General features: G+C 31.9%; 2 protein-coding genes across 2 annotated transcripts; one reads left to right on the top strand and one right to left on the bottom strand.

The window, feature by feature from the left end:
- Nucleotides 1-13,581: 13,581 nt before the first annotated feature.
- Nucleotides 13,582-35,867, bottom strand: LOC139517988 (uncharacterized). Its single transcript, XM_071309576.1, has 5 exons — nt 35,779-35,867; nt 31,469-31,620; nt 29,927-30,103; nt 28,740-28,931; nt 13,582-19,208 (listed from the first exon to the last, which is right to left on the bottom strand). The coding sequence occupies exons 2-5, from the start codon at nt 31,536-31,538 to the stop codon at nt 18,985-18,987; spliced, it is 663 nt and encodes a 220-aa protein (XP_071165677.1). The 5' UTR covers nt 31,539-31,620; nt 35,779-35,867; the 3' UTR covers nt 13,582-18,984.
- A 181-nt stretch (nt 35,868-36,048) lies between these two features.
- Nucleotides 36,049-58,625, top strand: LOC139517987 (ras-related GTP-binding protein A-like). The gene is made up of 9 exons (XM_071309575.1): nt 36,049-36,197; nt 43,954-44,053; nt 44,954-45,020; nt 47,999-48,221; nt 48,553-48,648; nt 49,807-49,929; nt 50,776-50,983; nt 52,382-52,475; nt 58,362-58,625. The coding sequence occupies exons 1-9, from the start codon at nt 36,186-36,188 to the stop codon at nt 58,387-58,389; spliced, it is 951 nt and encodes a 316-aa protein (XP_071165676.1). The 5' UTR covers nt 36,049-36,185; the 3' UTR covers nt 58,390-58,625.
- Nucleotides 58,626-72,089: the final 13,464 nt, after the last annotated feature.

The raw sequence follows: 72,089 nt of genomic DNA, 5'->3' as shown, positions 1-72,089 counted from the left end.
TAAAGCACATACAATTTAAACTATGTATTGAAAGTAAAGTCCACACAATTTAAACTATGTATTGAAAGTAAAGTCCACACAATTTAAACTATGTATTGAAAGTAAAGTCCACACAATTTAAACTATGTATTGAAAGTAAAGCACATACAATTTAAACTATGTATTGAAAGTAAAGTCCACACAATTTAAACTATGTATTGAAAGTAAAGTCCACACAATTTAAACTATGTATTGAAAGTAAAGTCCATACAATTTAAACTATGTATTGAAAGTAAAGTCCACACAATTTAAACTATGTATTGAAAGTAAAGTCCACACAATTTAAACTATGTATTGAAAGTAAAGTCCATACAATTTAAACTATGTATTGAAAGTGAAGCACATACAATTTAAACTATGTATTGAAAGTAAAGCACACACAATTTAAACTATGTTTTGAAAGTAAAGTCCACACAATTTAAACTATGTATTGAAAGTAAAGTTCATACAATTTAAACTATGTTTTGAAAGTAAAGCACATACAATTTAAACTATGTATTGAAAGTAAAGTCCACACAATTTAAACTATGTATTGAAAGTAAAGTCCACACAATTTAAACTATGTATTGAAAGTAAAGTCCACACAATTTAAACTATGTATTGAAAGTAAAGCACATACAATTTAAACTATGTATTGAAAGTAAAGTCCACACAATTTAAACTATGTATTGAAAGTAAAGTCCACACAATTTAAACTATGTATTGAAAGTAAAGTCCATACAATTTAAACTATGTATTGAAAGTAAAGTCCACACAATTTAAACTATGTATTGAAAGTAAAATCCATACAATTTAAACTATGTATTGAAAGTAAAGTCCACACAATTTAAACTATGTATTGAAAGTAAAGTCCACACAATTTAAACTATGTATTGAAAGTAAAGCACATACAATTTAAACTATGTATTGAAAGTAAAGTCCACACAATTTAAACTATGTATTGAAAGTAAAGTCCACATAATTTAAACTATGTATTGAAAGTAAAGTCCACACAATTTAAACTATGTATTGAAAGTAAAGTCCATACAATTTAAACTATGTATTGAAAGTAAAGTCCACACAATTTAAACTATGTATTGAAAGTAAAGTCCATACAATTTAAACTATGTATTGAATTAAAGTCCACACAATTTAAACTATGTATTGAAAGTAAAATCCATACAATTTAAACTATGTATTGAAAGTAAAGTCCACACAATTTAAACTATGTATTGAAAGTAAAATCCATACAATTTAAACTATGTATTGAAAGTAAAGTCCATACAATTTAAACTATGTATTGAAAGTAAAGCACATACAATTTAAACTATGTATTGAAGGTAAAGTCCACACAATTTAAACTATGTATTGAAAGTAAAGTCCACACAATTCAAACAATGTATTGAAAGTAAAGCACATACAATTTAAACTATGTATTGAAAGTAAAGCACACACAATTTAAACTATGTTTTGAAAGTAAAGTCCACACAATTTAAACTATGTATTGAAAGTAAAGCACAAACAATTTAAACTATGTATTGAAAGTGAAGCACATACAATTTAAACTATGTATTGAAAGTAAAGTCCACACAATTTAAAATATGTATTGAAAGTAAAGTCCACACAATTTAAACTATGTATTGAAAGTAAAGTCCACACAATTTAAACTATGTATTGAAAGTAAAGTCCACACAATTTAAACTATGTATTGAAAGTAAAGTCCACACAATTTAAACTATGTATTGAAAGTAAAGTCCATACAATTTAAACTATGTATTGAAAGTAAAGTCCACACAATTTAAACTATGTATTGAAAGTAAAATCCATACAATTTAAACTATGTATTGAAAGTAAAGTCCACACAATTTAAACTATGTATTGAAAGTAAAATCCATACAATTTAAACTATGTATTGAAAGTAAAGTCCATACAATTTAAACTATGTAATGAAAGTAAAGCACATACAATTTAAACTATGTATTGAAGGTAAAGTCCACACAATTTAAACTATGTATTGAAAGTAAAGTCCACACAATTTAAACTATGTATTGAAAGTAAAGCACATACAATTTAAACTATGTATTGAAAGTAAAGCACACACAATTTAAACTATGTTTTGAAAGTAAGGTCCACACAATTTAAACTATGTATTGAAAGTAAAGTCCACACAATTTAAACTATGTATTGAAAGTAAAGCACATACAATTTAAACTATGTATTGAAAGTAAAGTCCATACAACATGTACAATTTAAACTATGTATTGAAAGTAAAATCCACACAATTTAAACTATGTATTGAAAGTAAAGTCCACACAATTCATACAATTTAAACTATGTATTGAAAGTAAAGTCCATACAATTTAAACTATGTATTGAAAGTAAAGTCCACACAATTTAAACTATGTATTGAAAGTAAAGTCCACACAATTTAAACTATGTATTGAAAGTAAAGTCCACACAATTTAAACTATGTATTGAAAGTAAAGTCCACACAATTTAAACTATGTATTGAAAGTAAAGCACATACAATTTAAACTATGTATTGAAAGTAAAGTCCATACAACATGTACAATTTAAACTATGCATTGAAAGTAAAGTCCATACAATTTAAACTATGTTTTAAAAGTAAAGTCCACACAATTTAAACTATGTATTGAAAGTAAAGCACATACAATTTAAACTATGTATTGAAGGTAAAATCCACTTAATTTAAACTATGTATTGAAAGTAAAGTCCATACAATTTAAACTATGTATTGAAAGTAAAATCCACACAATTTAAACTATGTATTGAAAGTAAAGCACATACAATTTAAACTATGTATTGAAGGTAAAATCCACTTAATTTAAACTATGTATTGAAAGTAAAGTCCATACAATTTAAACTATGTATTGAAAGTAAAATCCACACAATTTAAACTATGTATTGAAAGTAAAGTCCTTACAATTTAAACTATGTATTGAAAGTAAAGTCCATACAATTTAAACTATGTATTGAAAGTAAAGTCCACACAATTTAAACTATGTATTGAAAGTAAAGTCCACACAATTTAAACTATGTATTGAATTAAAGTCCATACAATTTAAACTATGTATTGAAAGTAAAGTCCACACAATTTAAACTATGTATTGAAAGTAAAGTCCACACAATTTAAACTATGTATTGAAAGTAAAGTCCATACAATTTAAACTATATAATGAAAGTAAAGTCCACACAATTTAAACTATGTATTGAAAGTAAAGTCCATACAACATGTACAATTTAAACTATGTATTGAAAGTAAAGTCCACACAATTTAAACTATGTATTGAAAGTAAAGTCCACACAATTTAAACTATGTATTGAAAGTAAAGTCCATACAATTTAAACTATGTATTGAAAGTAAAGTCCATACAACATGTACAATTTAAACTATGTATTGAAAGTAAAGTCCACACAATTTAAACTATGTATTGAAAGTAAAATCCACACAATTTAAACTATGTATTGAAAGTAAAGCACATACAATTTAAACTATGTATTGAAGGTAAAATCCACACAATTTAAACTATGTATTGAAAGTAAAGTCCATACAATTTAAACTATGTATTGAAAGTAAGTCCACACAATTTAAACTATGTATTGAAAGTAAAGTCCACACAATTTAAACTATGTATTGAAAGTAAAGTCCACACAATTTAAACTATGTATTGAAAGTAAAGCACGTACAATTTAAACTATGTATTGAAAGTAAAGTCCATACAATTTAAACTATGTATTGAAAGTAAAGTCCACACAATTTAAACTATGTATTGAAAGTAAAGTCCACACAATTTAAACTATGTATTGAAAGTAAAGCACGTACAATTTAAACTATGTATTGAAAGTAAAGTCCATACAATTTAAACTATGTATTGAAAGTAAAGTCCACACAATTTAAACTATGTATTGAAAGTAAAGTCCACGCAATTTAAACTATGTATTGAAAGTAAAGCACATACAATTTAAACTATGTATTGAAAGTAAAGCACATACAATTTAAACTATGTATTGAAAGTAAAGCACATACAATTTAAACTATGTATTGAAGGTAAAATCCACACAATTTAAACTATGTATTGAAAGTAAAGTCCATACAATTTAAACTATGTATTGAAAGTAAGTCCACACAATTTAAACTATGTATTGAAAGTAAAGTCCACACAATTTAAACTATGTATTGAAAGTAAAGTGCACACAATTTAAACTATGTATTGAAAGTAAAGCACGTACAATTTAAACTATGTATTGAAAGTAAAGTCCATACAATTTAAACTATGTATTGAAAGTAAAGTCCACACAATTTAAACTATGTATTGAAAGTAAAGTCCACGCAATTTAAACTATGTATTGAAAGTAAAGCACATACAATTTAAACTATGTATTGAAAGTAAAGTCCATACAACATGTACAATTTAATCTATGTATTGAAAGTAAAGTCCACACAATTTAAACTATGTATTGAAAGTAAAGCACATACAACATGTACAATTTAAACTATGTATTGAAAGTAAAGTCCATACAACATGTACAATTTAAACTATGTATTGAAAGTAAAGCACATACAATTTAACCTATGTTTTGAAAGTGAAGTCCATACAATTTAAACTATGTATTGAAAGTAAAGTCCATGCAATTTAAACTATGCATTGAAAGTAAAGTCCATACAACATGTACAATTTAAACTATGTATTGAAAGTAAAGCACATACAATTTAAACTATGTATTGAAAGTAAAGTCCATACAATTTAAACTATGTATTGAAAGTAAAGTCCACACAATTTAAACTATGTATTGAAAGTAAAGTCCACACAATTTAAACTATGTATTGAAAGTAAAGTCCACACAATTTAAACTATGTATTAGAAAATAAAGTCCATACAATTTAAACTATGTATTGAAAGTAAAGTCCACACAATTTAAACTATGTATTGAAAGTAAAGCACAAACAATTTAAACTATGTATTGAAAGTAAAGTCCACACAATTTAAACTATGTATTGAAAGTAAAGTCCACACAATTTAAACTATGTATTGAAAGTAAAGTCCATACAATTTAAACTATGTATTGAAAGTAAAGTCCATACAACATGTACAATTTAAACTATGTATTGAAAGTAAAGTCCACACAATTTAAACTATGTATTGAAAGTAAAATCCACACAATTTAAACTATGTATTGAAAGTAAAGCACATACAATTTAAACTATGTATTGAAGGTAAAATCCACACAATTTAAAACTATGTATTGAAAGTAAAGTCCATATAATTTAAACTATGTATTGAAAGTAAGTCCACACAATTTAAACTATGTATTGAAAGTAAAGTCCACACAATTTAAACTATGTATTGAAAGTAAAGTCCACACAATTTAAACTATGTATTGAAAGTAAAGCACATACAATTTAAACTATGTATTGAAAGTAAAGTCCACACAATTTAAACTATGTATTGAAAGTAAAGTCCACACAATTTAAACTATGTATTGAAAGTAAAGTCCATACAATTTAAACTATGTATTGAAAGTAAGTCCACACAATTTAAACTATGTATTGAAAGTAAAGTCCACACAATTTAAACTATGTATTGAAAGTAAAGTCCACACAATTTAAACTATGTATTGAAAGTAAAGCACGTACAATTTAAACTATGTATTGAAAGTAAAGTCCATACAATTTAAACTATGTATTGAAAGTAAAATCCATACAATTTAAACTATGTATTGAAAGTAAAGTCCACACAATTTAAACTATGTATTGAAAGTAAAGTCCATACAATTTAAACTATGTATTGAAAGTAAAGTCCATACAATTTAAACTATGTATTGAAAGTAAAGTCCACACAATTTAAACTATGTATTGAAAGTAAAGTCCACGCAATTTAAACTATGTATTGAAAGTAAAGCACATACAATTTAAACTATGTATTGAAAGTAAAGTCCATACAACATGTACAATTTAAACTATGTTTTGAAAGTAAAGTCCACACAATTTAAACTATGTATTGAAAGTAAAGCACATACAACATGTACAATTTAAACTATGTATTGAAAGTAAAGTCCATACAACATGTACAATTTAAACTATGTATTGAAAGTAAAGCACATACAATTTTTAAAACCTATGTTTTGAAAGTGAAGTCCATACAATTTAAACTATGTATTGAAAGTAAAGTCCATGCAATTTAAACTATGCATTGAAAGTAAAGTCCATACAACATGTACAATTTAAACTATGTATTGAAAGTAAAGCACATACAATTTAAACTATGTATTGAAAGTAAAGTCCATACAATTTAAACTATGTATTGAAAGTAAAGTCCACACAATTTAAACTATGTATTGAAAGTAAAGTCCACACAATTTAAACTATGTATTGAAAGTAAAGTCCACACAATTTAAACTATGTATTAGAAAATAAAGTCCATACAATTTAAACTATGTATTGAAAGTAAAGTCCACACAATTTAAACTATGTATTGAAAGTAAAGCACATACAATTTAAACTATGTATTGAAAGTAAAGTCCACACAATTTAAACTATGTATTGAAAGTAAAGTCCACACAATTTAAACTATGTATTGAAAGTAAAGTCCACACAATTTAAACTATGTATTGAAAGTAAATCCACACATTTTAAACTATGTATTGAAAGTAAAGTCCACACAATTTAAACTATGTTTTGAAAGTAAAGCACATACAATTTAAACTATGTATTGAAAGTGAAGTCCACACAATTTTTGCATTTCGTAGCATTTTCATCTCATCGGCAATATTTTTTTCTATGGAACAGTTTTAAAAATTCAATAAATACAAAGGTGTCAATTTCAAAGCTTGCGTGCCAAATATATGCTGAATGGACTATGGGAATGTGCATCAATGAAGTTGTTGTTCATATCTTATAGTTGTACGCTTTATATATATATATATATATATATATTACGAGACGCATTTATCTCTGTTCTTATTTCGAAAACCAGTCGTACGTTAGTACATTTGGAAAACGCCTTTCCCCGTTTAAAGTCGGAAGGCTTATTGAACGAAGATATCACAGACGTCACTTTTGATAAAACGATCTATTTATGTCTTTATCAAGTAGAATAAGAGACAATAGTCTACAGATATAACATCTAAATATTACCAGGTATTTCTCTTGCTACACATTCTCAGAAAGGATGGACGATAGATAGTAAAAAGTCGAAATGAGGAAACTACAAACTTCAATTGACAATTCGGAGGACTTATTATGTATAGTTACAACCCTTTTCGCATGTCTGGTCGGTCGTAGGATCTCCGAAGACACTTGAAAAGAAAGTATGCCTCAAATGAGCATCAGTACCATCAACACATAAAACATCAGCAACACCAATAATAAACATCAGCAACAACAGCAGCAAGATTTCGTATTCAAACATCCTTTAACCATGAGCGTGTCCGGTCGTTCCTCTAGATTTTGTGGAAAAAACTAAAATGGTACTTTGGGGCCTCGGTTGATGGAAGTTGTCTCCAACTTTGACCTAGGATCAATCTGCTTACAACTCTTCTCTTAGTCTTTCCCGTCGGTAAGCCTGGTGGCTCTCAACCATAATAAAAAGTAAAATCACAAAAATACTGAACTCCGAGGAAAATTCTAAACGGAAAGTCTCTAATCAAATGGCAAAATCAAAAGCTCAAACTCATCAAACGAATGGATAACAAATATAATTAATATTCATGACTTGGTAAGGGCATTTTCTTAAGCAGAATATGGTGGATTAAACCTGGTTCTATAGATAAACCTCTCTCTTATATGACAGTCGCATACAATTCCATTATTTTTACAACGATGTGTGAACAAAACAAACAGACATAAAAGGTAACAAGAGGCTCTCAAGAGCCTGAATCGCTCACCTGGTAAACAAATGCCTTCGGCCATGTTTTTTGACGAAATAGAAAATAAAACACAAACTTTATTTTATACACCCTACTGATCATTCAAATGAAGTTTGGTTGAATTTGGTTGAGTAGTTTTAGAGAAGAAGATTTTTTAAAGTTAGCAAATATGATGAACAAATTGTGAAAAATTGTCATTAAAGGACAATAACCCCTTAAGGGGTCAATTGACAATTTTGGTCATTTAACTTATTTGTAGATCTTACTTTGCTGATCATTTTTGATGTTTACAGTTTATCTTTATCTATAATAATATTCAAGATAATGACCAAAAACTGCAAAATTTCCTTAAAATTACCAATTAAGTGGCAGCAACCCAACAATGGGTTGTTTAATTCATCTGAAAATTTCAGGGCTGATAGATCTTGACCTAATGAACATTTTTACCTATGTCAGATTTGCTTTAAATGCTTTAGTTTTTGAGATATAAGCCAAAAACTGCATTTGACCCCTATGTTCTATTTTAAGTAATGGCGGCCATGTTTTTTAACGGATCAAAAATCGAAGCACAAACTTCGTGCAGGATAATCTAAGGAACAATCATGCTACGTTTCATCCAAATCCATTCAGTAGTTTCAGAGGAGAAGATTCTTGAAAAATTGTTAACGACGACAGACGACGACGACGGACGCCAAGTGATGAGAAAAGCTCACATTTCCTTTTAGGAAAGGTGAGCTAAAAACTGCAAAATTTCCTTAAAATTACCAATTCAGGGGCAGCAACCTAGCAACATGTCGTCCGATCCATCTGAATATTTCAGGGCAGATAGATTTTGACCTGATAAACAATTCAACCACAGTCAGATTTGATCTTAATGCTTTGGTTTTTGACATTTTACCCCTATGTTCTACTTTTAGCCGTGGCAGCCATCTTGTTTGGATGGCCGGGTCACCGGACACATTTGTTAAACTAGATACCCAAAAGATGATTGTGGCCAAGTTTGGATTAATTTGGTCCAGTAGTTTCAGAGGAGAAGATTTTTGTAAAAAATTTAAGATTTACGAAAAATGGTTAAAAATTGACTATAAAGGGCAATAACTCCTAAAGGGGTCAACTGACCATTTCGGTCATGTTGTCTTATTTGTAAATCTAACTTTGCTGAACATTATTGCTGTTTACAGTTTATCTCGATCTATAATAATATTCAAGATAATAACCAAAACAGCAAAATTTCTTTAAAATTACCAATTCAGGGGCAGCAACCAAAAATGGGTTGTCCAATTCATCTGAAAATTTCAGGGCAGATAGATCTTGACCTGATAATCAATTTTACCCCCATGTCAGATTTGCTCTAAATGCTTCGGTTTTTGATTTATAAGCCAAAAACTGCATTTGACCCCTATGTTCTATTTTTAGCAATGGCGACCATGTTTGTTGATAGATTAAAACTTCGGATACAATTTATAAACTAGATACCCTAAGAAACATTCTGTTAAAGTTTGGAAGTATTTGGCCTAGTAGTTTCAGGGGAGAAGATTCTTGAAACAGTTTACGACGACAGACAACGACAGACGACGACAGACGACGGACGACGACGGACGCCAAGTGATGGCATAAGCTCACTTGGCCCTTGAATATGATTGACATTGAAAGTCACTTTGAATCACTAAAAGCATCATGGATAGGTAGAATCTTAAATACAGATATGGCCAGATGGCAACTTATACCTTTAAATTATTTACAATGCTCAGGGAAAAAAAGCAGTTTATATGAATATGGATTATAATAAAGTTGATCAATATCTACCTAATATTCCAAGATTTTATAAAAATGTATTAAAAAGCTGGGTGAAATCAGGAGGAGGACAGACAGATATACCAAAAACCTTAAAAAGTTTATCGAAATTAGAAAACAAATTATTTGGGGAAATAAATACATGAGTCATACATTAAATTTAATTACAAAAGTCTCTTTTTTCAAAAAATTGGATAAAAGGTAATTTGATTTATATACATGATATTTTAAATGAAAATGGGGAAATTTCACAAGATATAATTTTTCAAAATATTGAAAATAAATCTAACTGGATAGCTGAGTTGACATCCCTAATAACTGCAATTCCAAAAGATTGGTTACAATGTATTAGATCAGAGAATTCAACGAGAAGTATAGTCAATTTAAAAAGACAATGTTTGTCAATAAGTGGTAATTATATTGACATTTCTTGTTTGTCAAATAAGTTATTATATAAAAGATTAGTAAAGAAAAAAATTGTGAAACCTATTGGTATAAATGTATGGTTAAATATATTACCATTACAGACATAATTTCATTTGAAACCATTGTACAACTTTATTTTTTACTATTTAAAAGAAAATAAATTGAAGATGTATCGATGAAAACTTTTACAAAGCATTTTACCTAATAAAAAGTTATCATTTAGATGGAAGGTAACAGACAATGATTTATGTAACAAATGCTTTACTGACGAAGATTATTAGTAAATATAGCAAAAGATTTCACATTGAAAGATATTGTTATTCTGATAAATATTACTGGTAGCTTTAGCTATCTTATTACTATTATTAGGTTTCCAATTTATAAATCTTACTATGTATCTGATCAGAAAATGAAAAGACTTGATGTTTTTTGTCTATTCATTAGAGAAATTAGAAAACGAATGTATTATTCAAAGAAGTTAAAAGAAGATAAATATTTAGTTATTAGATTGATGTTTTATGTATAATATACATGTAATGTAATTGAAATTTATATGTATTCTTCACAAGGAGCTTGGACTTGTTGAAGACAATCTAACAAGCAACTGATGGAAATAAAGGAATTTTTAAAATTAAAAAAAAAACAATAAAGTAAACAAGTTTGTCGAAAATGGATGTAAAAATTGGAACTTAAATAAGGGAACACCATGCAGACGAGTCCAAACCTTGCATGGAGTCCTATCTATAACATACTCGAAATGTACAGTTTTGTTCTGATATAAACATTTAAAGATAAGGTTTTGTTCTAGGTGCGGTTTTGACTTTGATATGATAACTGCAATGTTTGGTTTTTCTTCTGATAAAATTTCTCCCATGCATGATTTTTGATACGTCATATTTATTCTTAGGCATTGCATTAATTTTGATATGAATACTTTTCAGGCGGTTTTCTAAGCACGGTTTTGTTCTGATATATTATCTTCTAGGTACAGCTTTTGTGTTGATATAACAAGACGTTAACAACATTCGCAATGCAAGTATCGGCAAACAGGATGCATCGATCTGATTCAGAAGACATTCTGTAGAGAACCTTGTGAAAAAAGTGTGATGACAAAATTAAAGTTCAATATATATATTGAATCATCCAAAGTACATGTATCAGCAAGCATAAAGTCTTACAGGCCAAAACTGTATTCATACGTTACAAGTCACCTGTCAAGCTGCTGACCAAACATAAACTCCTTCTTTTCAGTAGTACATGAAAAATGTATGACGTAGTAATTACTAGTATTGGACAAACGGACCGACAAACGAATAGATATATGTTGAAATCACTATATCCTCCACATTTAGTATAGGGTTGTAATACCTCCACAGCTTTTAAAATGTGAATACTCTTATCCTATTTTCAGAAATGTATGGGACTGAATATTTTTATATCTTATTTATATGTAATGCTTCTTCTCCAGGGATATGTGCAACTGGAATCGTCATGTGATTTTTACAGCTGGCTTTCGGAGAACACATGTCTATGGAATCAGTGTCTTTTATGTACTTTTGAGATATGTCCGACACTACAATATCTTCTCTGTAAACATTATATTAGAATGTCTATGCCCGTTAACATTGTTGTATATTACTCTCTCTTTTCCCTCCAACTTATTTTCTATATACTATTAAGTATTGTGAAACTTCAATATATTAACTATACACCTAGGGTGAGCTTTTGTACATTCAACAATAAAGCTGGTTTCTGTTATGAAATCATGAATGAACAAGTCATAACTAGTCCAATTTAACCAGTTGATTTCAGGGCTTGTATTTCCAATCATGATTTCCTTGATGGAGGTTGCTGCTCACAAGGAAGTTATTACACCAAGAGTTCCAAGGGGTTTAGTTGAAGGCATCCCTTCGTAAGTTTTACTAGATGATAACGGATATGTTCCTAATGTCGTAACTTAAATCACGTACCGATTTACCGAGTGTGACCTACCGAATAAGACTTTTAGCGGGTTTGTAATAACATGAGCAACACGACGGGTGCCACATACAGAGCAGGATCTGCTTACCCTTCCGGAGCACCTAAGTTCACATCCGGTTTGTGGTAAGGTGAGTGCTCAGTTTTAAGTTATCTATGTTCTACGTTGTGTATTTTGTACTGTTGTGTCTAGGTGTCTTTTTCAGTTATGGCGGTGTCTGTTTATTTCGAAATACGAGTTTGAATGTGCCTCAGGTAACTTTGGTCCCATTGTTTGGTTCTGCAAACCCTAAATGATTTAATTCTGATTTTGTGAACACGTTGTGGACTCCCAATTGTATTCCTTGCTATCCATTAGTACTAGTACTGTATGCTTAAAATCAGGTTTTTATATTTTGAAGTGACATGCCATTTCCAATGTAAAATTCAATCATCTTTCCTAAGACTAGCACACAGGGCTGTTTATAGGACATTTCTGTGTAATATTTAGTATTCTAATAAATCAGTTTTTAATATTTAAGTCCTGAAGTTCAAACGTATTATCTTACAGTTATCACTTTAGATTCACCCTTTGGTATATGTTGAAACACTTTTACTTTTCTAAAACGTTTAAAACTGGAAATATGAAATCAAAACTGAACAGTTTTGAAATTGTACAGCAAATACACCTGAGGATATTTTTGTATAGTTAATTTTTAACCTCGTATAACACTACCCTTCACCGTCACAAACAGTATAGCATATCATCCTTATGCAAATAATCGTTTATAAATGTGCCTGGAAACTTTTACATTACTGTTAGTTAGCTATGGCAATTTTGGAGGAAAACAAATACTTTAAATTCAAAGGCATTTATATAATAAGAGTAAGGATATTCCAATAAAATCTTAACTAACGCCTCTCAGGAAGGTGATAACAAATAAAAAGTTGTTGAACTATGTTATCATTAATAACAGGGTTGTGATGATAAAATTAAAATTCATTGTTTCATAGAATGTTTGTTGTAAGTGATAAATTAAAACATGGGTGGACAAACCGACAGGAGAAAAAATAATATTATTTGTAAAAATTATTTGTATCATTGCAGGCAAAGTATACTAAGTTGTGGAACAATTTTTTGCATACACAATTCTGTCAGAAAATTTAAAATTTGAAAAATGGATAGAAAGGGAAATATCAAGTGTGGTCTGTATGAAATCTAACTAACAAAATATATAAAAAAAGATGATTTTATTTAAAATATCTTCATTATAAAAGCATAAAACACAAGATATGTTTTTATTCTTCGATTAGAGATTCACAATAAAAAAAATAATAATCAAATAATTCTCGAAGGAATGTTAAAATAATCACAGTCAGTAGTAACATTTTCTCAGTAAAACATGTCTTTATGTATCCTATGTATACAAAGCTATGTGTACCATATGTGAACAAAGCTATATGTACCATATGTGTACAGAGCTATATGTACCATATATGTACCACATGTGTAAAAAGCAAAATAAATCAACATGTACCTTATGGGTACAAAGTAAAGGGTACACATAAAGATACACAACAATTACAACAACATGGGTCAATACATCTTATTAACAGCTGCAAAACTAGAAGGCTTTGTGAATTGATCAATGGTCTTTCGATTCTAATATCCATTAGCAGAAGCAAACCATAAAATTATCAATTACCTGAATATTGACCTTTCACTGCAAAAAAAGCATTAATGAAAAATCACAGAACATTGACAGAAATGTCTTCCCTGTATTATCATATATCACTGAATAATATGCTATTTATCAGCCCAAAAACATATTTTAAACTTAAACATGTATATAAAAAAAATTATTACAATAAGTCAAAAAGACACAAAAAAAACTTCAATCGTGAAGCATAAACTCATAAAATGCTCTTCTAACATGTCTAACCTGTTATATACCTGTATATATTATGCACTCGTTAACATTGAAGTCCTTAGTATCAGACCTACAATCAGACCTTATAGACAAAATATGATAACCTTTAAACTTAAATTATCTACAAAAATAATATAAAAATATTGCATAAATTAAAAATAATTAAATCTGTAAGCTTACTATTCTAAAAGCACAAAACAATATTTAATCAGCACTTTGTACTATTTTCCTTTGATCCTTTGTAGTCCAGTCAATTTAGCATAAATTTGACCCTAACCTTAAAGCAATTGCAACAGAAGACTTTTAAGTTTGAATCTTTAGCATTATACCTCAAATATACACAGAAAAAAGTCCCATAAAATCTTACTTGAGGAAGACTAAAAAATCATGATTTAAAATTCCTATGGAGATTTGTATTGAAAAGGGAGATAACTTTGCAAAAAAGGCAGAAATATCAATAAAAATTGATACAAAATTATAACTTTACCGCTTCTATTCAACAGAATGTATTGATTCTTAATATTTAAGCCGTCTTTAGAATATAACAAACAACTCTAAAGGTGTTTTTGTATCTTTTATCGAGCTACAATCAAGATTTCCTAATTCATTAGATGACCATTTATTGAATTTTTAAATATGTCAAGGTAAAGAATCTCAAATTTGATAAAAACAATTAAGCATCATTCTTCTTTTTGTGGTTTAAAGTTTCTTTAAAGAAGGTAGATGCTCAACAAATATAAAATACAGATATAAACAATACCAAATTTTTATTTTTTCAGAATGGTCACTGAGCCACAAATTTGCAATTTCTTTGATGAAAAAGGCACAAAAAAAATAAAAATACCCATAACACTTCGGTTTTGTACATTTCATGAGCAGAAGATTATATAATATAGTCCAATACTAACTTATAACGCCATCAAAGTATCATACTTTACATAAATTTTAGGAAAATCAACAACAAAAACTGACAAAAAAAGATTTATTTTTGCAAAGTTATCTCCCCTTCCAATGTTAATTTCCATAGTAAATCAAAAATCATGATTTAAAGTTTTCCTCAAGTTATATTTTATGGGACTTTTTTTGTGTGTATATTTAGGGCTTAATACTATAGATTATAACTAAAACAAAATTCTGTTGCAATTTGATTGAGGTTAAAACTGAGTTTGACTAGACTATTGATATTTTTGCTGATCTCTTACCCAAGTCTGCAATATTATTGATACTATTATATATATATAGTACAATCATTTATTGTACCATTGTTTTGGAATAACAAAACATATATTGGGCAAGTACTGCACAGTTTTGATCCACATGAAAATACAACTGAATGTGTTTATATGGATGCAACATGATTTCTTTTTCCTGAATACCTTACTCCATATATACATTACAATTAGAAGTGTATATCCCATTATGTTCTAATATATAAAACTATTATGTATGTAACTGATCTTTAGAATGTTAATGAATTTCTCTTAATTCACCACTTTTTGCTCAAGTCTTTGACTTAAGAGCCTGTGTCGCTCACCTTGGTCTATGTGCATATTAAACAAAGACACAGATGGATTCATGACAAAATTGTGTTTTGGTGATGGTAATGTGTTTGTAGATCTTACTTAACTGAACATTCTTGCTTCTTACAATTATCTCAATTTATAATGAACTTGGCCCATTAGTAAAAGAGAAAAATATTTTGTTAAAATTTACAAAAATTTACAAAATTATTAAAAATTGACTATAAAGGGCAATAACTCCTAAAGGGGTCAACTGACCTTTTTGGTCATATTGACTTATTTGTGGATCCTACTTTGCTGAACATTATTGCTGTTTACAGTTTATCTCCATCTATAATAATATTCAGGATAATAACCAAAAACAGCAAAATTTCCAATTCAGGGTCAGCAACCCAACAAATCGTTGTTGGATTCATCTGAAAATTTCAGGGCAGATAGATCTTGACTTGCAAAACAATTTATCCCCATATTTGAATTGCTCTTAAGGCTTTGGTTTCAGAGTTATAAGCCAAAATCTACATTTTACCCCTATGTTCTATTTTTCGCCATGGCGTCCATCTCGGATGGTTGGCTGGGTCACTGCACACATTTTTCAAACTAAATACCTCAATGATGATTAAGGCCAAGTATGGTTAAATTTGGAACAGTAGTTTTAGAGGAGAAGATTTTTGTAAAAGATTAGAAAAAATTACGAAAAAATGGTAAAAAATGACTATAAAGGGCAATAACTCCTTAAGGGGTCATTTGACCATTTTAGTCATATCAACTTATTTGTAGATCTTACTTTGCTGAACAATATTGCTGTTACAGTTTATTTCTATCTATAATAATATTCAAGATAATAGACAAACAACCGGTTGTATGTTTCCTCTGTAAATTTCAGGGCAGATAGATCTGTACCTGATAAATAATTTTACCCCATGTCAGATTTGCTCTAAATGCTTTTGTTTCAGAGTTATAGGCCAAATTCTACATTTTACCCCTATGTTCTATTTTTAGCCATGGCGGCCATCTTGGTTGGTTGGCCGGGTCACGCCACACATTTTTTAAACTAGATACCCCAATGATGATTGTGGCCAAGTTTGGTTTAATTTGGCCAAGTAGTTTCAGAGGAGAAGATTTTTGTAAAAGCTAACGACGACAGATGACTACAACGACGATGCCGGACGCTGGACGCAAAGTGATGAGAAAAGCTCACTTGGCCCTTCGGACCAGGTGAGCTAAATCAAGGGAACTAATTCTCTGTGATATATATTTTCATCCTGTTTTCACTTTATATTTAGCATAAATGTTATATATTTTTCATTACCAGGATAAAAGAGGTATTACATTTTGGTGTACATATTCACAATAATTTGTATTTCTACTATTTTATACAACTTTTTGGTCAATCAATGATCGTATGTAATAAAAATATAAATCATCCCTTAATCAAACAAAACAGAAATCACATTAAATACATCAAACAGTTACCATACATTTAAATGTGTGTTTAATTCAGTAAAAGTAAGAACAGTGCTGCATATACTCTCTACCTCAAATTAAATAGTTTAAAAAATTGCTATAATTTTATCAACTCTGAAATATTTTACTGTTCAGATGAACTTAATTTATCTGTTGTTGCATTTTACAACAATAATGAGAGCAGAAGCAAGTCAACAGAAAATAAAACCAAGAGCAAAATTGAAATGGTCTTGTTTACACATCATATATTGGTTCATTTACTTTAACACACTTTTTACAAACCTTTTATTATATAGGGAAATATATTTGGAGGCTAACAACAGGTGGTCGTTCAATTCAGGTGGTCCTTAAGGCAAGTTTAACTGTAGTATAATACTAGTTTTTTAAATGAGATAACTGTATTTACAAAATTTCTCTCCAAGTAAGAACAAGAGGGCTTTAGTATTCTTAAATAAATATCTCTGTTATAAGCAAAAGATTAGTCAATCTCCTTATTTCCACCATTAGTCTTTGATGCATTGAATTTAAATTTCATTACAAACCGCAATAATACTGAAAGTTATAACAATTTTTGCATTAATTTAAGCATTAAATTCATGGTATTTAGAGTTTACATGTTTTCAATCACAAAACAACCTTTAGAAGGTTTTCTTATTGGTATGTAAAATTATATGTGCTAGGATAAAAAAAAATTAAATGTAAAATAAATTAAAATTAATTTACAGAACATGTATAAACAATTGTTAAGTATGTAGTAATCTGTTACAGAGAGATGAAAACTCCATAATAATACAAATTTACTTAGAATTTACACATAAATGTAAATAACACTTTATATCATTGAATGTGTTTGAAGCACTTATATCTGTATATACATTTATCATACATTTAGTAGTAAATACAGTAGTTTTGAATATTTGATAAATAGCCTGCTGTTTAATCCATATCGCGCACTTTGATGCGCACCCTTTATCATACCCTTTATCACACTTTTAATCACACCCCTACCCTTTATCGCACCCTTTATCACATCCCTACTCATTTTTTTTTTATTATATTTTTTACAACCGTTTTAATTTATGCAAGCTTCTCTGGCTGATATTGGTGTCTCGGGATGATACGGCATATGATACGGATTTTGCCATACATGTATTATTCTCTATGTATTATATAGTAAAGTGTTATTGTCCACCTATTTTAGGTTAAGTTGATAATCTTAAACAGTATAAATCCTTTTCAATAGACTTATTTTTGGGCTATGCTTGTCTTTAGTTCTGATCTTTCTTAAAAACCAAAGGAGTAGGTCTGGTAAGGGCCGATTTTGGCCTCAAATTTCAGGTTCATCTAACAAAAGATTTTGGACATTTTTTCAACACTTCAGTGTCTATTTCAATTGATTGAATTAGTTTATGTGAAAGATTTTAACTGATTTAGTCATTAAAAACGCTCCGATTCAAGCTTAAATATGAAAAATGTATCAAATATGCCAGAAAACGTTACTTTTCAGATGTTTTTTGTCAAAATTGAAAGTGGCCACATCCGTGTTCATCTTCAACCTTTATATATTATAATACAAATTACATTTCAATATTATGAATGAACACGAATACGGCCACTTTCATTTAAGACAGAAACCATCTAAAATTTAAATAAAATGCTAAAATTGTGAAGATTTCAGTGATTTAGCATGACTTAATGATGCTAGTACCCGATATATAATATGTGCATTGTATTGTCAAAAACTGCCCATATTTATGTAGCAGAAGCATTCTACTTTTCAGTAAATAGCTAAAAGATTATATTTTCACAATGTGGTAAAACTGTTATATTTTTGGGCCAAAAAGGGGTCTTACTGAACCTTTTCCTTTATACTAGGAGATGTTACCAGGATTTTACAGAAATTATATGTTAGCAAGACAAATCCCTCATGACACTTTATAGTGTAGATTTGGTAGAAGTATCTGTGGTTTATCTAACATTGCACTGTATCATATATGTACTGTTTCCTCCCTGGAATCAAATGAGGCTCGTCTTTCTTCTTTAGGATTTTTAAATGTTCTATAACTAAGTGGAATATGTCGAAGCAGTCCTTTTCTGTACGACCATATCATTGCACCAGCCATAAGAACAACCCCTAAGATGGCCAATGAAAACACAACCCCCAAAACTATAGATGTAGTTCTTGAACCTTCTGCTTCTACAGTAGTTTTCTCTGAAATTCACAAAATGCAATAAAAATATAAACATAAAAAATATGTGTTCATGCGAAAAATAATTGGAACAAGAAGTTCTTTTATTTCTGTAGGTACTATTAAAGATTCTGGTAATATTGTCAACTGATGCTTACATTGCATGGATAAGTGCAAAAGTCAAATAGAAGTGTAATTGTCTTAGTCAAAGTGTGTTGGTCAATAGTCAAATAGAAGTGTAATTGTCTTAGCCAAAGTGTGTTGGTCAATAGTCAAATAGAAGTGTAATTGTCTTAGCCAAATAGAAGTGTAATTGATTAGTCAAATAGAAGTGTAATTGTCTTAGTCAATAGAAGTGTAATTGTCTTAGCCAAAGTGTGTTGGTCAATAGTCAAATAGAAGTGTAATTGTCTTAGTCAATAGAAGTGTAATTGTCTTAGCCAAAGTGTGTTGGTCAATAGTCAAATAGAAGTGTAATTGTCTTAGCCAAAGTGTGTTGGTCAATAGTCTAATAGAAGTGTAATTGTCTTAGCCAAAGTGTGTTGGTCAATAGTCAAATAGAAGTGTAATTGTTTTAGTCAAAGTGTGTTGGTCAATAGTCAAATAGAAGTGTAATTGTCTTAGCCAATAGAAGTGTAATTGTCTTAGTCAAATAGAAGAGTTATTGTCTTAGCCAAAGTGTGTTGGTCTATAGTCAAATAGAAGTGTAATTGTCTTAGCCAAAGTGTGTTGGTCAATAGTCAAATAGAAATGTAATTGTCTTAGCCAAAGTGTGTTGGTCAATAGTCAAATAGAAGTGTAATTGTCTTAGCCAAAGTGTGTTGGTCAATAGTCAAATAGAAGTGTAATTGTCTTAGCCAAAGTGTGTTGGTCAATAGTCAAATAGAAGTGTAATTGTCTTAGCCAAAGTGTGTTGGTCAATAGTCAAATAGAAGAGTTATTGTCTTAGCCAAAGTGTGTTGGTCAATAGTCAAATAGAAGAGTTATTGTCTTAGCCAAAGTGTGTTGGTCAATAGTCAAATAGAAGAGTTATTGTCTTAGCCAAAGTGTGTTGGTCAATAGTCAAATAGAAGAGTTATTGTCTTAGCCAAAGTGTGTTGGTCAATAGTCAAATAGAAGAGTTATTGTCTAGTCAAAGTGTGTTGGTCAATAGTCAATTAGAAGTGTAATTGTCTTAGCCAAAGTGTGTTGGTCAATAGTCAAATAGAAGAGTTATTGTCTAGTCAAAGTGTGTTGGTCAATAGTCAAATAGAAGAGTTATTGTCTAGTCAAAGTGTGTTGGTCAATAGTCAAATAGAAGAGTTATTGTCTAGTCAAAGTGTGTTGGTCAATAGTCAAATAGAAGTGTAATTGTTTTAGCCAAAGTGTGTTGGTCAAAAGTCAAATAGAAGAGTTATTGTCTAGTCAAAGTGTGTTGGTCAATAGTCAAATAGAAGAGTTATTGTCTAGTCAAAGTGTGTTGGTCAATACTCAAATAGAAGAGTTATTGTCTAGTCAAAGTGTGTTGGTCAATAGTCAAATAGAAGTGTAATTGTCTTAGCCAAAGTGTGTTGGTCAATAGTCAAATAGAAGAGTTATTGTCTAGTCAAAGTGTGTTGGTCAATAGTCAAATAGAAGAGTTATTGTCTAGTCAAAGTGTGTTGGTCAATAGTCAAATAGAAGTGTAATTGTCTTAGCCAAAGTGTGTTGGTCAATAGTCAAATAGAAGAGTTATTGTCTTAGCCAAAGTGTGTTGGTCAATAGTCAAATAGAAGAGTTATTGTCTAGTCAAAGTGTGTTGGTCAATAGTCAAATAGAAGAGTTATTGTCTAGTCAAAGTGTGTTGGTCAATAGTCAAATAGAAGAGTTATTGTCTAGTCAAAGTGTGTTGGTCAATACTCAAATAGAAGAGTTATTGTCTAGTCAAAGTGTGTTGGTCAATACTCAAATAGAAGAGTTATTGTCTAGTCAAAGTGTGTTGGTCAATAGTCAAATAGAAGTGTAATTGTCTTAGCCAAAGTGTGTTGGTCAATAGTCAAATAGAAGAATTATTGTCTAGTCAAAGTGTGTTGGTCAATAGTCAAATAGAAGAGTTATTGTCTAGTCAAAGTGTGTTGGTCAATAGTCAAATAGAAGTGTAATTGTCTTAGCCAAAGTGTGTTGGTCAATAGTCAAATAGAAGAGTTATTGTCTTAGCCAAAGTGTGTTGGTCAATAGTCAAATAGAAGAGTTATTGTCTAGTCAAAGTGTGTTGGTCAATAGTCAAATAGAAGAGTTATTGTCTAGTCAAAGTGTGTTGGTCAATAGTCAAATAGAAGAGTTATTGTCTAGTCAAAGTGTGTTGGTCAATAGTCAAATAGAAGTGTAATTGTCTTAGCCAAAGTGTGTTGGTCAATAGTCAAATAGAAGAGTTATTGTCTTAGCCAAAGTGTGTTGGTCAATAGTCAAATAGAAGAGTTATTGTCTAGTCAAAGTGTGTTGGTCAATAGTCAAATAGAAGAGTTATTGTCTAGTCAAAGTGTGTTGGTCAATAGTCAAATAGAAGAGTTATTGTCTAGTCAAAGTGTGTTGGTCAATAGTCAAATAGAAGAGTTATTGTCTTAGCCAAAGTGTGTTGGTCAATAGTCAAATAGAAGAGTTATTGTCTTAGTCAAATAGAAGAGTTATTGTCTTAGCCAAAGTGTGTCGGTCAATAGTCAAATAGAAGAGTTATTGTCTAGTCAAAGTGTGTTGGTCAATAGTCAAATAGAAGTGTAATTGTCTTAGCCAAAGTGTGTTGGTCAATAGTAAAATAGAAGAGTTATTGTCTTAGTCAAATAGAAGAGTTATTGTCTTAGCCAAAGTGTGTTGGTCAATAGTCAAATAGAAGTGTTATTGTCTTAGTCAAAGTGTGTTGGTCAATAGTCAAATAGAAGAGTTATTGTCTTAGCCAAAGTGTGTTGGTCAATAGTCAAATAGAAGAGTTATTGTCTTAGTCAAATAGAAGAGTTATTGTCTTAGTCAAATAGAAGAGTTATTGTCTTAGCCAAAGTGTGTAGGTCAATAGTCAAATAGAAGAGTTATTGTCTTAGTCAAATAGAAGAGTTATTGTCTTAGCCAAAGTGTGTCGGTCAATAGTCAAATAGAAGAGTTATTGTCTAGTCAAAGTGTGTTGGTCAATAGTCAAATAGAAGTGTAATTGTCTTAGCCAAAGTGTGTTGGTCAATAGTAAAATAGAAGAGTTATTGTCTTAGTCAAATAGAAGAGTTATTGTCTTAGCCAAAGTGTGTTGGTCAATAGTCAAATAGAAGTGTAATTGTCTTAGCCAAAGTGTGTTGGTCAATAGTCAAATAGAAGTGTAATTGTCTTAGCCAAAGTGTGTTGGTCAATAGTCAAATAGAAGTGTTATTGTCTTAGTCAAAGTGTGTTGGTCAATAGTCAAATAGAAGAGTTATTGTCTAGTCAAAGTGTGTTGGTCAATAGTCAAATAGAAGAGTTATTGTCTAGTCAAAGTGTGTTGGTCAATAGTCAAATAGAAGAGTTATTGTCTTAGCCAAAGTGTGTTGGTCAATAGTCAAATAGAAGATTTATTGTCTTAGTCAAATAGAAGAGTTATTGTCTTAGCCAAAGTGTGTCGGTCAATAGTCAAATAGAAGAGTTATTGTCTAGTCAAAGTGTGTTGGTCAATAGTCAAATAGAAGTGTAATTGTCTTAGCCAAAGTGTGTTGGTCAATAGTCAAATAGAAGAGTTATTGTCTTAGTCAAATAGAAGAGTTATTGTCTTAGCCAAAGTGTGTCGGTCAATAGTCAAATAGAAGAGTTATTGTCTAGTCAAAGTGTGTTGGTCAATAGTCAAATAGAAGTGTAATTGTCTTAGCCAAAGTGTGTTGGTCAATAGTCAAATAGAAGAGTTATTGTCTTAGTCAAATAGAAGAGTTATTGTCTTAGCCAAAGTGTGTTGGTCAATAGTCAAATAGAAGTGTTATTGTCTTAGTCAAAGTGTGTTGGTCAATAGTCAAATAGAAGAATTATTGTGTTAGCCAAAGTGTGTTGGTCAATAGTCAAATAGAAGTGTAATTGTCTTAGCCCAAGTGTGTTGGTCAATAGTCAAATAGAAGTGTAATTGTCTTAGCCAAAGTGTGTTGGTCAATAGTCAAATAGAAGTGTAATTGTCTTAGCCAAAGTGTGTTGGTCAATAGTCAAATAGAAGTGTTATTGTCTTAGTCAAAGTGTGTTGGTCAATAGTCAAATAGAAGTGTAATTGTCTTAGCCAAAGTGTGTTGGTCAATAGTCAAATAGAAGTGTAATTGTCTTAGCCAAAGTGTGTTGGTCAATAGTCAAATAGAAGTGTAATTGTCTTAGCCAAAGTGTGTTGGTCAATAGTCAAATAGAAGTGTAATTGTCTTAGTCAAAGTGTGTTGGTCAATAGTCAAATAGAAGAATTATTGTGTTAGCCAAAGTGTGTTGGTCAATAGTCAAATAGAAGTGTAATTGTCTTAGCCAAAGTGTGTTGGTCAATAGTCAAATAGAAGTGTAATTGTCTTAGCCAAAGTGTGTTGGTCAATAGTCAAATAGAAGTGTAATTGTCTTAGCCAAAGTGTGTTGGTCAATAGTCAAATAGAAGTGTTATTGTCTTAGTCAAAGTGTGTTGGTCAATAGTCAAATAGAAGTGTAATTGTCTTAGCCAAAGTGTGTTGGTCAATAGTCAAATAGAAGTGTAATTGTCTTAGCCAAAGTGTGTTGGTCAATAGTCAAATAGAAGTGTAATTGTCTTAGCCAAAGTGTGTTGGTCAATAGTCAAATAGAAGTGTAATTGTCTTAGCCAAAGTGTGTTGGTCAATAGTCAAATAGAAGAGTTATTGTCTTAGCCAAAGTGTGTTGGTCAATAGTCAAATAGAAGTGTAATTGTCTTAGCCAAAGTGTGTTGGTCAATAGTCAAATAGAAGTGTAATTGTCTTAGCCAAAGTGTGTTGGTCAATAGTCAAATAGAAGTGTAATTGTCTTAGCCAAAGTGTGTTGGTCAATAGTCAAATAGAAGAGTTATTGTCTTAGCCAAAGTGTGTTGGTCAATAGTCAAATAGAAGTGTAATTGTCTTAGCCAAAGTGTGTTGGTCAATAGTCAAATAGAAGTGTAATTGTCTTAGCCAAAGTGTGTTGGTCAATAGTCAAATAGAAGTGTAATTGTCTTAGCCAAAGTGTGTTGGTCAATAGTCAAATAGAAGTGTAATTGTCTTAGCCAAAGTGTGTTGGTCAATAGTCAAATAGAAGAGTTATTGTCTTAGCCAAAGTGTGTTGGTCAATAGTCAAATAGAAGTGTAATTGTCTTAGCCAAAGTGTGTTGGTCAATAGTCAAATAGAAGTGTAATTGTCTTAGCCAAAGTGTGTTGGTCAATAGTCAAATAGAAGAGTTATTGTCTTAGCCAAAGTGTGTTGGTCAATAGTCAAATAGAAGTGTAATTGTCTTAGCCAAAGTGTGTTGGTCAATAGTCAAATAGAAGTGTAATTGTCTTAGCCAAAGTGTGTTGGTCAATAGTCAAATAGAAGTGTAATTGTCTTAGCCAAAGTGTGTTGGTCAATAGTCAAATAGAAGTGTAATTGTCTTAGCCAAAGTGTGTTGGTCAATAGTCAAATAGAAGTGTAATTGTCTTAGCCAAAGTGTGTTGGTCAATAGTCAAATAGAAGTGTAATTGTCTTAGCCAAAGTGTGTTGGTCAATAGTCAAATAGAAGAGTTATTGTCTTAGCCAAAGTGTGTTGGTCAATAGTCAAATAGAAGTGTAATTGTCTTAGCCAAAGTGTGTTGGTCAATAGTCAAATAGAAGAGTTATTGTCTTAGCCAAAGTGTGTTGGTCAATAGTCAAATAGAAGTGTAATTGTCTTAGCCAAAGTGTGTTGGTCAATAGTCAAATAGAAGTGTAATTGTCTTAGCCAAAGTGTGTTGGTCAATAGTCAAATAGAAGAGTTATTGTCTTAGCCAAAGTGTGTTGGTCAATAGTCAAATAGAAGTGTAATTGTCTTAGCCAAAGTGTGTTGGTCAATAGTCAAATAGAAGTGTAATTGTCTTAGCCAAAGTGTGTTGGTCAATAGTCAAATAGAAGTGTAATTGTCTTAGCCAAAGTGTGTTGGTCAATAGTCAAATAGAAGAGTTATTGTCTTAGCCAAAGTGTGTTGGTCAATAGTCAAATAGAAGTGTAATTGTCTTAGCCAAAGTGTGTTGGTCAATAGTCAAATAGAAGAGTTATTGTCTTAGCCAAAGTGTGTTGGTCAATAGTCAAATAGAAGTGTAATTGTCTTAGCCAAAGTGTGTTGGTCAATAGTCAAATAGAAGTGTAATTGTCTTAGCCAAAGTGTGTTGGTCAATAGTCAAATAGAAGTGTAATTGTCTTAGCCAAAGTGTGTTGGTCAATAGTCAAATAGAAGTGTAATTGTCTTAGCCAAAGTGTGTTGGTCAATAGTCAAATAGAAGTGTAATTGTCTTAGCCAAAGTGTGTTGGTCAATAGTCAAATAGAAGTGTTATTGTCTTAGTCAAAGTGTGTTGGTCAATAGTCAAATAGAAGAGTTATTGTCTTAGCCAAAGTGTGTTGGTCAATAGTCAAATAGAAGTGTAATTGTCTTAGCCAAAGTGTGTTGGTCAATAGTCAAATAGAAGTGTAATTGTCTTAGCCAAAGTGTGTTGGTCAATAGTCAAATAGAAGAGTTATTGTCTAGTCAAAGTGTGTTGGTCAATAGTCAAATAGAAGTGTAATTGTCTTAGCCAAAGTGTGTTGGTCAATAGTCAAATAGAAGAGTTATTGTCTTAGCCAAAGTGTGTTGGTCAATAGTCAAATAGAAGAGTTATTGTCTAGTCAAAGTTTGTTGGTCAATAGTCAAATAGAAGAGTTATTGTCTAGTCAAAGTGTGTTGGTCAATAGTCAAATAGAAGTGTAATTGTCTTAGCCAAAGTGTGTTGGTTAATAGTCAAATAGAAGAGTTATTGTCTAGTCAAAGTGTGTTGGTCAATAGTCAAATAGAAGAGTTATTGTCTAGTCAAAGTGTGTTGGTCAATAGTCAAATAGAAGTGTAATTGTCTTAGCCAAAGTGTGTTAGTCAATAGTCAAATAGAAGAGTTATTGTCTTAGCCAAAGTGTGTTGGTCAATAGTCAAATAGAAGAGTTATTGTCTAGTCAAAGTGTGTTGGTCAATAGTCAAATAGAAGAGTTATTGTCTAGTCAAAGTGTGTTGGTCAATAGTCAAATAGAAGAGTTATTGTCTAGTCAAAGTGTGTTGGTCAATAGTCAAATAGAAGAGTTATTGTCTTAGCCAAAGTGTGTTGGTCAATAGTCAAATAGAAGAGTTATTGTCTTAGTCAAATAGAAGAGTTATTGTCTTAGCCAAAGTGTGTCGGTCAATAGTCAAATAGAAGAGTTATTGTCTAGTCAAAGTGTGTTGGTCAATAGTCAAATAGAAGTGTAATTGTCTTAGCCAAAGTGTGTTGGTCAATAGTCAAATAGAAGAGTTATTGTCTTAGTCAAATAGAAGAGTTATTGTCTTAGCCAAAGTGTGTCGGTCAATAGTCAAATAGAAGAGTTATTGTCTAGTCAAAGTGTGTTGGTCAATAGTCAAATAGAAGTGTAATTGTCTTAGCCAAAGTGTGTTGGTCAATAGTCAAATAGAAGAGTTATTGTCTTAGTCAAATAGAAGAGTTATTGTCTTAGCCAAAGTGTGTTGGTCAATAGTCAAATAGAAGTGTTATTGTCTTAGTCAAAGTGTGTTGGTCAATAGTCAAATAGAAGAATTATTGTGTTAGCCAAAGTGTGTTGGTCAATAGTCAAATAGAAGTGTAATTGTCTTAGCCCAAGTGTGTTGGTCAATAGTCAAATAGAAGTGTAATTGTCTTAGCCCAAGTGTGTTGGTCAATAGTCAAATAGAAGTGTAATTGTCTTAGCCAAAGTGTGTTGGTCAATAGTCAAATAGAAGTGTAATTGTCTTAGTCAAAGTGTGTTGGTCAATAGTCAAATAGAAGTGTAATTGTCTTAGCCAAAGTGTGTTGGTCAATAGTCAAATAGAAGTGTAATTGTCTTAGCCAAAGTGTGTTGGTCAATAGTCAAATAGAAGTGTAATTGTCTTAGCCAAAGTGTGTTGGTCAATAGTCAAATAGAAGTGTAATTGTCTTAGCCAAAGTGTGTTGGTCAATAGTCAAATAGAAGAATTATTGTGTTAGCCAAAGTGTGTTGGTCAATAGTCAAATAGAAGTGTAATTGTCTTAGCCAAAGTGTGTTGGTCAATAGTCAAATAGAAGTGTAATTGTCTTAGCCAAAGTGTGTTGGTCAATAGTCAAATAGAAGTGTAATTGTCTTAGCCAAAGTGTGTTGGTCAATAGTCAAATAGAAGTGTTATTGTCTTAGCCAAAGTGTGTTGGTCAATAGTCAAATAGAAGTGTTATTGTCTTAGCCAAAGTGTGTTGGTCAATAGTCAAATAGAAGTGTAATTGTCTTAGCCAAAGTGTGTTGGTCAATAGTCAAATAGAAGAGTTATTGTCTTAGCCAAAGTGTGTTGGTCAATAGTCAAATAGAAGTGTAATTGTCTTAGCCAAAGTGTGTTGGTCAATAGTCAAATAGAAGTGTAATTGTCTTAGCCAAAGTGTGTTGGTCAATAGTCAAATAGAAGTGTAATTGTCTTAGCCAAAGTGTGTTGGTCAATAGTCAAATAGAAGAGTAATTGTCTTAGCCAAAGTGTGTTGGTCAATAGTCAAATAGAAGTGTAATTGTCTTAGCCAAAGTGTGTTGGTCAATAGTCAAATAGAAGTGTAATTGTCTTAGCCAAAGTGTGTTGGTCAATAGTCAAATAGAAGAGTTATTGTCTTAGCCAAAGTGTGTTGGTCAATAGTCAAATAGAAGTGTAATTGTCTTAGCCAAAGTGTGTTGGTCAATAGTCAAATAGAAGAGTTATTGTCTTAGCCAAAGTGTGTTGGTCAATAGTCAAATAGAAGTGTAATTGTCTTAGCCAAAGTGTGTTGGTCAATAGTCAAATAGAAGTGTAATTAAATCAATTGAGAAAACTTTTGTGATTTCAGGGCCTTTTATAGCTGACAATGCAATATGCACTTAGCTCATTGTTGACAGTCATACAGTGACCTATAGCTGTTAATTTCTGTGTCATTGGTCTCTTGTGGTGAGTTGTCTCATTGGCAATCATACCACATCTTCTTTTTTATATATACAATAAAATTGAGAATAGAAATGAGGAATGTGTCAACGAGACATCAACCCGACTTTATAGCAGAAAACAACCAAAGGCCACCAATGGGTCTACAACACAGCAAGAAAATCTTGCACCCAGAGACATGCTTCTGCTTTCCCCTAAACAAAACAGTGTACTAGTTCAGTGATAATGGAACAGATTTGTCTTAGAGATTTAATCAACTTGAAATAGGTCAACAGATGTATTTATATTCATTTCCATAAAGTTGATTTCTATCTAATGCAGCTCATGTTCTTTTACTGAGAAGAGAACTAATGACAAGCCACAGTTGCAATGTGAAGGTACATGGTAGAGTGTTCTTGAGTCAACTGATTTCAAATAACAGAAGAAAACATTTACCCTCTATAAACTACCCACCTGTATGACTCATGAACTTGAACAATGTAAAAGGTTTATCTGTTGGTATGGTAACATTTGCTGTATACATCCAGTATTTATGACTAGGTACCCACTGTACATGACCTGCAAGCTGGAATGATCCTGAGAATCTCTCACTGGATTGGTAAGTAGTTGTCTTGTTAAATATCACTTTACCAAAAACTGAGTAACCTTAAACACAATAATCATATTCTCATACTTCATGTACTATGTCTTTACAAATTATTAGTTATTTATTTCCATTTTTTTTTTAAAACTTTATTTTGTCTGAACCAAATTATCTATTCTAAATAAACAGGTTTTTGAGTGTTCTAAATTAAAATCAAGAATAATAAATGTAAATTTGTTTTATACTTTAGTACAACAATGTACTTTATTCACATTATTTATTTCTATAGATATCAGGATAATATTCTATTAGCAAAACATGCCACTTCCTTCTCCCTATCTACATTGCCCTCTATTCAGACTTTATCTCAATATCAAAGACCAATCAAATCATCTCTTCTAAGTAGGGGGTCCCATTGGGGGGTTCTGATCCCGGATCTGGCTTACTGTTTTGTCAGATTCCCGTATCCCGCTTACACTATGTATTTAGGCAATTCTCATTTATTTGTAATTTCACATGTCCCGCTTGACTAATTCATTTCCCATTTTCACGGCACAATAATTTGACTTTCACGTATCACCCTTACAAAAAATCAGCAATCCTGTGTCACCCCAATGAGAACCACTAAGTAGTAATCTCAATATCGAAAACAACCAAACTGTCTTTAATAGACCTCAATTTGCTTATTTTCTGTATACACTAGAACATACCCTCAAATTTTGTTAAAAAATAAAGTTATTTTTAGCCTGGATTTTTAGTTTTTCGTATTTTCGTCTGATAAACCATGCTGATTTAAGGTGCAGAATTTTCTCTGCTTTCAAAATCCTTCTGTTTGAACATGTCCAAAATTTCTTACTACAACCGAAAAACTACATGTGACATATACATGATATATATACTATTGGTATCAATATTGGATTCATCTTCAACCTGGAACCTGTTTATGCTCAGTATTTATAATTATGTGCTTGTCCAAATTTGTTGAAGAACATATGGTAATGTTTATGGATTAATAAGTTCTTCTGCTGTCCTACTGATCATAAATATGTATATATACCTGTCATGTCAATATGTGTAGCACTGTCCACCAGTGAAGCTGTAACTTTACCATCTACTGAGTGTATGCCCATACGACATGCATATGACGTCTTGTTATAAATGTACTGTCCATTCCAGGTTGTGTGGTTGATAAATACTTGTTGCCATTGTGGTAAATTTTCAACTTTTATTGACTCTGGGAAAACAAATTATATTGTCACATTTGTTTTGACCCCTTTGAGAATTTCATAGGACATATACATATATAGTTATATATATATTTATTAAGTTATTTTGTTAAAAAGAGACTTTCATTGGCAAAACTTTCCATTTTACATATTTTATCCGGTTTCTTCCAATTCTCTGTTACATCTTAAAATATGAAATGGTGATATTGAACAGATATTCTGAATCATGTGACTGTTTATGTTATAAGTTATTTATGTTGTATATATAAATACACGAAATTTCTGAACTGCATGAAAATCAAGTTTAAGATTCTAACGTGACAGCCTAAATTTTCTAATTCCAATAGAACATGGGGTGCATTTGTGTGATGTCACAATTAACATGAATTGTAAAATAATTCTAGGTGTAATACCACCATTGATATTCCCCTATTAGTCTTTGTTTAATTTGCACTTTTCAAAAAAATGTGTGTAGAATTTATCTTTGTTTCAAATAAAGAAATACTTGGCATGAGTAAAGTTTTATCCTGTCCAGTACTATAGAAAAAAATTCACATAACATTTCATTGCATATAAGTAAATAACCATCACTGGAAGTTAACCAATCAAATTTCTCCACTTATTTTATCTGTGTACAAGGTTAAGTCACCATGTAACCTCAAGATTACAAAATATTCTATAGAAATATCAAATAAAAAAATAATGGTGCTTTGAAATACCCAAGACGTTTTATGTTTATGACACAGAAATCTTTTACTGCAATAAAATGGAGGATTAATTACCTACAACCGTCAAATTCAAGGGAATATTTTTTTTCAACCTACATGTATTTTCGTATACAACCAGATGTGACGTACCATGATTCGGTGATATTACAGCTAAAAGGTATTTTTTTACATGTTAAAATCAATTTATCAATTGTGAAACAAATGGTTTTCTTAAATGAATGTGCTTCACCAATTCTAAATGTCTGCCTTTCAGACATGTCTAATAGATCTTCTTTGAAGTGCAAAAGTTCTGAATTATCTTATACATGCTATAAGAATGGAAATAATTCTATCATGCCATGCTCTATTCTCATTTTAACATGGAAAGACATTATATTTTACAACTGGCTTACACTCTATATATAATTATTAACAAATATGCCTACCCATGTTAAAATGAGCATAAAGCATAGGATGAAAGAAAATGGGTCTTAACCATGTTAACTGTATTGATATTGTTCATGATTTTAAGATTGGTCCATCTGGTCTGAACTGATCTTGTATTGCTGTTTTAATTCATTGTCTGCTTACTTTTTTCTTGACCCTTAATGTTGTAAATAAACTGAACAGAGGTGAAGTATTTTTATTGTGATACTTTGTACTTACTGACTTTATTTGTTGATACCAGAACTAGACAGAAAAGGACTGACAACAGAACATAGTTGTCTTGTTTCATTTTAACCCCAGCCTGCAGGTGCCATACATCTATCTAAGGTGTGGTGAGAAGCTTGTTCTGTGTTCATTTACTTCACATAAACCTGTACAAAAAACAAATATTGTAGATACTCTGTCTCAACGTTTATATGTATCAGCCTCTTCATACATCTAACATGTCTAATCAAAGAAAATAACATTCAGAAACACATTTGCACTCCTGGACAGTACACCTCACAACAGCCAGAGCCTAATGGTAGCATTTGAAAAGCTGGATTTTTTTTAAAACATGATAGAGATATACACAGTGCCCATTAGAATATATGTAGGAAATACTACAAATTAAATTCATGTTTTTGATCTCAATAATATTTTTATTGGATTTGGCGATTTAATAATGAAAGTAAGATGTTTTTGTTCATTTGTTAATAGTTCTTTGAACTTTGAACATGCTGTAAAATTATCTTATCCAAATTACAAAACACATACATGTAAATATGAGAACTCTGATAACCATGGTAACTGTCATACTGTGACATGAAAATATGAGAACTCTGATAACAATGATAACTGTCATACTGTGATAATAAACTCTGATAACCATGCATGATAACTGTATGTCATACTGTGATAATAAACTCTGATAACCATGATAACTGTCATACTGTGATAATAAACTCTGATAACCATGATAGCTGTCATACTGTGATAATAAACTCTGATAACCATGATAACTGTCATACTGTGATAATAAACTCTGATAACCATGATAGCTGTCATACTGTGATAATAAACTCTGATAACCATGATAACTGTCATACTGTGATAATAAACTCTGATAACCATGATAACTCTGATAACCATGATAACTGTCATACTGTGATAATAAACTCTGATAACCATGATAGCTGTCATACTGTGATAATAAACTCTGATAACCATGATAACTGTCATACTGTGATAATAAACTCTGATAACCATGCATGATAACTGTCATACTGTGATAATAAACTCTGATAACCATGATAGCTGTCATACTGTGATAATAAACTCTGATAACCATGATAGCTGTCATACTGTGATAATAAACTCTGATAACCATGATAGCTGTCATACTGTGATAATAAACTCTGATAACCATGATAACTCTGATAACCATGATAACTGTCATACTGTAATAACCATGATAACTGTCATACTGTGATAACCATGATAACTGTCATACTCTGATAACCATGATAACTGTCATACTAAACACTGATAACCATGATAACTGTCATACTGTGATAATAAACTTATATATTTGCATTTCCTTTTACATTTCATTGTTTTTTCAAATTCCAAGCTTACTAGTTTACTTTACATACATGACTTACATTGTAGTTGTTACTTTCATTATAATCAGAATCATTATTAAATCACCAATTCAGTAATTTTATATTTGCTCTGTGTTCTTTTAATATTTCTGTTTTCCCTTTGTTTGTTCCTGATATGCATGACACATTAATTCATTACTCATAAAACACTAACCATTCATATAGGTACATATAGATAGATATAAGAAGATGTGGTACATGTGCCAATGAGACAACTCTCCCTCCAAGTCACCATTTGTAAAAATAAACCATCATAGGTCAAAGTACAGCCTTCAACACAGATCCTAGGCTCACAACAAACAGCAAGCTTTAACATGTGTAAAAATCAACGGTCTAATCTATGTAGCGGGGTTGCTTCCTCTCCTTAGTACAGGTAGAACATATAAAGCCAGTCTAAATCAACTGAGCTAGGAAATTGATTCTTTGGCTCACTGGGTTCATGCACTGACTGTCATGCAGGCGATTGAGGTTCGAATCCTGGTGGTGACGATATAAATTTGTAGAGTTGATACATGCTCTCAGGTTACATTTGGCGCCCAACTAAAAAATCCACGATGGTTATCTGGAGTTTAGCCAGGGTTTGTGTTAAGAGTCATATATATAAAGATAATATGATGACTCTTGTGGTGGGGGAATAGTGTAGCGGGGTTGCTTCCCCTCCTTAGTACAGGTAGAACATTTAAAGCCAGTCTTAATCAACTGAGCTAGGGAATCGATTCTTTGGCTCAGTGGGTTAACGCACTGACTGTCACGTAGGCGACCGGGGTTTGAATCCCGGTGGTGACGATATAAATTTGTAGAGTAGAATCAGTAGATACATGCTCTCCGGTTACATCTATATAACAAACTAGAACCACGTCAAGACCACATTGCAAACCTACTACCTAAGATCCCAGAATTTTGGACATTGAAATATTATCTTCATACAATAGAACAATCTCTTTTTTATTTGAGGCATCAAATTTTATTGGAATGGCTGTAATATATTGTCATGATTGACAAATAGCAAAATGTCTATTTATTTTATACCTTGTTTATGGATCTTTATGCATAAGCATGACAGGAAATTTAATAACATGGCCGAAAGAACAAAGGGCAAACATTATCTTTACAGGACAAAAGCAAATATTACTGAAGAGACACAGGACTAACAGTCAGTCAGTGAATATTACAGAACTGACGCAGGACAATCTTTAATATTACAAAACGCACAGGACAAACTTTAATATTACAAAAGGGGCAGAACTTGTCACAAGTCGAACAATAATATTAGTCTATAGCTGACAGACACAGGACAAATGTTAATATTACAAATCTATTAAAGGGCAAACATTATTACAACAGAACCAACCAGGATCTAATATTTATAATATAAAGGTATGTCCATGTGGTTAAACAGGGTTACAGGCAACCAGACCCATATTCAGATGTCTTATTTTATTATTGGGTGGTTGAGACATCTGATTGAACCCTTTTTATACACCAATCTCGATTATTTTTTTTAATAAACGAGTTAAACCAATTATGAACCTGGCGTTAATCTAGGTGAACAATGACATCGAACAATTGGTTCTTACCATATATGCATTGTGACAAAGTCATTTTCTGGCATATGTGTGAATTATAGTAGACAATTCATAAATTAAGAAATAATTCAGGGGGGCTTGAATTTATACAGATTTTACCACGGGTAAGCCCTTTATGCTAAATATTTTACCAGGAGCTATAGCATGTATAGCGAGGGGTAAAATATTGGCATGTAGGACAAACCCGTGGTCAACTCAGGGCAAATATTTGCCGTTCCCACACTAGATGTAAAAGAACGGAGAAAACAGAATAGACAACTTTCGAATTCGATGCAAAAACTCTGGTTTTAGTGAACATCATTTGTGCGTTTAGGGGCGTCATTACTTCCATTCCAATGTTGAGCGAGTGGTTGGAAAACTATATTCCTATATTGTACGAATTATCAGGCAAATTGAATTCTCAAAATTGACAATCAGCATTGCTGTCATTAGGGAATTGTCATTAAGTACCTACAGAACAACCATTATTTCTAGTTTATCCTGCACAATGACGATCACTGAGACGGTTGATGAACGTAAATAGTGCAGGGATACAGGCGACCCCCTCTATCTGGTAAATGACGTCATAAAGGCATGTATAATTGACAAGTGACAGATGAACCCGAAAGTGGTCTATTAACCTATACTACATGTACTATTTACAATAACTTATTTAGATAGGTTTGGATAAATTTAAGTGATAATTTTACTTGTATGTCTTATATGTATTAAAGACATGGCTTATAACTTAATTAAGAATCATTTGTTTACGTTTCCTTGTTTGGTTTACATGCGTGTATTTTCCTGTAAACATGGTAAAATGCTAACATTCCTACATCATCGTTCTATGACATCAGGTAGCAAATTCAGAAAAAAAAAGCATATGACAAAATGTATGTGGTAGTACGATCGGAACTGCCAAAACAATATATTCATATTTTACCACAGGTGTGTAACTCAAAGCGTTTGTAAAACGTCATATTAGAATGTTGAATATTTTTTTGTGGTACAGAATAAATTAGAATAGCATTGGGGAGCTGAATAATTAAATCAAATTTAATATATACAATTTTCTTTATAACACTTTGGTGAAAAAACTAGAACTAAAACTTAAACTAAAGCCCTAAAGGAAAAACACAATAATAAACAAAACCAAACCATTAACTCACAACTGTGTTAAAACAAGGAATAAATACCGATAAATACCAGCTGATATTTGAATGCAGTTTTTCATTGCTATGTTAAGTTGTGGTTTTAAAAGTATTGAAACCTTATAGACTGATATATGCAAAGATTTATATTTGAAATAACTAGACTTCACCTGTCAGTAGACCTGTTTATTTTTTTTTTGTGTACTCAGTTGTCTCCCTTATTCTCTTCCTCAACGAAGATGTGCGGAAATATGGACCAACTCGGCACGGAGACATTTCGGACCGTCAATATTTAGACCCGCTGTAAAATGTGGCTTTCCCGATTTTAATGTTTATTGTAATAATCGATATATAAAAAGCAACAAACAATCAAACGAGTATTTTAAAAACTGTATTTGAAGATTTTTACCATCTAAAGTTTTATTTATTCTATCTGAGACTACTTTATTTTAGTGTATTGTTCTGTCAGACTTCCACCTTTTCCTTCTTTGAATTTATCTCATGTGATTTGATCATGTGATAACAAAATGGCAGACAAGTTGATGTGATTGTTGGTCTTCATACGGAAACAAAAATCATGAAGAAAAAGGTTAATATAACAGTCACAGATTTTTATTGCTATACAGTAAAACAACCTGTCAATTTTATGACTGTTAAAGATTATCTTAACATGAAATGGATACAAACTAGGACAAATTAAACCAAAGAGGCAAAGTGTTATAAAAAAGAAGATAATTTTGCCAATTTTTGGTGTGATTGCCAAATTATTATGAAACAAATTTTCACAAGAGACCAAATGACACAAAAATTAACAACTATAGGTCACTGTATGGCTTTCAACAGTGAGCAAAGCCCATATTGCATCGTCAAATTCAAATGAGAAAACTGGCCTAATTTTTCTGTATATGAGTACGTTGAAGATACCAATTCTGGCTTTTACCTTTATGTACAAAAAAAAAAATATAATGAAAAACACATATGTAATACAGCAACTAACAACAACTACTAGTATTAAAGGATTACAGGCTCTTGACTTGGGACAGGCACATAGTGGATCAGTGGAATAACCTGTCAGATTTAACAGTGACAGCAAAGACTTAATTTTAAGTCTACATTAAATGGCGAAAATTGGAACCCATATAAATTCATATGTTTGTGTTAAGTGTTTCAGCTGTGCACACCTAAATAAGTATTTTTGATAAGTTTAATATATTGTATAAATAAATTAACATCAGTCAGTCACTGAATTGATTCATCAATGAGCAAAGCCCATACTGCATAGTCAGCTATAAATGGCCACAAAATTACAAATGTAAAATTTTGTTAAGGTGACTTATTAATTGTTATGCTAAAATAATTTAAGAATATTATCGAAACAGCATACCCTAAGAAAATAGAAGACATATCATTATAGTGGCTATTTCTAGAGTAAAAAATAGTGCACACAAAAATGAAGCAATGATAGTGACCCTTAATTAAAGGGAAAATTCGCGATTTTTTACTTATGGTTTAAATATGTTCATTATGACAAAATATATATATTCACAAAGTTTTATCGCTATATGTCTAGTAATAAAGGAGAAATTCAACAATTAATGAAATTTTTTTAACTACTTCCTGTAGGTCGTGACGTTTTCTCCTGGTTTTTGCATGCCGGGATTTAAAATACAATCAGTAAAAGTCTTGGTTTTTAATGATATTTAAACGTAATCGTAAGCGCGCCGATGACTTATGGTTTATCTAATAAACATCCGATAATAAGAAGATAAGACGCACAGACGTGCAATTGTACACATTCATGAGATAAATTTTCTATGTTAAACGTATATATTCGAATTATTTTAGTAGACAACCAAAAAAGTTATAAATTTATTAATTAATGCATTTTCGGACTGATATATGAGGTGAACAAATTAAAGTACAATAATCTGTAAAGACAATATGTTGGTGTACTCTTATTGACCTTTTACTATCTCTGCTTTGACTAGATTTATACGATGTGTGTATTCACGGTTCTGTGGCAAATTGAATACTCTTAGATGGCTTGTTGAAAGGTAAATTGTTATTTGCACTTCGGTATTTAACCACGCCTCTAGGGCACACCTTGCCAGGTGTGACTGTCTATTCGGATCAGTGGATTATAAAACAAGGGAGCATTCAATATACACATCTATAATACTAATTCAAGTTTCAAGTTTGTTACAAATAAAAATAGATCGCCGTGGAATTATTTAATTATATTTGCTGTATCATTTATTTCAATTCAAATAAATTAATTTACTAAGTAATAAAATTTAAACAATTTTCGGTTAAGACGGGAAACTTAATTCATGTGTCAGAATGAAATGATATACACCTCTTGTCCTTGATGTATGTCTCATTAAAAAGGGGGAATTAGAAATAGCTTTACCAAAGCATTTTGATTTTCTTTATTAGGCAAAAAATGTACGAGAACACTTACATTTAGACTTTTGAAAGCCATGTATTAATGTATATCTGAAACTATCTGAAGATAAGTAGATAAATTTACCGAAGCGGAGTATAATATGTACGAACAAAGAAAAATACTTTTGTTTTTAAATCTTTGCACATTCATGATTAATTATTGTTATCTATTACTCATTCAATTACTTAATTGGTACCTAAAATATGTCTACCGCTTGGCATTAAAACTCGGTGTAGTAGGAAGGGTTTTATTACATATACTAGATTATATTATTTGGATGAGGATTTGAGCTATCCTATAAAACACATTTATTAGTTAACTACATTCGAGCCCAAAGGATATTAACTTAAATGATTCAATTAACTTTACTCACATATTACTTATATTTCTATCTTATGATTTTTGCGTGCTTGTTTTTATAGAACAGTTTATATATATGGTCCAAAAATTTATCATAAAATCATAAATAAAAATATCTTGTTCGGAGAATGATAGTACTATAACAGTGGTTCCAGTCAGTCAAAAGAGTCAGATTTTGACGATTATGGTCATATTGGGTACGCACTAGAGCCAGGGTATACCGAAGAAGAGCTCCATAAAATGGAAGCTGCAGAAAGTTCCCGAAATCAAGATATCCTTAGCAACCATCGCTAGTTTTTAAAACACAGATTGGTGTTCGTGTACTAACTGCATACTTATGCCGTTATTAACGGAATGTCTATGTTGCCACTAATTTACTCTCTTTGATCGTAATATTGAATTGGGTGAATGCATAAGTAACAGCATCGATTTCATAACAGTTTGTCTGAACCCGGTTGTTCTTGAAACTAACTATATAAGGTTTTTTTTAAGTACAATCGTATTCATATTATACATGTTAAATGAATGAACAAATATTAAACCTATCTGTTTATTGTTTTCCGTCCATGTCTGCTCATCGCCAGAAATAAAGTTTGTCGCACGAAAAAATGGTGTTAATTCCAGAGTCAAAATTTAAAGAACTTATTTTCCATGTTTTCTGGTATTGTTCGAAAGAGAATTGACCTAAAAGAAGAATTACTATCTTAGGCTGTCAGTAACACATGTAGAGTACTGGGTCGTTGTTGGACATGCAAATCTTATAAAGTGTATCATCTGTTAAATTTGCAGGTCACTGAAAGGGGAAGTTCCATACGGAAGTAGGTTTTGAGATTGATTTTTTTTTATATCCAGTGACACATTTTACATGCATATTCTTGAACGTTTGATACATCATTTACTCTCAAATTGCAAAAAACGAAAACTTCCACTTGTATTTATAGTATTTGTTGAAATAGTCCTCGTCTCACAACGTATAATACTCTATCTATTTGACCAACGATGTTCAAAAACAAAAGACAGCGAATTTTATGTCATCTTTCCCTATTTTTGAATGTAACTTATAAGGCTGTTCAACTGGCAAGAATACCGCCAGAGACATATATACATGTCTCTTATACCGCTAAAGCGAACAAGCAGTTTATTCTTTAAATTGCTATCATATCACGGCAAGAAAGAAAATAAATCCCGAAATTGATTTGAAACTTTAATACTCAATAGTTTTCCTAGAAAATACTCACACCCCTTTGGGATTATTAGTGTACGTCCAGTTGCATATATTTTACATGAATGTCGGAACAATTGTGATGATGACGAATTTCTTCCTTTATTCGAGAACAATCTAATTGATACATAAAACTGGGATTTTACTATGTTCATAACTTCGATGAACCAAAGCAAGATATATATCGACCTGTATTTAAATCAAACTGGTTCTCTTCTTCTTCTTCTTCTTCTTCTTTTGGTATACAATATAGTCTGATACATGTATATATTTTAAATTGCACTATAGTTCCGTAACTTTCTATCCAGGCGTATAAGCCAACATCGACAAGTGAGGGCCCTCATGGGGTTTTTGATTATGTGATTACTTGGCCGTTTTTTTAATGATTATTTGATTATTAAGCCAAATATTTCATGATTATTTGATTACCTAGGACTGTATTTTTAGTTTATGATTATTTGATTACTAAAGATAAGCAAATATTTAATGATTATGTGATTATATTGGCAAAAAAATGGTGATTATGTGATTACTAGGACCCCCCCATGAGGGGCCTCACAAGTGCGTACATTTTTTAAATCAATATTTTTGGTATGTACCAGTCTGTCCTTTACTATAATTGACAAATAACATTTTCCCAAATTAACCCTCGGAAAAAATATGTATATAGATTTTTATTTCTTCAAATCTTTTTTTTTTTTGTGGTATTTTTTATATTTTCATAAATAATATTCTTTACACCAGAAATGTTATTTATAAACAAGCGTACGAGTTAAATTATTGGCATCATATCACTTTCGGACACACAAGACAGAGATGTGTATTATACACCTGATAGTTCAAAATGGAAAGTTATAAGTCTGCCGTGTACACTGATCAATACCTACAGAAGTGAAACGATGCATGAACTTGCAAGCCCGACAGGAAATCGCTTGAATACCCGGACGTGTCACCTGAGTCCTCACACCCCTCACAATACCTTTGGGAGTAATACCTTTAGCCATGCTGGTGATCAGATGAGGAAAGATCCGAATTTATTTGAATAAAGTTTATTACTTTAAAGAATTATGAACGAATTAGATTTTTGAAAACAATTTTCACGGAACACTTATTTATTATTTGAACTGTGACTCTTTAACTAATTCCAATATTAACAGTTTAAAAATAACAGATATATAATAATGGTCATTTAAAAAAAAATAAGAACATTTTCCGTATCAAGTTTATAGTTAGTCAGATAAAACAATCGTACGATTGACAAGATATCGACACGCAATTACGACTACATCGGTTACTGTAGTTTTGGTCCTTTGTGTTTTATAGACATATCGTGATTATAATCGTAGAAGATGACAAGATGGCGGAGCGTAGAAAATTGATACTCAAATTTTAAAATCGATGTTGATCTCTTATCTAGCGGAATAAAACTTTAATATCTATAAATTTGAGCCTTTTTATACAGAATGGACATAATATCAATTTTTGATTTTTTTGCGAAGTTTCCCTTTAATAAAGATGTTGTCAAGCACTGAAACCCCCATGAGGATATTAAAACTTAATGAAATTGCTAAAAAAAAAAAATCAATTGCATTTCAAAACTGACTGTCTTACCAAACAATATCTAAAATTGCTTTAGTATGCATTGTTTTTTGTTTTTTTTAAATTAAAAAGGTTGATAAACTTAAAAAACTAAAATCTATGCTCACATCGTCCTCCTCTTCAATACAGTATACTTTTGATTAGAAGGGACATAGATCACTGATGAATTCAGATTTACAAAAGGAAAAATACCTTTCAATTAATCACCAGAATGATAATGTGTTAGTTCATTGCTCTATCTTCTTCTTTATTCATGTTCACAAACATATGAGACTTAAACTAATGCACAATTTGATAAAATGTACAAAATTTTTCATGTACAAAATGTACATTTTACATTTAAAATAGCAGTTTAGCAGAACATATACCTGATATGAATTTTGCATACAGGTATACGTAGTTTTCCATTGACAGAATTAAAGATTGAGTTATTGCCCTTGATCACTATGTTGGAGAGCAACCAGGTTAAAATTTGACATACCAAATATAGACATGGCACAAACAAGTGATTTTAACAGATTCTAACTAGATAGGTGGTAACAGCAAATTATGCAATCAGAGCATGACAAAACAATTAATTTGGTTGATTTGTGTTGGAATATTTTGGAAAATACAGGACTTAAATCAGTCACAATGTAACATACATGTACATGTACAGTACTGTAAATCAATCCAGCTGTTACAATAAGTACTCATACAATATACAAAATTATTGTAATTGCATGAAATGCAAGAAAATTACTAATGTTATGTATGCATTATTCTTTGGATCCAGAAATCCTCTGGATTTACTAGTTTATAGACTTGATACATACATACATATGGCTAAGTATTCAGTATAGTGTTGTTAGTGTGTGACAACATGTATGATTTTAAAAGTAGCTGTTTCAATCATAATAACATGATTTTCTGAAAGGAGAATGATTCTTGTTTAGGGTTTTACATATAAAAAGATAGTTTTTTAGTCAGAAAATATAAAATTAGACATAAATAGCATGTTGGACAGAGGTTATGTTGGACGTAACAGGACATTGAAAATTGAATATTTTCCTTTTATATGAAGGCTTTGTTAATAAATATATTAATTTTTCTCTGACAGTTCATAAGATCTTCAATTAAAGTATATCATTTTGTTAAATTTTTTCAAAAACTAACTTATAAGTTTGAAAAATCTTAAAATATGTCGGACAAACGGGGACATTTTTGGATGAGAATTTGTTCCATAATTTGCATCATTCAAAGTCAAAAACAAAATCAAAACTATGCTGTTTATACTAATATCTACAGCTGGTGTTCCTCAGCAAGAGGTAAAATGGTTCATTATTAAATAAATGGATAAAACAAAACCATAAAAAAACTGTTGGATGAACAGTGACAGAATTCATTTGTTGTAGGACAAACATAGGACAGATTATATTCCCTGTCGGACAAAGATAGGACAGATTTCATTATTTTAATGGCAATTTAAAAATGGGCACCTCTTAAGAAGAGTTGAGGAAGGGTCTGAGAACTATTTTAAAATTTATGTGGACTTGTTAGTTGTTAACAAGTTTCTTTTTACTTTTAAAAAGCTGTTACGTCCGACATTAGAAGATTTTGTCCTAAGGTTCGTCCAACAGAACATTATCGGACTCTTGTTACATCCTAATTTTCAAAATTATGTCAAATTTAGACTGTCAACAGTTTAAAACCTCTTTATTTTTCATATATACGGTAGTATTTAAGGTTAAGTTATTGTTAAAGTGGAAGCAAATTGATTCCGTGACTTGTGGTAGCCATTGTAGAGAATATCTTGGATGTTGGACGTAACATTAATTCGGATGTAACTTCCATCTCTTGGTTGGACAGAAAGAGCGTTCACCCCTTCGATGTCATTGACCTCAAGTAAAAAGGAACAGTTGACAGCAATACTGTATGTGCATTGCAATTGTCGTAAAATTTGTTGTCATAAACATTAAAAAAAAATTAAACTGAGTTGGCAACTTGCAAATGAAAATTGAAATTTTCACCCGTAACGGTTGTACAGATTTTTCAAGAGTAAACTTTAATGACAATTCCTGAAAAAAATAAAACTTTCTGCTGTAACTTCATGATGAATTATCACATTTTAGTTAATAAGCTCAAGCCTCAAGATATTTTGTGCATTTAATTGCCCTCTATTGTTACATAACTTATATTTCATTTTCACTTAGGAAGAAGACAGAAAATGTTAGTCCGACAACGTGACCATTTAAAATTGTTTTTAATCCTTATTTTTCTAAGATTTTTCATGTTTTAATGCCCTAAACCTTGACAAACCTATTGTGTTACCTGAAAATCCTTTTTACCTAGTTGACATTCATAAAAAAAGGTTTATAAAACAATTTTGATTTTGGGTCATTCGACCATGTCACAAAATAAGCATGCAAAAAATAGGGAATTCAACACTTCATTTGTAAAATACTTTATTCAACAATAAACTTTTTATATGAGACTGTTTATATTATCTCTTCATCATACAGTGAATTGATTAGCTACCTGCATTAAAACTCAAAATAATTTAAAATATGAAAAAAATGCATTTTTCTGGGACACCCATTGAAACAGCACTTTACTGAATACTTAGCCATATATATATATATATATATATTGAATTTATTTCTAATCTTGCAATTGTCAGATGACATTTTGATTTGATTAAGGAGTTGGAATGTGATCTTGATATATTTTTTTCCCCAGGTTTTATTGATGGGCAAGAGTGGATCTGGCAAGACAAGTATGAGATCCATCATCTTTGCCAATTACATTGCCCGTGACACAAGGCGACTTGGTGCAACTAGTAAGTATGAGGAAGTTATTTAGTCTTGGTTAAAATAAAAGGGTTTTTATATATTAGATGGAGATGTGGTATGATTGGTAATGATTTAAGCAACTTAGGTTACCCAATGGCCATCAACAATGAGCATTTTTTTTTAACTCTTAGCATGAATTAACCATTTAAAAAAAGACCCAAACATGATAAAATTTGAAAAATTCAATTGAAAAACCAACAGCCTGATTTTAGCATACAAATGAATGTGCATCATACATGAACTACTAGGAGAAAATATCCTTATAATAATAGAAAATGTATAATACTATTAAATGTCCAAATTAACATTTGTGCATTACCCTTTTGATGGAGGCTGCCATGTTGTAAAGCATGCGAGTTCCAAAAAAATTGTATATTTGATTACGAAAAAGAATAAAGAAAATAATACAGACTTCGTCCTCTATTGTCTTTGTTACAACACTGGCCTCATACTACATATATAGTATTACAGGAAACTTAAGTCATGAAAGTCAATGGTATCAAGTTTCCTACAGGGAACAAGTCATGAATGTGGGGATAATATTGATGTGTAGGTTCTTACAGGGAACCATTCATTAAAGTCAGTGCATGTTATGCAGTTTCAATGATAGAAAAATATATTAAAAAAGTCATTGAAGCCACCCAACCTGCCAATTCTAATTAGAATCACAAAACAAAACTTGTATGATCTCACTTACATCCTAGTCCTTATTCAATCTTAAAGTCAGATTTATGACTAAAAATGGATGATCAAATATCATTGTTGATAAAAGATCCATTCCAGACTAATATTTACAATATAAAAGTAATCATGACTAGTCATGTCTGTAAATGTTCAACATATATATACATTTTATAAAACATCAGTCATTTTTATTCCTATTGCAGTTGATGTTGAGCATTCACATGTCAGATTCCTGGGTAACTTGGTATTGAACTTATGGGACTGTGGTGGGTAAGTTACTTAGTGTTGAGCATTCACACGTCAGATTCCTGGGTAACTTGGTAATGAACTTATGGGACTATGGTGGGTAAGTCAACTTAGTGTTGAGCATTCACACGTGAGATTCCTGGGTAACTTGGTATTGAACTTATGGAACTGTGGTGGGTCAGTCAACTTAGTGTTGAGCATTCACACGTCAGATTCCTGGGTAACTTGGTATTGAACTTATGGGACTGTGGTGGGTAAGTCAACTTAGTGTTGAGCATTCACACGTCAGATTCCTGGGTAACTTGGTATTGAACTTATGGGACTGTGGTGGGTAAGTCAACTTAGTGTTGAGCATTCACACGTCAGATTCCTGGGTAACTTGGTATTGAACTTATGGGACTGTGGTGGGTCAGTCAACTTAGTGTTGAGCATTCACACGTCAGATTCCTGGGTAACTTGGTATTGAACTGATGGGAATGTGGTGGGTAAGTTATCATAGTGTTGAGCATTAACACGTCAGATTCCTGGATAACTTGGTATTGAACTTATGGGAATTTGGTGGGTAAGTCAACTTAGTGTTGAGCATTCACATGTCAGATTCCTGGGTAACTTGGTATTGAACTTATGGGACTGTGGTGGGTAAGTTATCTTAACAAGTTTGTGGTTTAATCCATGTCATTCTTGATGCAGACAGTGATTCAAAGGTCATTATGATGCTCTTGAGTGTAAGCAATAGTACAGTAGCCATGGTAGAAGTCCTATTTTGAGTTTTCCCTCAAACTTTTGATACATGATGCGGTATGATTGCCATTGAGATTTGCCTTCAAGCAGAGACCATATGAAGTGGATTTAACACATGTTTTGATGTTGATGTAATAGACCAGTATATTTATTCCTGAAAAAGAAAAAAAATCTGGTATCTTGTTTCTCTTATTCATGATTCACTGTATTGTACATTTCTAAAGGAGTAAATCTTGTTTGACTTGATTTGATTGAAGAAGGATTGATTTTGTGATACTTGTACAGATCAGACCAGATAAACATACGTATCAGCAGTGTTTTATTGACAGTAGCTAGACAGTATTAACTTATAATCTAACCAGTTAGGAACTTGTACCTAGTAACTGGACAGTATTAACTTATAATCTAACCAGTTAGGAACTTGTACCTAGTAACTGGACAGTATTTAATTATAATCTAACCAGTTAGGAATTTGTACCTAGTAACTGGACAGTATTAACTTATAATCTAACCAGTTAGGAACTTGTACCTAGTAGCTGGACAGTATTAACTTATAATCTAACCAGTTAGGAACTTGTACCTAGTAGCTGGACAGTATTAACTTATAATCTAACCAGTTAGGAACTTGTATCTAGTAGCTGGACAGTATTAACTTATAATCTAACCAGTTAGGAACTTGTACCTAGTAACTGGACAGTATTAACTTATAATCTAACCAGTTATGAACTTGTACCTAGTAACTGGACAGTATTAACTTATAATCTAACCAGTTAGGAACTTGTACCTAGTAGCTGGACAGTGTTAACTTATAATCTAACCAGTTAGGAACTTGTACCTAGTAGCTGGACAGTATTTAATTATAATCTAACCAGTTAGGAACTTGTACCTAGTAACTGGACAGTATTAACTTATAATCTAACCAGTTAGGAACTTGTACCTAGTAGCTGGACAGTATTAACTTATAATCTAACCAGTTAGGAACTTGTACCTAGTAGCTGGACAGTATTAACTTATAATCTAACCAGTTAGGAACTTGTACCTAGTAGCTGGACAGTATTAACTTATAACCTAACCAGTTAGGAACTTGTACCTAGTAGCTGGACAGTATTAACTTATAATCTAACCAGTTAGGAACTTGTATCTAGTAGCTGGACAGTATTAACTTATAATCTAACCAGTTAGGAACTTGTACCTAGTAACTGGACAGTATTAACTTATAGTCTAACCAGTTAGGAACTTGTACCTAGTAACTGGACAGTATTAACTTATAATCTAACCAGTTAGGAACTTGTACCTAGTAGCTGGACAGTATTAACTTATAATCTAACCAGTTAGGAACTTGTACCTAGTAGCTGGACAGTATTTAATTATAATCTAACCAGTTAGGAACTTGTACCTAGTAACTGGACAGTATTAACTTATAACCTAACCAGTTAGGAACTTGTACCTAGTAGCTGGACAGTATTAACTTATAATCTAACCAGTTAGGAACTTGTACCTAGTAGCTGGACAGTATTAACTTATAATCTAACCAGTTAGGAACTTGTACCTAGTAGCTGGACAGTATTAACTTATAACCTAACCAGTTAGGAACTTGTACCTAGTAGCTGGACAGTATTAACTTATAATCTAACCAGTTAGGAACTTGTACCTAGTAGCTGGACAGTATTAACTTATAATCTAACAAGTTAGGAACTTGTACCTAGTAGCTGGACAGTATTAACTTATAATCTAACCAGTTAGGAACTTGTACCTAGTAGCTGGACAACATTAAATTATAATCTAACCAGTTAGGAACTTGTACCTAGTAGCTGGACAGTATTAACTTATAATCTAACCAGTTATGAACTTGTACCTAGTATTTAGACCGTATTAACTTATAATCTAACCAGTTAGGAACTTGTATTACTCAATTTATTTCACTTGACTGGGCAGAGTTTATCCAGTTTGCTCATAATAAACCAGTCCATCTATAGATAGGTGTTTTAGGATACACTCATCAATGCTTTGTCCATTCATTCTTTTGTAAATTCCTTTGAGGTCACTGATAGGTGATTAGAAATCAGTATAACTATAATGGCAATCATCGTAATCACACACATTTTCAAATCGACTGTCCTCATGCAAATTAAAACGTAAGCTCCGCCCGATTAGTTGAAATAACATTGGTAATACCTAGATCAATCTGTTCCAAAAACTTTGACTGTAGTGTTACAATACATGCAACCATGTTATTGGTCCTATTTTTTTTTACTTTTCAGACAGGAGGCTTTCATGGAGAATTATTTTGCTAGTCAAAGAGACAATATATTCAGAAATGTAGAAGTATTAATTTATGTGTTTGATGTAGAAAGCCACGAGCTTGAGAAGGACATGCATTACTATCAGTCATGTTTAGAGGCTATATTACAGAACTCACCAGAGGCTAAAGTCTTCTGTCTCGTACACAAAATGGACTTGGTACAAGATGATCAGAGAGACTTGGTAAGCAAATGATAGATTATTAAAACTTCCGTGGCTGCCCACATTTATATAAGATCATAAATACTTCCATGGTTGTCAAGAGGTTCTTTAAGATTATAAATACTTCCCTGGCTGCCAAGTGGTTATTTAACATTTTAGTGGCTGAATATTTATTTTCTAGAAAGTCACTATGTGGCTTAACAAATCTTTTTCATTTTTCAGTGAACTTGGTAAAGTAATTTATGTATTTGACGTTATTAAAAAGAATTTAAATGTATCTTATTCATTTTCAGAGATTGGCATATCACTTTAAGTATGAACAAAAGTTACGAAACTTGTTTTTTTTTTACAGGTATTTAAAGAAAGAGAAGAAGATTTGAAAAGATTATCAAAACCTCTCAACTGTACATGCTTTGCCACCTCTATATGGGATGAAACATTATACAAGGTTTATTTATATATGTTGCACTCTCAAATCTCATTCTCCTAACAAATACAGTCAGAGCTCAGACATAAATAAGTGTGAATCTGATTTTTACTCATAGAGGTCTAAATTTGTAGGTTTCGAGATTTGTCTCCCTTTAATTTAAGACAAATTATGACTTTAATGAGTCAACTAGTGTTAAGCAAGAAATATTTGACCTGAATTAAAAAGTTACAAATATTGACTCCTACAAGTCCATAAGTTTACAAAATAGGTCAACTTCAAGACCCAAATATAATAAAAAAAAAGTCAAGCATCTACATGAAATTATGACAACATTGAAAGACAATGCTTTGTCTTCTAAATACATGAGAGCCTAAAAAATTGGAGACAATATAATGTTGATTTACTATACAATGTAACTATCTATAACCACACAAAATGAGGAAAATAATATTATGTTAAGTATAAATGTTCAATTAGATAATAAAATAAAGATATCTCAGGTCCTTGTGAACTCTCAGAAAGGTTCATGATGTCATAGGTGGTGCACTTTTGTCATCAATTGAAATTCAGCCTTTTCATAAACATAAATAGACCTAAAAAAAGTTTCCTGACTTAAATTATTCTAGAAATGAAAACACATTTTTATAATAAATAGATTTTTTTACTTCTGTTAGTCAAAAACAAAAAAAACGACTTGTCTGAGTCCTGACTGAAATATGAGTGATTACACACACTTGTCATACATATGTGAATATCTTAGTTAAACAAAGCTTAGAACATCACCTAAGTGTAACCAATTATTGTAATAATTGGCAATTTAACTTCAAAAACATTATTTAAATATCTAGACATATCTTAGTGTAAACAGCTTATTTCTATCATTTATTTCATTATCTGTGAGTTTCTGGTGGAGACAATGAATCTATTTATATTTATGTAGTGTTATATATTATGAATGAAGAAAGATTACGCCAATTAATAGTTTATTTGTCATAACAGAAGAACAACAAGCCAAAAGAAAAACTGTACAATATATTGACCAAAGATTTGTTTCCTTCTTCCTTCTTCGTAATAACTCACTACTTTTATTTCTGAATTATTTTCCTGTGGAAAATGATGGTATGTGGGAACTCTCCTTAGTGTTGAATAACTGTAACATTCCACTTTGTATTTCAGGCTTGGTCTAACATAGTTTATCAGTTAATACCAAATGTACAACAGTTAGAGAGTATGTTGGCGAATTTTGCTAACATCATTGATGCTGATGAAGTCCTACTGTTTGAAAGGGCTACTTTTCTGGTGAGTAATAATATGACTCAAGTTGTGTAACTCACATTAAGACATCTATGTTTCTGATGAGTGATGTTCTGTTACCCACACACATTAACACAGCTATTTTTACAAACTTTGTATATTGGGAATAGAGTATATATGTGAAATACTATAAACTAAGGACTATTTGAAAAACAGACAATCCAAACATTGCAAAGAGATATGGCATTTAGAAATTACATCTGACAAGGTGCATAGTACATGATATTTACATAGAAATACAGGAGAAATATTGCATTTCATGTATATGACTGTGTACTTCTTGTATATATAAGTTAGATTTTCTCGATTGTAAAAAGATATGCAAAAGGTACGAAAGGGATAATTAAACTCATAAGTAGAAAAGGAAGACAATACTATGGTGAAAGAAAAACAAAAATGATCAAAAGGCAAACAACAGTATACAATCACAACAACTTGGATGGAGAATTGTCTCATTGGCACTCATACCACATCTTCTTATATCTATAGACAATAAAATACATCTAAATGAATAGATGTCATCACCATTAACAGTAGATATGATGTCATGAACCCCCTATGAAATGATAGAAACTTATTGAGACAGCTCAAGTCCTGTATAACTGTTAACATTTCCATTAAATTGATGAATTTATCAATATTTGATCTATCTAAATATTTAACATCTACAAAGTAAATTTGAAGACTCATTTAATATACTTTGATATTTTTTTTTACTTCTATTAGTATTATGTTTGAAGAACAAATGTAAATATTGTTGTAGATTACGATTGTTCCATAATAACTTCCTTCTATACTAGATTTCTTTTCTTTTGGTATATTTTTCTATAGGTGATTTCCCACTGTGAAAGAAAACCACATAGTGATGTCCATAGATTTGAAAAGATTAGTAACATAATCAAACAGTTCAAACTAAGCTGTAGTAAGCTAGCAGCAACATTTCAGAGCATGGAAGTTAGAAACTCCTGTTTCTCAGCATACATAGATCTGTTTACCTCAAATACCTATATTATGGTGGTCATGTCAGATACCACAATACGTAAGTTTTATTATACAGGGAAAGATCTATACCATAATATGCAATTTTAACTAAAGCAAGGAAATGACAAATGCATGTATTGTATGTTTTTTTTTAAATTTTAGTTCATTTATATGTTTTGGAGTTTAGTGTGAAATTTTTACTGAACTAGCTATAGACTTAAGTACACAATTTATTTAGGGGCCAACTGAGGACCTCCTCCAGGTGTGGGATTTTCTCACAGCGTTGCAGACCCATTGGTGGCCTTAGGCTGTTGTCTGCTATTTGGTTGGGTTTAGTTTAAACATATTTATTTATAGTGGATTGGGAAACAAGTTTTGCAACTTATATTAATCCCTTTCCACTTTGCGGGTGCGAGTGCTGCCTTGTAGCGGCATTAGCCTACTCTTTTTCGAAATCTACAAGGGTGTCTTTAACGTGCAAGAGATATGGCTCTCTCTTAACACGGGTCAGCCATTTATCGTCCCCTTCCGACGGACTATTTGGTTGGGTTGTTGTCTCTTGACATTTTCTCCATCTCCATTCTCAATATTATTCCATTGATCAGATCTCCCTACTACTATATTAGATTTTTGACTTAGACTTGATGTCTTCTGTCTATTCCAACATTTTGAACTGTTCTTTTCGTTCCAATATGCAAAAAAGAACAGATGTTGTTATCATGTCTTAGTCATGAGAATCTAATTACTTTTATCTTGATTACATGTAAATTATCTTTTATAATTTCAAATAGGAAAAAATCCAATTTTTCAGTGATTCCATAGAAGTTATCATGGTATTGGTATTTTACACAAATTCTCACATTTGTAACTAAGGCCAATAGTCATGTAGTAGTCCCAGACTGAAAAATTAGGAAGTCAGTGTTACTGACAAAAAAATATGCACTTCAGTTTAAAATGATTAAAAAAAAATATGCAAGTCCTTTTTGTGACCTTAGGTTATTAAAAGTTTAACTTCATATATATTTGCTTTAATTTATGAAAGATGTCATATTGAAGTTTTTAGAGACAGTAGACATTAGTAGCCTTCAGCTGTTACTCTTTGTTCAGATTGTTGTCTCTTTGACACATTCCCATTTCCATTCTCTATTTCATTAATATCATTTAACTATGTTAGATAAGTAAAAAATACTTAATTCTGGAATGGTGTAATGCAACTGTATTGTACTTAAATAATTCTTTTGTGTTCACAACCATATATACCTCAATGGAAGACTAAATTATGTTTTGAAATCATTAACACATATCATTCCACCACTGGTTTGATCATATTGGTTTATCTGTGTTTATCATACCTACAATTTTTTGTCTGATCTATAAAGATCAGTATGATCTAGTTGAGTCTAATGAAAATTTATGCAAAAGACTAATGATGTACAATGTATTATGACAATTTCAGCTTCAGCAGCAACTTTAATCAACATTAAAAATGCTAGAAAACATTTTGAGAAGTTAGAGAGATCAGAACCTGGACATCATACCATTGGAGCAAGGTGAGAAAACTTACAACAGAACATTAGAGTTATTAATTGATATTCTAATGCAACAACCTTTGTTACGTTCATTTTGATTGGATAACGTCACTTTCTTACATGGCATCAATTGACAATTGATGCTATGGGACGTACGTGCAAGCGCAGACGGCATATGACAGATTTTAGATACATGTTTTTAACGTTGTTTTCTGTCAGTTTCATTAGAATGGAGATAACAATATTGTATTTTAAGCGCCGACGGCATCAATTTGGGATTTGATGGTCCCAAATACCTGTTAACTGTCTCCGCTAATGCGTCGCCAGTAAACTTAATTTGCGACCATCAAATCCCCAATTGATGCCATCGGAGCTTAAAATACAATACAGTTATCTCCTAATTGCATTTAAGATAACATTGATTTTACTGGGCTTATGCATGATAATTTAATTCAGAATTATTTAAAAGTAATTGATTGTACCTTTTATTACACCTTGAGTAAATGAGTGACATTGTGATTGGTTTAAATTAACACATGGTGACCCCTATGGATTCATATTGGGTCAGTAGATTTCATAGAGGATTCATGATGACACTCCTACCATTTTTAGTGGAAGAAGACGTCAAGTCTTCTGAAGACTTAAGGGGCTGACCCTTGGCATTGAGTCTCCGTATGCCGCATTCATTTCGTGTATTACAATTTCAAAACAACTTATGATTCCTGACACCGATTTTTACACATGATTAGGCATCTGAATCATTTAATTTGTAAATTATGATTGTAAAACAATCACTATCGTAAATATGACCCTTTTATTTATGTAAATAATTAGATTTCATCTCATCCACATGAACGTTATTTGTTTACTTGTAACAGTTTTAACTGTAGATATTTGTATTACGCATGCGTGAATTTGGTATAGGGACAACTCGCCCTGTTTACAAGTTCGCCCTTGAAGTTACGAATTTGCAATCCTGCAGACAAGAAGATTTTGTTTTTATATAAATAAAAAGGATATATAAAGTGTTGTGTTTATTCATGGTTTTCCTTTGTCATGTGAATTAGATGCCCTTCGTAACATACATGTGAACCTCCCGTTTTCAGGGGTCTCCTCCCGTCCTCCAGTTTAGGAGAAAAAACTCCCGTGTATGAAATATTTCATGTTGAATGAAAATTTTCAGACGCCATATTTGATAATTTCTTACTACTTACTGTACGGGTGTAATTGACACCTGTGTTAAATTTTACCTGAACATCAAAGAAGATGTATAATTATATGGCTTCACTTGACAGCTTGGGTGTCAAACATACTGGTAATCAACGATGTTTACCTCCGGCTTACTGCCGTTGTGTTATCAAAACGGGCACAGGACGTTTGCGCTTTTTTACCTGTAAAACGATAGGACATTTGCGCTTCAAATACTATGGACATTTGCGCTTTTAAATTTGATTCACCTGTATTAAATTGACCGGACATTTGCGCTTTTTACCTAAAGTGGTCTACCTGTAATCTTAATGAGAAGTAATCATTAAGTTAAAAAAAATAACTTATATTTGTCATTATAGTTAGTTCACATTTACACAGTCTTGAACATGGAGTTTAAAGTTATAGAGACTAGTAAATGAAAAAAATGTTTATGATTAGGTACATTAATGAACAGGCTCCCCAAACAAGAATTGAGAAGTAGAAACTCGATCATTTATTTAAGTACCAATCAGGACAGATAACAAGAGCAAGATTTGTTCACTCATTGGGCTTCGAATATCAAGCTATAACTGACCTGTAATTGTGATGACAGTACATGCATGGTTTTATTTCATAAGAATGTGTACTTTTAGCTGTACATAAACTTTTAAACAAATATCAACAATATGACATGTTTGTGCTATGAAATGATTTTTAAACTTTTAACCATAAAGAATGACTTTAACTCTGCCCGGTCAAACCTGCCGGTCCCAAGCCCGGATAAAAGAAAAGGGAAGTCATAGATATATATATAAAAAAAGCGCAAATGTCCTATGTGAAAAGCGCAAATGTCCATTTTTAAAAAGCGCAAATGTCCTATGTTTTGAAGCGCAAGTGTCCACAAAAAAAAGCGCAAATGTCCTATGAAAAAGCGCAAATGTCCCGTGCCGATCAAAACGATGTGTATTGGGAATATTGAAATACTTTTTTGTTACTTCCCTTTGTTTTATCCTGTTTTCAGTTATTTTGCTTTTAAAAATGTAAATTGTAAAAAGACTATAAATGATTAATATTTTAATCAAATAATCATAAAAGGATGTTGATTAAATGAATTTAAATGATTTTGGACAATTAAAAAATTAAAATTTATAAATTATTTTAGCAATCTAGACCTCCTTTCAAGGATTAAATTGAAGTTTATATCATAAATTTGTTTATTTTTGAATAGTTATCAACATACAATATGTGCAACTAGACTAATAAAAGGTCTAGACTAATAAAAGGTCTAATAGATAGATTAAATCATAGTTAAATCTTGAAATTTAAATTTGTAAATGTTAGTATATATTAGATTTTATTGTGTAAGCTAAGAAATAGCAAGACATTTTACACTGTTTTTAAGTCTTTTTAAGCTTTCTACAAATATGACTTTCATAATGCTTAAAATCCATGCAGTACTAGTGTTAGTGTATGTTATTTTTTTAATTAATTTACGATGTTGCAAATATACATGTGGAGCTTATTTCTTTCTTATTTGTATATACATTTACAAATGATAAGGAGATGGAGACATGAACAAAAACATACACAGATAAGATATATAAATATAATGATTCATTTGCAAGCAGTGAACAATCATTTGTCAAAAACAAAACAAAACAAAACAAGAAACAGATTCTTCTTCTTATTTTATTTTATTCAAATAGAGAGGCAATAAGGGAACTATAAACATTCCAATTTGATGGAAATTTGAAGAAAAAACACAATTTCTACATCATTTGGTTTCATTTACGACAAAATTTATGTCGATAAAAAAACATGATGTTTTGACCATTCAGTACTTAATAGATGCATAGTTCTTGGGGAAAAGTTTCATCAAATAATATGAATATAAATGACTTTTTTTGTGCTCATTTTTTACAGTGGGTTGTGATGATCTTCCAGTTAGGTTACCCTCATTTGGAGTGTTGTTCCCAACCTGTTAAAGGTCCATCTTTGTGCATAATTCAAAATTGGAAATTTCAACAAGCATCTAATATTCTTAATCTGGAAAATAAACCCTGGTCTGCTAGCTTCATGTATATTTTTTCTACCGATTTAATATATAACTAGAATCATGCAAACAGACTTAAGGAAAAGGCATGCAAGTTCATCATACAAATTTTACACTTTTTCTAGACAATCCAGATCTTGCAAAATACGTCGCTAAAAATTGTAACCTTTAAAATTGTTGTTGTGCAGTAAAAACCCATATGGGAACTTTCAAAAGTTGGCGGGTATGTAACAAGTCTTACTATTTTTATCCTCCATTTATGGGCAATATGTTTTCTAGTCTGTCCGTCCGTCATGATTCTGGTTATAAAGTTTATGGTCGAGGTAGTTTTTGATGAAGTTGAAATCCAATCAACTTGAAACTTAGTACACATGTGTTCCTCTTGATATGATCTTCTTAATTTTACTGCCAAATTAAAGATTTTACCTAGTTTTCATAGTCAACTGAACATAGAAAATTATTGTACGGATGGGAAATCCATGTACTTATGACCTTTTCTTGTTTGAAGAACAAAAATACATTTTAACGATAATGGAACAAAGCAGCCTGGGTAAGTGGGGCTGCTTTTATGGTAATTCAAGTTACCTTTTATTCACCTTCTTCCACTTCAGAGCTATCAGCTCTTTGATTATACAACACTTGGAAGATTGGAAGTCCAATGCGATAAATTCTGCATTCAGTTAACTACTGACCCCTTAAGGATCCATAGCGGTAAAGTAAAAATGGAATTTACCAAACTATTTGGATCCGTAGAGGGTCAGTAACAAGCCATATAACTAATATTATAAAATCAATGGCACCAATGTTTTTAGCCGAAAAGAATGTTTAATCTGTTTGAGTACACCTTGACAGAGTTGAAATTGAAACTAAAGAAGAATTTATTTGAAAAACAAAGTAAAGGGTGTGGTTTTACTTTTAAAATACTTGACCACACAATATTTTCCTTTAAAACTATCGGATGTTTCATTTACATTAATTGATTGTTTCTTGCTTAACTTCTAGTTCCAAATGTTTAATATATATTCATGAAATAAAAAGGAATTTTAACAATTAATGTGCTTGTAAGCACTGAAAGCTGGAGATTGCTTTAATTTATCAGTGGGAATTTAAATTAAATATTGGGTTTTCAATAAAGCATTGGTTGTAGTTAATTCAACTACAATTCTGGACAATGGGAGATAACTCTAATTTTTATAAGTTGACTTTAAGAATGATATCATTTAAATTTTGAGAACAGATTATTAGATTCCTGCACCTTGCAAAAGATATGTAATTTTTCTGACAGGTGTACATTCAATTTGTGACTTGAATATCTGAACATATATTACATTGATTAATTTCTGAAAATGTTTATGGATAGGATGTATAGAATGTTATGATTAATGCACTATATTTTGTGTATCTAAAACTAAAAAGGGAGTGATAAGCCATGGAAGATTTAGATATCAATTAAGTAACATAGGGTTATGATTGCATTTCATGCAATATTTACCCAAGAAGGTCTTAATTTTGATCTTAAATGGATCTATTTAAAACCCCTGAATACAGGTGAAACAATCCCTAAATAAGAATGTGTCCATAGTACACCGATTCCCCACAAGCACTATCATTCTCTATGTTTAGTGGACCTTGAAATTGGGGTCTAAACTCTAATTTGGTATTAAAGTTAGAGAGATCATATCATAGGGAACATGTGTACTAAGTTTCAAGTTGATTGGACTTCAACATCATCAAAAACTACCTTGACCAAAAACTTTAACCAAAAAACTTTAACCTGAAGCGGGACAGACAGATGGACAAAGGAACAAACTGACGAATGGACAAACAATGGAGGCACAGACCAGTAAACATAATGGCCATAAATGGGGCATATAACATGTATAAAGTAAGATTTTGTGCCCTTTTTGGACCTTTTTAGGCAAATCAATTTTCTGGATGGGAGGTTGCAGCCAAAGTTAACTTTCAAAAACATTTGGTATGTTGGATAGAGACATTAAGCTCCCATTCAAATGCATTGATCGGCCAAAAAAAAGGGGGGATTCCAACCCCTGGATCCGCCACTGGATAGTTATACAAAAAAATTTTAATTGATGTTAGCTTTTTTGGGAAATTAACAATGAAAAATAAATTAGTAAGTAAGTAAGTAATTATTTATTATAGTGACATGTGTATCACAACATACAATACATTATTGTTTTTAATACCAAGACAATTAAATTTGTTTTTGATGCTGGCTGACTTTTACTAGCAGTTGGAAATTGTTTGAAATAAAATTCTTGAACTGGAGCCACTGTTTGGTTTTGTCTGATTCCTCAGCCTTCATCAATTGTAGACACTTTCATGCTGTGAATATTTATATTCAGGCCTTTTGAAAATACGTTCTTCGATGAACTTTAGAATTTGTTGTTGACCTATATAAACGATCTGTTGCTATGAACTTGTAAGATCTGTTGGTACTAAGAAAATGAAAATCTTCCAGAAATGACAGCAAATTAAGCTAGATATTGCCTAGACTGTGATAAACCCTGAGCTCATCATGGCAGATACTTCTTAAAATGGTTAAATTTCACAAAAGTATGCAAGACTTTCTCAGTCAATTATTAGATCAATCTTGTAACCTAAAAATAATAATACTTCTTATTCTAAATAAGTATTTTGTGTTTCAGTATAAGCAGTCATATGCAAGCAGAATAGTGACAAACATTAAAAGAAGGGATGCACTTCTAGAATGGGATACAATAAATTATACCAGGACACTCCAAAAAGAAGGAATTATTATTTTACAACATTGATTAGCACAGAAGATAAAGTGAAGCCATATAACAGTATCGTCAAGGGACCAGATGTGGACTAATAATAACTTAAAATTACTTCTTTTTTTGAAATGAGTGAATTGATATTTTATATTCTGTATAAATGATGAAATTGAAGATTTCATTTTACATGATGTCAATAAAAATAAGGAAATATGGTATCATCTATGATTGCTAATGAGACAACTATCCACCAAAGTTGAAATGAAGTATATTTGAATTATGTTTTCTGATTTACTTGGAGAAAATCACTCAACCGACTCAACCGTAAAGTTGTCACCATTGTCTTAAAAGTAATTTTTAACCAACTATACAAAGTTTTAATATAAATAAAAGAAAAGTTATAAGATTTATTTGAAAATCAAAAGTGTTGCATTTTCATTGGCAGTCAGTATATATGTATTATGTTATGAAGTTTTGACTGTCACCTGTACATTGTCCTTGACCTAATTTTCATGGTTCAGTGATTCTTATTATAAGTAATAGGATAACTATTTTTGGTATGTACGTACCTTGCAAGGTCCTTATGCCCATCAGACAGTTTTCACTTGACCTCATTTCATGGATCAGTGAACAAGGTAAAGTTTTCATGGTCAAGTCCAGATCTCAAATACTATAGGTAATAGGTCTAATATATTTGGTATATGGAATGATTGTAAGGTGTACATGTCCAACTGGCAGGAGTTATGTGACCTTGACCCCATTCTCATGGTTCAAATTTAGTTTTTGTGTTATGGTCTGTTTTACTAACTGTATGTAATATGTCTAATATATTTGGTGTATGAAAGTATTTTATGATTTAGATGTCAGTCTGGCATGTTTCATTTGACCGTGACCATTTTTAATGGTTTCATTGCTCAATGTTAAGTTTTTGATTTTGGTCTGATTTTTTTATACTATAAGCAATAGGTCAACTATATTTGGTGTATGGAATGATTGTAAGGTTTAAGTGTCCAACCAGAAATTGTCATTATTTTGTTTCTTAGAAACTACATGCAATAGATCAACTATATTTAAGGGCATACCATAGTTACAAGGGAGGTAATGGCGTTGCTATCGTAAATTGTTATTTTTCACGACGTCAAACTATGACTTGTCGGGAAAAGATTCAGTTTTCGACTGATTTTTATCATTCAAACTTTTTTAACTAGAAAATAAGTTCATGGACCCCTCTTTTTAGCTCACCTGGCCGAAAGGCCAAGTGTGCTTTTCTCATCACTTGGCGTCCGTCGTCGTCGTCCGTCGTCGTCGTCCTGCGTTAACTTTTACAAAAATCTTCTCCTCTGAAACTACTGGGCCAAATTTAACCAAACTTGGGCACAATCATCATTGGGGTATCTAGTTTCAAAAATGTGTCCGGTGACCCGCCCAACCAACCAAGATGGCCGCCATGGCTAAAAATAGAACATAGGGGTACAATGCAGTTTTTGGCTTATAACTCATAAACCAAAGCATTTAGAGCAAATCTGACGGGGTAATATTATTCATCAGGTCAAGATCTATCTGCCCTGAAATTTTCAGATGAATCAGACATTTCGTTGTTGTGTTGCTGCCCCTGAAATGGTAATTTTAAGGAAATTTTGCTGTTTTTGGTTATTATCTTGAATATTATTATAGATGGAGATAAACTGTAAACAGCAATAATGTTCAGCAAAGTAAGATCTACAAATAAGTCAACATGACCAAAATGGTCAGTTGACCACTTTAGGAGTTATTGCCCTGTATAGTCAATTTTTAACCATTTTTAGCTCACCTGGCCTAAAAGGCCAAGTGAGCTTTTCTCATCACTTGGCGTCCGGCGTCTTCCGTCGTCGTCCGTCTTCGTTAACTTTTACAAAAATCTTCTCCTCTGAAACTACTGGGCCAAATTAAACCAAACTTGGCCATAATCATCATTGGGGTATCTAGTTTAAAAAATGTGTCCGGTGACCCGACCATCAAACCAAGATGGCCGCCATGGCTAAAAATAGAACATAGGGGTAAAATGCAGTTTTTGGCTTATAACTCATAAACCAAAGCATTTAGAGCAATCTGACATGGGGAGAATTGTTGAACAGGTCAGATCTATCTGCCCTGAAATTTTCAGATGAATCGGATAACCCGTTGTTGGGTTGCTGCCCCTGAATTAGTAATTTTAAGGAAATTTTGCTGTTTTTGGTTATTATCTTGAATATTATTATAGATAGAGATAAACAGTAAACAGCAACAATGTTCAGCAAAGTAAGATTTACAAATAAGTCAACATGACTGAAATGGTCAGTTGACCCCTTTAGGAGTTATTGCCCTTTATAGTCAATTTTTAACCATTTTTCGTAAATCTTAGTAATAATTTACAAAAATCTTCTCCTCTGAAACTACTGGGCCAAATTTATCCAAACTTGGCCACAATCATCTTTTGGGTTAGTAGTTTGAAAAATGTGTCCGATGACCTGGCCATAAAATCAAGATGGCCGCCATGGCTAAAAATAGAACATGGGGTAAAATGCAGTTTTTGGCTTATAACTCAAAAACCAAAGCATTTAGAGCAAATCTGACCGGGTAAAATTGTTGAACAGGTGAAGATCTATCTGCCCTGAAATTTTCAGATGAATCGGATAACCCGTTGTTGGGTTGCTGCCCCTGAATTAGTAATTTTAAAGAAATTTTGCTGTTTTTGGTTATTGTCTTGAATATCATTATAGATAGAGATAAACAGTAAACAGCAATAATGTTCAGCAAAGTAAGATTTACAAATAAGTCAACATGACCAAAATGGTCAGTTGACCACTTTAGGAGTTATTGCCCTTTATAGTCAATTTTTAACCATTTTTCGTAAATCTTAGTAATCTTTTAGAAAAATCTTCTCCTCTGAAACTACTGAGCCAAATTAAACCAAACTTGGCCATAATCATCATTGGGGTATATAGTTTAAAAAATGTGTCGGGTAACTCAGCCAACAAACCAAGATGGCCGCCATGGCTAAAAATAGAACATGGGGTAAAATGCAGTTTTTGGCTTATAACTCAAAACCCAAAGCATTTAGAGCAAATCTGACATGGAGTAAAATTGTTTATCAGTTCAAGATCTATCTGCCCTGAAATTTTAGGATGAATCAGACAACCCGTTGTTGGGTTGCTGACCCTGAATTAGTAATTTTAAGGAAATTTTGCTCTTTTTGGTTATTATTTTGAATATTATTATAGATAGAGATAAACTATAAACAGCAATAATGTTCACCAAAGTAAGATTTACAAATAAGTCAACATGACTGAAATGGTCAGTTGACCTCTTTAGGAGTTATTGCCCTTTATAGTCAATTTTTAACCATTTTTCATAAATCTTAGTAATCTTTTACAAAAATCTTTCCTCTGAAACTACCGGGCCAAATTAATCCAAACTTGGCCACAATCATCTTTTGGGTTAGTAGTTTGAAAAATGTGTCCAGTGACCCGGCCATCCAACCAAGATGGCCGCCATTGATAAAAATAGAACATGGGGTAAAATGCAGTTTTTGACTTATAACTCAAAACCCAAAGCATTTAGAGCAAATCTGACATGGGGTAAAATTGTTTATCAGGTCAACATTTATCTGCTCTGAAATTTTTAGATGAATCGGACAACCTGTTGTTGGGTTGCTGACCCTGCATGGTTAGTTTTAAGGAAATTTTGCTGTTTTTGGTTATTATCTTGAATATTATTATAGATAGAGATAAACTGTAAACAGCAATTATGTTCAGCAAAGTAAGATCTACAAATAAGTCAACATGACCACCACTTTAGGAGTTATTGCCCTTTATAGTCAATTTTTAACCATTTTTCGTAAATCTTAGTAATCTTTTAGAAAAATCTTCTCTGAAACTACTGGGCCAAATTTAACCAAACTTGGCCATAATCATCATTGGGGTATTTAGTTTAAAAAATGTGTCCGGTAACTCGGCCAACAAACCAAGATGGCCGCCATGGCTAAAAATAGAACATAGGGGTAAAATGCAGTTTTTGGCTTATAACTCAAAAACCAAAGCATTAAGAGCAAATCTGACAGGAAGTAAAATTGTTGATCAGGTCACGATCTATCTGCCCTGGAATTTTCAGATGAATCGGATAATCGGTTGTTAGGTTGCTGCCCCTGAATTGGTAATTTTGAGGAAATTTTGCTGTTTTATTTGTTATTATCTTGAATATTATTATAGATAGAGATAAACTGTAAACAGCAATAATGTACAGCAAAGTAAGACCTAAAAATAAGTCAGTATGACCAAAATAGTCAATTGACCCCCTAAGAAGTTATTGCCTTTCATAGTCAATTTTTAACAATTTTCTTAAAATTTGAAGATTTTCAATAACATTTTCCACAGAAAGTACTGTTATAGATAGAGATAATTGTAAGCAGCAAGAATATTTAGTAAAGTAAGATCTACAAACACATCACCATCACCAAAACACAATTTTGTCATGAATCCATCTGTGTCCATTGTTCAATATTCACATAGACCAAGGTGAGCGACACAGGCTCTTTAGAGCCTCTAGTTTAAAATGCCATTTGGTTTGATTACGCGAGAAGATTATTTGTGCCAATTTTCATGAAAACGTAAATCATGCAATTTTTTTTAATTTGATAAATATACAGCAAAAAATGATGGTTTTTTTTTTCTGCATTCATAAATATTTGATAAACATGAAATATTTCTGAATATAAAATGTATAAATTTTTAGGATACTTATAAAATACAGAAATTATAAATTATTTAACAAAATACAATTTGTGTTCATCTTTTAAAACAAACTAGAAGCTCTAAAGAGCCTGAGTCGCTCACCTTGGTCTATGTGCATATCATAAACGAAGGACACACAGATGAATTCATGACAAAATTGTGTTTTGGTGATGGTGATGCGTTAGTAGATCTTATTTTACTGAACATTCTTGCTGCTTACAATTATCTCTATCTATAAAGATATTGGCCCAGTAGTTTCAGTGGAAAATGTTAGTAAAAATTTACAAATTTTATGAAAATTGTTAAAAATTGACTATAAAGGACAGTAACTCCTTAGGGGGTTAATTGACCATTTTGGTCATGTTGACTTATTTTTAGGTCTTACTTTGCTGTACATTATTGCTGTTTACAGTTTATCTCTATCTATAATAATATTCAAGATAATAACAAAAAACGGCAAAATTTCCTTAAAATTACCAATTTAATTATTTAGGGGCAGCAACCCAAGAACCGGTTGTCGGCTCCATCTGAAAATTTCAGGGCAGATAGATCTTGACATGATAAACAAATTAACTCTGTCAGATTTGCTCTAAATGCTTTGATTTTTGAGTTATAAGCCAAAAACTGCATTGTACCCCTATGTTCTATATTTAACCATGGTGGCCATCTTGGTTGGATGACCGGGTCACCGGACACATTTTACAAACTAAATACCCCAAAGATGATTGTGGCCAAGTTTGGATTAATTTAGCCCAGTAGTTTCAGAGGAGAAGATTTTTGTAAAAGATTACTAAGATTTACGAAAAATGGTTAAAAATTGACTATAAAGGGCTATAACTCCTAAAGGGGTCAACTGACCATTTCGGTCATGTTGACTTATTTGTAAATCTTACTTTGCTGAACATTATTGCTGTTTACAGTTTATCTATATCTATAATAATATTCAAGATAATAACCAAAAACAGCAAAATTTCCATAAAATTACCAATTCAGGGGCAGCAACCCAACAACGGGTTGTCCGATTCATCTGAAAATTCCAGGGCAGATAGTTCTTGACCTGATAAATAATTTTACCCCATGTCAGATTTGCTTTGGTTTTTGAGTTATAAGCCAAAAACTGCATTTTACCCCTATGTTCTATATTTAGCAGTGGCTGCCATCTTGGTTGGATGACCGGGTCACCGGACACATTTTTAAAACTAGATACCCCAATGATGATTGTGGCCAAGTTTGGATTAATTTAGCCCAGTAGTTTCAGAGGAGAAGATTTTTGTAAAAGATTACTAAGATTTACGAAAAATGGTTAAAAATTGACTATAAAGGGCAATAACTCCTAAAGGGGTCAACTGACCATTTCGGTCATGTTGACTTATTTGTAAATCTTACTTTGCTGAACATTATTGCTGTTTACAGTTTATCTCTATCTATAATAATATTCAAGATAATAACCGAAAACAGCAAAATTTCCATAAAATTACCAATTCAGGGGCAGCAACCCAACAACTGGTGGTCCGATTCATCTGAAAATTTCAGGGAAGATAGATCTTGACCTTATAAACAATTTTACCCCTGTCAGATTTGCTCTAAATGCTTTGGTTTTTGAGTTATAAGCCAAAAACTGCATTTTACCCCTATGTTCTATATTTAGCAGTGGCTGCCATCTTGGTTGGATGGCCGGGTCACCGGACACATTTTTTAAACTAGATACCCCAATGATGATTGTGGCCAAGTTTGGATTAATTTAGCCCAGTAGTTTCAGAGGAGAAGATTTTTGTAAAAGATAACTAAGATTTACGAAAAATGGTTAAAAATTGACTATAAAGGGCAATAACTCCTTAAGGGGTCAACTGACCATTTCGGTCATGTTGACTTATTTGTAAATCTTACTTTGCTGAACATTATTGCTGTTTACAGTTTATCTCTATCTATAACTAGGGCTCTAAAGAGCCTGTGTCGCTCACCTTGGTCTATGTGCATATTAAAGGACACAAATGGATTCATGACAAAATTGTATTTTGGTGATGGTGATGTGTTTGAAGTTCTTACTTTACTGAACGATTTTGCTTCTTACAATTATATCTATAATGAACTTTGCCCATTAGTAACAGAAAACTATATTTGGTAAAAATTTACATAAATTTACCAAATTAATGAAAATTGTTAAAAATTGACTATAAAGGGCAATAACTCCTTAAGGGGTCAATTGACCATTTAGGTAATGTTGACTTATTTGTAGATCTTACTTTGCTGAACATTATTGCTGTTTACAGTTTATCGCTATCTATAATAGTATTCAAGATAACCAAAAACAGCAAAATTTCTTTAAAAATTACCAATTGGAGGGCAGCAACCCAACAACCAGTTGTCCAATTCATCTGAAAAATTCAGGGCAGATAGATATTGACTTGATTAACAATTTAACTTCTTGTCAGATTTGCTCTAGATGCTTTGGTTTCATAGTTATAAGCCAAAAACTGCATTTTACCCCTATGTTCTATTTTTAGCCGTGGCGGCCATCTTGGTTGAATGGCCAGGTCATCGGACACATTTTTCAAACTAGATACCCCAAAGATGATTGTGGCCTAGTAGTTTCAGTGGAGATTTTGTAAAAGATTACTTAGATTTATGAACTAGAGGGTCCAAGGACCCTGTGTCGCTCACCTGATATTTTTATTTACAATTGTTACATGATAAATGCAACTGTTGTACTGTCGTTTAGTTTCAGAGATATAATACTAAAAAGTGCATTTGAAACCTATGCTTTATTTCAGCCATGTGTGCAGGCAGGTTCATCATACACAGTGGTCCCTGGATATCCTAGTGGTGATTTAAACCAAGTTTGTGTAAATTCAACAGTTGTTTAAGGGGAGAATTTTTGTAAAATTTATCTAACAAGAAATGCAAAGTAATGAGAAAGTTGTGAAGTAGTTTTGTTGTTGCACAACATCCCCCCCCCCCCCCCCCCCCCCCCCACTTTGCCAAAAAAAACAAAAAGGTAACAAAAAATTATCATATAAGGGCAATCTATCCTATTAATGATTTCTGCAAAATTCAGTTGATTGTGCAAGGGTTGTATAGCCAGCTGAGGTCGTTAAAAACTCTCTTTCTTTTGTTGTTGCAGATAGATCTTGACCTGATAAGCAATTTTACCACATGTCAGATTTGCTCTAAATGCTTTGGTTTTTGAGTGATAAGCCAAAAACTGCATTTTACCCCTATGTTCTATTTTTAGCCATGGCGGCCATCTTTATTGGTTGGCCGGGTCACCGGACACAATTTTTAAACTAGATACCCCAATGATGATTGTGGCCAAGTTTGGTTTAATTTGGTCCAGTAGTTTCAGAGGAGAAGATTTTTGTAAAAGATAACTAAGATTTACGAAAAATGGTTAAAAATTGACTATAAGGCAATAACTCCTAAAGGGGTCAACAGACCATTTTGGTCATGCTGACTTATTTGTAGATCTTACTTAGCTGAACATTTTTGCTGTTTACAGTTTATCTCTATATATAATAATATTCAAGATAATAACCAAAAACAGCAAAATTTCCTTAAAATTACCAATTCAGGGGCAGCAACCTATCAACGAGTTGTCCAATTCATCTCAAAATTTCAGGGCAGATAGATCTTGACCTGATAAACAATTTTACTACATGTCAGATTTGCTCTAAATGCTTCGGTTTTTGAGTGATAAGCCAAAAACTGCATTTTACCCCCTATGTTCTATTTTTAGCCATGGCGGTCATCTTGGTTGGTTGGCCGGATCACCGGACACAATTTTTAATTTAGATACCCCAATGATGATTGTGGCCAAGTTTGGTTTAATTTGGTCCTGTATTTTCAGAGGAGAAGATTTTTGTAAAAGATAACTAAGATTTACGAAAAATGGTTAAAAATTGACTATAAAGGGCAATAACTTCTAAAGGGGTCAACAGACCATTTTGGTCAGGTTGACTTATTTGTAGATCTTACTTTGTTGAACATTTTTGCTGTTCACAGTTTATCTCTATCTATAATAATATTCAAGATAATAACCAAAAACAGCAAAATTTTCTCAAAATTACAAATTCAGGGGCAGCAACCTACCAACAGGTTGTCTGATTCATCTGAAAATTTCAGGGCAGATAGATCTTAACCTAATGAACAATTTTACCCCATGTCAGATTTGCTCTAAATGCTTTGGTTTTTGAGTTATAAGCCAAAAACTGCATTTTACCCCTATGTTCTATTTTTAGCCATGGCGGCCATCTTGGTTGGTTGGGCGGGTCACCGGACACAATTTTTAAACTAGATACCCCAATGATGATTGTGGCCAAGTTTGGTTTAATTTGGTCCAGTAGTTTCAGAGGAGAAGATTTTTGTAAAAGTTAACGACGGACGACGACGACGACGGACGACGGACGCCGGACGACGGACGCCGGACGCCAAGTGATGAGAAAAGCTCACTTGGCCCTTCGGGCCAGGTGAGCTAAAAATGGTTGAAGATTGACTATAAAGGGCAATAACTCCTAAAGGGGTCAACTGACCATTTTGGTCATGTTGACTTATTTGTAGATCTTACTTTGCTGAACATTATTGCTGTTTACAGTTTATCTCTATCTATAATAATATTCAAGATAATAACCAAAAACAGCAAAATTTCCTCAAAATTACCAATTCAGGGACAGCAACCCAACAACCGATTGACCGATTCATCTGAAAATTTCAGGGCAGATAGATCTTGACCTGATAAACATTTTTACCCCATGTCAGATTTGCTCTAAATGCTTTGGTTTTTGAGTTATAAGCCAAAAACTGCACTTTACCCCCATGTTCTATTTTTAGCTGTGGCGGCCATCTTGGTTGGTTGACCGGGTCACGCCACACATTTTTTAAACTAGATACCCCAATGATGATTGTGGCCAAGTTTGGTCTGATTTGGCCCAGTAGTTTCAGAGGAGAAGATTTTTGTAAAAGTTAACGACGACGGACGACGGACGCCAAGTGATGAGAAAAGCTCACTTGGCCCTTCGGGCCAGGTGAGCTAATAATATTCAAGATAATAACCGAAAGCAGCAAAATTTCCATAAAATTACCAATTCAGGGGCAGCAACCCAACAACTGGTGGTCCGATTCATCTGAAAATTTCAGGGAAGATCGAACCTGACCTGATAAACAATTTTACCCCGGTCAGATTTGCTCTAAATGCTTTGGTTTTTGAGTTATAAGCCAAAAACTGCATTTTACCCCATTGTTCTATATTTAGCCGTGGTGGCCATCTTGGTTGGATGGCCGGGTCACCGGACACATATTTTAAACTAGATACCTTAATGATGATTTTGACCAAGTTTGGTTAGATTTGGCCCAGTAGTTTCAGAGGAGAAGATTTTTGTAAAAGCATATTTGGTGTACGGAATGATAAAGGTCCACACCTCAACAACCAGAAAAGCCTAAATTGAACAAGAGTGCACACGCTGAAATGTCTCGCCTTCTATACTAATCATTTATATTATGTTGATAGCCGTAAGTATAAAGCTAAGATTTATTACAACTGTCACACAAATTTAACATTAACCAAGATAACTAAACAAAGACCAATGAACCTTGAAAATGAGTTCAAAGTCAGATGAACCATGCCAGGCAGACATGTACAGCTAGCAATGCTTCTATACAACATATATAGTTGACCCCAATCTAATTAAAAACCGATCTCTCATCGCTCCTGTTTCTGATATGTCGCGTGGGAGATCTAACGAAACCTGCTTTGAGGTCACATGTGAGTGAACTAAAAGTTATGAATTTATAAAGATATGCAAATGAGTTGACGACCTATTAATAAGCCAATCAAAAAAGTTTATGAATTATTTTGACTGACGATTTCGTCGTAAATAAAATGAGTTACATCCCTTTGCCTTACGTTAAACTTCCAAGATCGTGGAAGACTCAATTTCATTGGTCGAAAAAGACACACCTACGAGGTCACTCACATGTGACCTCAAAGCGGGTTTCGTTAGATCTCCCACGCGACATATCAGAAACAGGAGCGATGAGAGATCGGTTTTTAATTAGATTGAGTTGACCCATTACTTATAGTTTAAGAAAAATAGACCAAAACACAAAAACTTTACACTGTGCAATGAACCGTGAAAATGAGGTCACCGTCAAATAAAACCTGCGCGACTGACATAAAGATCATAAGATATTTCCATACACCAAATATAGTTGACCTATGGCATACAGTATTAGATAAAAAGACCAAAACTCAAAAACTTAACATTGACCACTGAACCATGAAAATGAGGTCAAGGTCACATGACATCTGCCCGCTAGACATGTACACCTTACAATCATTCCATACAACAAATATAGTAGACCTATTGCATATAGTATGAGAAAAACAGACCAAAACACAAAAATTTAACTATAACCACTGAACCATGAAAATGAGGTCAAGGTCAGATGACACCTGACAGTTGGACATGTACACCTTACAGTCCTTCCATACACCGAATATACTATCCCTATTGCTTATAGTATCTGAGATATGGACTTGACCACCAAAACTTAACCTTGATCACTGATCCATGAAATGAGGTCGAGGTCAAGTGAAAACTGTCTGACAGACATGAGGACCTTGCAAGGTATGCACATATCAAATATAGTTATTCTATTACTTATAATAAGAGAGAATTCAACATTACAAAAAAAGCTGAGCTAACACCGCCGCCGCCGGATCACTATCCATATGTCGAGCTTTCTGCAACAAAAGTTGCAGGCTCGACAAAAACAATAACTTCTGACGATTTCTGCCTGGTCCACTTATTCGTACATCTGCCAGTCTTGATAATTTTTTCAAATGAAAATTCTCTCCATCTTTGATAGTTTTTCAAAAGACAAAACAGAAAAACAAACTGGTGGAATTCATCATTTAAGGACAATGAATCAAATAAGAAGTCCCCCGACAGTTTTTACATAAATGAACAGTAGGTAGATCTAAACATTTCTGCCCATGTCAGATTTTATAAATTGACAGGGTTATTCAAGACACATTTTACCCTGATGTTCCCAGATTCATATCATCTCTTCAGAAGAGACCATAAACACTTGGTATTAATTATTTCTCATTGAAATGTCATATTGTTGATAATATTTAACATGTGGTGTTTAGTTGAGTCTTTTTAAGTTAATCCATAGACAAATGATTCCCAACATTTAGGAACAAACCAGTGATAAAAGTATAGCACAATTTGTCCGTCAGAATACCAAACGCTTGTTTGTTAGCTAATTATAAAATGATGATAGAAATCATGAATCCTTTGGTAAAGCTATATATGAACATCAGATTTCCATAAATGTTTGAGATTTATATAGCTAAAGCACTTAATTTATATAACCAATCAAGAAATCTCTGTAATGGGAGTTGAATTAGGTTAGGTTAATATCATGTTCTCACATCTTTCAATAGTTTAATTACATGTTTCCAGGTGATGGTCGTACAAATCAACAATTCATATATAAAACAACATTTATTAACAAATATTTACAAAGTTCAGGATCAATAGTGTAGAGGAGAGTTTGACTTCAGACATAAATAGTTGATAGGGTATCTGAAAATAGTAAGCTACTATCAAAGTCAGTTTCATACCACTGTTATTATATATGTTATTATTATATGCTTAGTAGTAAATACAGATAAATTGTATGAGGGTCTGGATGAGGGGGTCTGTTATTCTGTAAACATTTAATTTTCACCCCTTTTTTCTCTAATCTTTAAAAAATTAACCCCTTTTTTCTCTAATCTTCCAAAAATTAACCCTTTTTTTCTCTAATCTTCTATTTTTTGGCCCATTATTCTCTAATCTTCATTTTTTAAGGGCATTATTCTTTAATCATTTAACCCCATCCAAACCCTCTTGTATGTGTAATACAATCAATGGCAAGCGTGCTGTATCAGCCACCCGTGATGATATCGATATCAGCACGGTTGCAAAAGCTTTATCAAAACCCTAATCTGTATGAAGTCATGTCAAACCTATAATCTGTATGACATCATTTCAAACCTTATCTGTATGACTTCATGTCACATAAAAAACATCTACTTGAGGTATATGTATATAATAAAGTGTATATGATATGGCTTTTTCAATATCACACACTGTATCAACCCTCAACCAATATATATTTGTGTCTTGTGTTGATACGGATGCGATATTGAAAACGCCATATGATATTCTCTATTTATATATGGGGCTGATATCTTTTCATTTCTGTTATATAATCGAATATTCAAAACTGGGTACAAGAAGGTTTATAAAGTTCTGTCATTTTCGGTTTCCATTGGCCTGAATTATTAAACATATCCACGACAGACTTGGGGTAATTGTAATTGTAATCGTTAATCAGCTGTAATTGATTACAATTTTTCAAGTAATCAGTGTAATCATTAATCAGCCAAAAATCTGATTACATGTAATTTAATTTAATCAATTACTTTTCAAAATACCCTGTAATCATGATTACTTTTTGATTACATTCTGATTACAATGAAAAAAATCTAAAATTGTGTTTTTGGTCATTAAATGAACCTCTTTGTTCATATTTGATAAATTTTTAACATACTAAAATGGTTTGGTTACTTTAAGCTTGTCTACTTCAGTAAAAAATAAACTGTTACAGTATTGAAAAGTCATCATTAGCCTAAGCAGAGACATATAATACAATTATATACCTTTTATCTTGGTAAAAGATATTGTACATACATGTAGTCATCGTTTTATAATGATCTTCATATTAATATTTGATTATAACTGTTATATATTCAAGTAATACTTTTCTTTAACCCTGAATTATAATCTTTTGTTAATATTTGTGATTTTTTTCAACTTTGAATTGACAGGTAGGAGACTAATTA

This window comes from Mytilus edulis, chromosome 3 (genome assembly GCF_963676685.1).
Source record: "Mytilus edulis chromosome 3, xbMytEdul2.2, whole genome shotgun sequence".
NCBI lineage: Eukaryota > Metazoa > Mollusca > Bivalvia > Mytilida > Mytilidae > Mytilus > Mytilus edulis.
Note: the sequence above shows the minus strand (reverse complement) of the source record. Positions and strands in the feature narration are given on the sequence as shown.

Excerpts from the sequence above, each read along its gene's own strand:
- LOC139517987 (XM_071309575.1), top strand. Across the intron at positions 49,930-50,775 it reads TTGAAAGGGCTACTTTTCTG|GTGATTTCCCACTGTGAAAG; the intron begins GTGAGTAATAAT and ends ATTTTTCTATAG. Across the intron at positions 52,476-58,361 it reads CATCATACCATTGGAGCAAG|TATAAGCAGTCATATGCAAG; the intron begins GTGAGAAAACTT and ends TTTGTGTTTCAG.
- LOC139517988 (XM_071309576.1), bottom strand. The coding sequence starts at position 31,538 with ATGAAACAAGACAACTATGTTCTGTTGTCAGTCCTTTTCTGTCTAGTT. Across the intron at positions 30,104-31,468 it reads GGTATCAACAAATAAAGTCA|AGTCAATAAAAGTTGAAAAT; the intron begins GTAAGTACAAAG and ends TTGTTTTCCCAG. Across the intron at positions 28,932-29,926 it reads TACACATATTGACATGACAG|GTTACTCAGTTTTTGGTAAA; the intron begins GTATATATACAT and ends ATTGTGTTTAAG.